General features: G+C 38.1%; 2 protein-coding genes and 1 long non-coding RNA gene across 4 annotated transcripts; all 3 read left to right on the top strand.

Annotated features, from left to right (window-relative positions):
* Positions 1-2,499: 2,499 nt before the first annotated feature.
* Positions 2,500-4,501, top strand: LOC140147156 (uncharacterized). The gene is made up of 3 exons (XR_011858349.1): positions 2,500-2,708; positions 4,018-4,113; positions 4,329-4,501. It is a non-coding gene; the product is annotated as an uncharacterized lncRNA (long non-coding RNA).
* Positions 4,502-19,159: 14,658 nt separating this feature from the next.
* LOC140147146 (uncharacterized) lies at positions 19,160-29,487 on the top strand. The gene is made up of 7 exons (XM_072168929.1): positions 19,160-19,494; positions 21,103-21,198; positions 21,516-21,749; positions 25,471-25,493; positions 26,217-26,341; positions 27,295-27,387; positions 28,425-29,487. The coding sequence occupies exons 1-7, from the start codon at positions 19,279-19,281 to the stop codon at positions 29,462-29,464; spliced, it is 1,827 nt and encodes a 608-aa protein (XP_072025030.1). The 5' UTR covers positions 19,160-19,278; the 3' UTR covers positions 29,465-29,487.
* Positions 29,488-39,488: 10,001 nt separating this feature from the next.
* LOC140147130 (REST corepressor 3-like) lies at positions 39,489-56,654 on the top strand. Of its 2 annotated transcripts, none has more exons than XM_072168918.1 (12): positions 39,489-39,672; positions 40,793-40,846; positions 42,533-42,616; positions 43,395-43,609; positions 44,173-44,300; positions 44,608-44,683; positions 46,769-46,875; positions 47,606-47,807; positions 48,448-48,583; positions 49,216-49,382; positions 50,595-50,731; positions 51,495-56,654. In XM_072168918.1, exons 1-12 carry the CDS (start codon positions 39,645-39,647, stop codon positions 51,664-51,666), a joined length of 1,506 nt encoding a protein of 501 aa, XP_072025019.1. In that variant the 5' UTR covers positions 39,489-39,644; the 3' UTR covers positions 51,667-56,654. The 2 variants fall into 2 exon arrangements, with proteins under 2 accessions (XP_072025019.1, XP_072025013.1); XM_072168912.1 differs by lacking the exon at positions 39,489-39,672 and adding an exon at positions 40,421-40,703.
* The last annotated feature ends 1,328 nt before the right edge of the window (positions 56,655-57,982 follow it).

Below are 57,982 nucleotides of genomic sequence, written 5' to 3'. Positions count from 1 at the left end.
CAATAAGTAACCAGGTGGGAGGGTATGACCCTTGACCTTTTTGCATATAATTCGAGAACTATATGTCACAATTTTGGTTAAAATCGGAGCATTTTTACGATTTTGACCTTTGACCTTTTGCTCACTATACTTTTTCAGAATTCTTATGATCAGATGAATACTTTAAAACAAGATTCGAGCAATTTTGAAATTTGACCCCATGTAACCTTTGACCACATGTTGAGACCCCCTGTAGAGGATTGATTTAGTTGGCCACCCAGAAGTTATTGCCTTTGACCATAGAAAACACCTATATAGGCCAACCTTTTATAACAATCCATGTCGCTTCAAAGGGATTGGTAGCATTTGACGTGAATTTTGTCACAATTGTATGTTCTTTTTTATGATCCTTTAAGTGCCTAAAATGACCTAAAATTAGAATATAGTGTTCTTTTCAGCCCTCTCTAATCATCATCTACACAGATTTTACATGTAAAGTGAAAAGGTTCATTAAAAAAGAAACATATTAAAGTCTGTAATAAAACTTGAATATAACTTGAAAATATTTTTTCATCTATTTTATGTCACAGGTATGTATGGTCATTTCAAAAATAAACTGTCCATCTGAAACAGGTGGGAAATCGCCGTCAGTTGTGGATATGTCAGTGCTTTACGCCCTTTTCTAGAATGTTTGACGTGAGTTCGGGAAACCCATACCTTACAACCCCCCCCCCCCTCACATTTTTGGCAACTTCTCCTCGGTGTCAGGTAGATGTGTCATGTTGTGTTGACTCATGTCCATCACTACGCAGATCCTCTTTCCTGTCCTTTTTCTGGATTTTCGCCTAGCGAACTTTAATTAGATATGGTTGTGGTCTTGTAATTACCGGCATAATATTGTTTTTATTTTTGTTCAAACCGAACCGAAACAACTGACCCAGATACGCTAATGATGCCCATAATGATGGTTGTATGGACCATCTCCCATTATCGAATATTGAGAGAGATAACCCCCGCCTCGGATTTACACCTATGCATATAGTTACCCTTTAACACACAGTGTCATCGCCCTGATATCTTCATGGCAGAAAATGCCATGGTAGGTTGAATCCACAGCCACGCATGGCCATTGTGATCCGACCTGTTTAATAGCTTTTAAACGCATAATGGGCTGAAGGACATCCGATTAAGGCTAATGACATTAGTCTGTGACTGACCTCTGTACGGTCAGCGAGCATACATACGCCATGGTCATCTGCTTTTAGACTGCCTCTACGATAGTCTCCTACACAGCCAGTTTGTGTTAGTCGGTCTGACACTCGTCGATCCTGTATGTTCGTGATAGCCACATACAATCTGGCCCGAGACTACCTCCACGAGGGTCTACGCTGCGCTATTTAAAATCTGAATTTTGGTCATTTTTTCAGCTCAAAACGCACGCTAGTTTCTCAAGACGCTAGCTAACGACGATAATATCCGTTGAACATGTATATGTTCAAGTGCAAGGAACCAGATCTGGTTTCTTTATACGAAGTCATTTACGGGAGATATTCATCATTTTCTACCCCGGTATCCAAAGATTTATCGTCTGAATATCAATCGTGCATAGCACATTTACGTGTATCGATCCCGTGTATTCATTTCAGTGTCTCTGGTTGTATAATGTAATTATTAACCGGGCGATGTCGGTATATAACATCAACTCTGACCTGCGTAACTTCAGCCTATGATGTGTGTCAGATTATTAAAATCCAGCGATTACAATGTACAGGCTGTATCAATATGATTGGTTTCCATCTGCTTTAGGTGTTTATCAACAAGTCCGCTTCTATAATGTATGCAAAATCTGAATATTCATAAATGAGGTAGCTCCTATGTTGCATTTTAATGGGGTAGTCTTGTCCATAGTCCCTGGAAATTGATGGGTATCAATCATTTTGATACAGCCTGTATTGGGGCTGCGTTTACACTGTTATGGATTGGTACCGTTTTATTTGTAGAAGGCAACGGGTATATAAATATCCCGAATGACCATTGAACCTAAATCGAGTTATACGTGACTCATTGAAACAGGCTGCCGTAGTTGATTGCTACGGCTTGCTACAACTCATGCAATCAAACAAAACAAAATGGCTTCTAGTTTAGAAGCCGAGCTACACTGCGCTGTTTGTCTTGATTTCTACAAAAATCCTCGCACCCTTCCCTGCCAGCACAGTTTCTGTCACGCATGTCTAACCCAAGTACTGAAAGCACCACCAAATGCATCCGAAGCCGTTCTCTGTCCGTCTTGCCGACAAAATTTTGTTATCGATAAATTTGGCATCGACGACTTCCCGCGCAATTTTATGCTGTCAAGTATCGTGGATAAGTTTCAAGAAACCCGTATGACTACGAAGGAAGATAAGACGTCGACTCCTTGTGACCTGTGTGAGGGTGATACGAAAGGGAAGGCTACAAAATATTGCAAGAGATGTGAGGCGTCTTACTGCGATTCTTGTTTCCAAATCTGTCACCCAATGAGAGGGCCATTTGCGAAACACATCATCCAAACGCCAGAAGTGGCAAAGAGTTCCCGCCAAGAAGTTATTACATGTCCTGATCACGAGGGGAAAGAGCTGGATATGTATTGTGAACCGTGTGAACGACCAATCTGCTACTTGTGTGATCGGACTGGTGGCCATCATGAGCACAAAGTGTGTGATATACAACAGGCATTTGCACAACGAAAGGTAAAAACAGAAAAGTAAATTAATTATGCTGGTCCTTACACTTCAAACGAATAAATATGTAATGATATAAAGAACGTCAAAAGGCAGGAAATTAGCAATAAATAGAGAGAAGCAAAGAAGGTCACTACCACACTCATAGAAATTGTTCGTTGGCATTACTCAGTAAGTTGATGTAAGTCGTTGCGTCAACTTTCCGAGTAATGCCAATGCGTACAATTTTGAGTAACGCTGACTCGATATCATTATGTTGGTCGCACTCATTTGCACTTACTTTATTGAGTTGTTACAACTCAGAAAATGAAACTAGGTTAACATAATTTTCTAGGGGTGTGCTATAGTGTGCAAAATTTTGCACTGATTACAAAAATATTTATTTGAATACTGCTAATTGTGCAGAAAATGATCAAATTACGCGAATTAAGTAACAAAGTACCAAATTGGGGTAACTCAAAACAATAAGTACCAGTAACTTAATATGAACGAGTTACATCAACTGACATGTTGAGTTACAATAACTCAACTAATTGGTTCTTTGAACCTTGTTTATTTTTCTAAGTTCCCTGAACTTGAATTAAGAAGTTGGCATTACTTAACGCAACGACTTACATCAACTTTTTAAGTAATACCAACAAAGTTGATTTATAGTTGAGCTTTTTCAGCATTTTTTAAGTTCGGATAACTAAAATGAATTTTGTTTTGGCAACTTTTACACTATTTTTGAGTTGTCCAAACTTACTCCTTTTGAATTGCGCCAACAAGGCGATTTTACTCTTCAGCCCTTGGGTCAATGTTTTAACTGTGGAGTTTTAAATTATGGCATGCTGGAAAATGGCATTAAATTTACTCCTTTTGATCTGTTTTTACCAAAATGTACCTAAACTTTTCGCGTTCAAGTAATCGCATTAGGAAACGAATTTGGAGAAAACCTTCTGTTAATAAAATACTATGCTGAGCCACCAGCCTGGGTGGCTCACGCTCCAGTAATTTCAGATGATTGAGCTCAGTAATACATCAAAGAATGTCTTCCAATTCATGAAAACAAATAGATAATCAGCTTATCGGATTAAAAGCTTAGAGGGAAGGTCTTGCTGCTCAGCGAGTGTTTGTAATTATCAGAAGGTTTTCTCCAAATTCATTCTCTAATGATGTGAGTGTTGCAACTGGATAATTTTGCAATTTTAACCTCATTAGAAATGTTGCCCCTATTATTACTAGCCCAGTACTGATAGAAGTTAGCTGTGTACGATACTGGTAACATCTGAGGCCGATTTGTGTAACCTGCATATTTTCCCTTATATTTTTCTTATAGGCTAACATTACGCATCGTGCCACAGCACTTCAAAAAACGAAAAAACAACATGACAGGTTTATTAGGACACTTCAACAAGGCAAGCAAATTTGCAAGGTGCGTAACTTCTCTTTAATGTGAACACCTAATAAGTATCTGACGTGACGCCCAGGAATGATGAAGATGATGATGATGATGATGAGGATGAGGATGATTTATTGCCGATTTATTGCAGACAATGTGGTTTTGAAGGAGCCTTTATTTCCTTTTTTTTTTCAAAAAAACCTGATTTCTTAATAAGGACATAACATCACCTTTCATTAACTACTTAGACAAACCATCAACAATCAGAGGAAGCGGTTTCAAAAGAATTTGCCAAACTGATCACGACTTTAAAGGCCTCTGAGAGCAGTGTCAAGGAATACCTACGGCAAAGAAAAGAAAGTAAGATGACGACTCTGTCCACTCAGATTGCTGCAACGACTGCTGCGTCAGCTAAAATAATTGAGTCAACCAAGAGGATTGAAGATATTCTCAAAGAGAAAGACAAGGTGGCCTTTCTTTTGGTAAGTTCACTCGTACAATTAACAGTAAGCCCTGGTTAATTATTATCGAATGAGGATGTTTCACTGAATTTGGTCAATATTTGTCTTTAGGTGTAAATTGTAATTAAAAAGGCCAATTGTAATTTTTGTTGTGTATTGCGTCTTGATACAGGTCCGGAATACAGGCTTTAAATAACGCTTTGTTAGTACTATCAACTCAAATGAAAAAGGTGAATACATAGTGGGTTTGCTTGGTCAATTTACGTTTCCATAGACTTTTTACCCGCACTTTTCGTTAATTGTTTTAAAATTAAAACATTGATAGCAGCATGATTGCAGCTTTAATTTGGTAGCTTCCCAGTGGGCACATCTGACGTTGAAATCCCCTTGAAATTTTGACATCGAAATCAATTTCGACGTCGAAATCAGGTTGAAGTCACGTTGTATTTGCAAATGGACTTCAACATGATGGACTTCAACGTGAAAGCAGGTTGAAATTTCAACGTTGTATCAACTTTGAAATTTCAACCTGATTTCAACTAACCGCTAGGTTGAAATCAGGTTAGGTTGAAATTTCGACGTTGTATCAACGTTGATTCAACGTCGAAATCCTAACATGTGCCCACTGGGTTGGTATTTGCATAATCCAGTTTTCAGTATGAGCAATCCATTAACAATAGAGGTTGTAACAAAAAATGTATATGAATTAGAATATAGTATAAGCAAAGATGTTACTTATGTATTGTATTGAGTATTACTTAGTCGTCAAGGTTGTATCTTAAACTACTACATTAACTTTGTTTTAATAAGATCGGAGATCGACAAGCGAAGATATGTTCAATTGTGTGAAGAAGTCTACTGCTTGTTATATTCTACTGCTTGTCACATTTACGGGATGACCCCTTTATTTTTTTCTGAAAAGCAAAAATGTAATAGCTAATAATGAAAGTCGATTTACGCAATGCAATCTTGATATGCGCGAAAATGTCAAAAGTGGCCCAACTTGTCTTCTGGTTAATTTCGAACTGGTTTGAGCCCGAATTGGTCAATCTAAATCTAAATCTAAACAAATACTCAATAAAATCGCAAAAGCGACATTTATTTGAGAAGAAAAGAAACCAAGTAAAGTTTTTCTGTTAGCCAGGATATTATATGATGAACTATTTTTTTCTGAGAAGCGAAATTGCTATTGTATAATTTTTGCTACAGTCTGTATAATTAAGAAGACCTTTGTTCTCTGCTATTCGTCATACATAGATCGTCAGTAAGATATATGCCTAATAATTTTATGAAACTCTCAAATTTGGTCAATTACAAAGTAGTCGGGTTATGTTGAATTGGTCAATTCAGCGCCCCCTAAGAGTGGCGCCCAGGGCAAGTGCCCACCTCTGCCCCCACCCCGTCCCCGTCGTCGCTACGCCCCTGTCATTAACCTTGTGAGATGGTAGGGCTGCATGATCAATGATGTTTTATTGTAGGATAGGTTTCTGTAAACCGAAATGTGTCAAAAGTAGGTTGACCCGTTTATTATTCACGCAGTTTTATGTGACCAAGAACTTTTTATTCCCCCCCCCCCCCATCAAGAAAGCTGGCTACGCCCTTGCCATCATAGCGTGGCTCATAAAATAAAGCTTAAAATGTATATGTAAATAATGTAATGTTGTCAAAGTTACATTGAATTTATTTACATTATTTAATTATTTCTTTGTATTCTCTTCCATATCGATGCATCGATGCTTGTTAATATTCACTGGTTGTACTCTTGAAATATATACAGTACGCTTCGCTTCTAGAGAAAAGGTATTACAAGTGGTGGATTTCTGTTGTTGTTGTTATTGTTGTTGATCTGACATATTCATAAAATATTTATTGTATTGTACCTTCAGTTATAAGAGTGCTAAATATTTCAAGAACTTTAAAAAATAGTATATTAATTATAAATAATTATTGATGCTTTATTTAGTATGCATTTTGTGTGGTCAATTCACTCTCTTTACTTGCTAATATTAAAATTAAAGACAAGTTCTAATAGGGATATTGCATAATTATGAGAGGCTGCGAGCTTCCAAAGTGCAAACAATTTTCAAATGGACACTTATTCCACTATTGTCGTGTAGTCTTCAATTACTATGGTGGGATTGCAATTCAATTCAATTCAATTCAAGAAACATTTATTTCACAACTTCAAAAATACATGATATAATGACAAATGACATAATTTGCAAACCAATCACATACAAAACAAAGTAGTGCATCCGATCACAAGCCCACTGATGACAATCAAACGCGATCACGTTAAAACAAACAACCAAGGCAAGAGACAGGACAAAGGTGGGTCTAGATTAAGAGGGGCGTCATTGAAAAACCTGAAAAAAGTTGTGGGTAACACGCGGGGAGCAAGCTCATGGGTGCGGGTTGCCGGCAAACAGTACAAAACGAAAATACAAATATAAACAGGAAAAGACAAGACATTACAATAAAATAAGATGTGAACAACTTAGCATTTGCATTATACGTTTTGAATCTCATGAAATTTGAAACACTCAAATGAACTGAACTGATCTGAACTGAAACACTCATGGTAATTTTTCTTCAAACGCAAAAGTTGGAAGGGCAGCGATCTCGTAATAAGCGCGAAGATACCATAACCATGCTAACTGGGATAACGTTTTTAATGCAAATTGACATTTGTTATAAACAGCAGGCTACTAGATAATATAAAAAGATAACTGGCCCTGTTTGGATGATCATTGATCACTTATTCGCGGGCTATGGGTATTCTATCGGTGACCCTTCTATCATTATTATGTACTATTATTGTGTTTAATTCCATGTTTTAATTTAGTTTGAAGGAAACTGAAGAGAATCAAATTGATTTCACTCCAGCTACAGATTGCGACTTTTCTCTTCTTCGGAACTATGATGAATGTCTGGAATCGATTCACTCACTGAAGTACCATGGAGTCAAAGGTAAGTTTGTGAAACTATTCTTAGTCAATGAACGGCATCAATAAGGGTGTTATATCGTTCATCTCGTATGCAATTGTTTCATTTTGTTTGCTTTATGAAGCATCATTCTCTATTTTCATGTGCAATCCAAGATCTTTGAATAAAAAATTTGATGAGTTCAGATCGACGGTTATTGGGAATCAGGCTGATGTCTGTGCCATTTCTGAATCTTGGTTTACTTCTAACAAACCAATTGAACATTATCAACTTGAAGGGTATGAATTGCTCACAAAATCAAGGTCTACCCGCGCAGGGGGAGGAGTAGCCTGCTACGTCCGCAATGAATTGAATCCACAAAATACTGACATCACAGTCCCAGACAATCTAGAGGTACTGTGGTTCAAAGCACGCCCCCAACGCCTTCCTCGGGCCATCTCTGTACTGTACTATGCTGTAATATACATACCCCGGGGCGATCCCCACGAACAAGAGCTCATTGAACATTTGCTTGATGGTATTGACAAAATTAGCACCAAACACCCAGATGCTGGTATTTCCCTGATAGGTGACGTTAACCAACTTGATATCACCCAGATCCTTGCTGCTAGTCACAAGTTTGCCCAAGTGGTGGACAAGCCAACTAGAGGTGACAGCATTTTGGATAAGATAGTGACCAACTTATCCACGTTTTACAATACACCAATTGTCAGCGCCCCAATCGGGACTAGTGATCATCGTACTGTATTATGGACTCCTAAGGATCATGAAATCAGATCCAACAGCGTTCACACCCGCAAAGTACGACCCCTGAAAGACTCTAATCTTCGCGAGTTTGGCAGATGGATTACTAGTCATACATGGACTGAGGTCACTGAAGCGGCAAATACAGGTGATAAGACCAGTGCCTTCTACAAAACTCTGAACTCGGCAATACAACTTCACTTCCCTTGTCGCAAAGTGAAACTTCATGTACATGACAAACCTTGGATCACTCCAGCTATTAAATCGCTTATTTGTAAGAGACAGAAATCCTTCCATGAAGGTAACACTCACAATTGGAGCATCATGCGCAACAAAGTCCAGCGCAAAATATCCAAAGCAAAACGTGACTTCTACCGTGACCGGGTACAGCGACTAAAATCAGCGAATCCGGCAAAGTGGTATCAGCAGATTCGTGTTATGGCTAATATGACAAAAACTGAATCAAACATTGCTCCACCCAAGGGGTCACCCAAGTGACTTTGTTGCTGTGGCAAATAGTATCAATGAACATTTCGCATCAGTTGCTAATGACCAGCCACCTCTTAATGTGGATGATCTTCCATCTTTTGAATCGTCTGACAATTCAGCATTTGTGGTGCAGCAGCATGAGGTGTACAGAAAACTGAATAAAATAAAGAGCGGTAAAGCTGGAGGTCCTGATGGAATACCAAGTAGGATTATCCGCGAATTCTCGTATGAACTGAGCTTACCACTCTCCAACATCCTTAACAGATCTTACGCAGAGGGTGTTGTGCCACCCCAGTGGAGAAAGGCCACGGTGGTCCCTATACCCAAGAGTAAGCCTGCAACATATAACAGTCTCCGCCCGATATCTTTAACGGACCATTTTGCTAAGGTAGCCGAATCATTCATGAATCAGTGGCTCATGGACGATATTCAAGAACATATTGATCCCAACCAGTTTGGAAACCGGAAAGGAGTGGCGACTACGCACTACCTTGTCAAACTGTTGCATACGCTACACAAAAATGCTGACAAACCAGGAAGCCACAGTACGCTGGTGGTCACTGACTTCAGCAAAGCGTTTGACCGCATAAACCACAATGTACTCATTCGCAAATTAATCAATCTTGGAGTCCGCCCCCCTGTGGTTGCGTGGCTTTGCAGCTTCCTTACGCAAAGAGAACAATGTGTTCGGTACAAAGGCGCCATTTCATCGTGGATAACGCTGAAGGGAAGCTTACCCCAAGGCACCTTATTCGGTCCCAATGGATTTCTTGTCATGATTAATTCTGCACTTGTTGACACACCATCGCCTATCTGTGTTCTCAAATATGTTGACGACATGACCATCATAGAATCAGCCAAAGCAACGCAGCCTACCACCATGCAAGATCAGTTGAACACTTTCGCAGACTGGTCAAATGAGAACAACATGAAGCTCAATCCTGAGAAGTGCGCATATATGTCAATCTCGTTCTTAAAGCGACCGCTAAATCACGTGCTGAAACTCTGTAACACTGATCTTAATCAGGTGGATGTCACCAAAATCCTTGGCGTCCAAATCTCAGCTGACTTGACATGGTCAACTCACATTGATCAAATGCTGAAGAAAGCCAACGGTAGGCTTCATATGCTTAAGCTGCTGAAAAGGTTTGACTTGCCGATTGAAGATCTTGTGACAATATATGTTGGCTACGTCAGACCACTTACAGAATACGTTGCTCCGGTTTGGCATTCAAGCATCACCGCCAAACAACAATCCGCCATTGAACGTGTGCAAAAGCGGGCTTGCAAGATCATCCTGGGCAACAAATACTCCACCTATGATGAAGCTTTGACCACATGCAACCTTACTGTGTTGACGGAGAGAAGGAAACATATCTGTGTAACATTCGTTAATGCAATGATGAGTTCTCATCAATTCCGCGAATGGCTACCTCCCCTGCGCGGCAGCAGCACAAGTCGGCTACTTCGTAATTCAGATCATCTGACCACTGTCCGTTGCAGAACTAAACGCTACCAAGAAAGCCCAATACCCTATCTCACTAAACTGTACAATGACCAGCTAATGTGATCTTTTATCATTATTATCATGTGCAATATTATGAAAAATTTTGATGCAAATGTGTTCTCATCAATTTGTGGTACTCGTTTGAAATATGTATTTTGATGTTTTTCACCTTGAATTTATGGAGTAAATGGTTTAAGTGTGGGGGTGGGGGTGGGTGTGTGATTGGGTGAGTTTGGTGGTTGTGCGTTTAGTGTTGCGGGTGTTGATCGGGGTGTTGGTGATGGTGTGTGGGTGTGTGAGTGTTTGTAAAGGGGTGTGTTGGGTGTGTGTGAAGACGGGCGCTGTGAATGTGTTAGGAGTCTGAGTCGTAGTAGTGTGGTGAGTTTACTATTCGAAGCGTGAGTACATGAGTGTTGATAAAATGCTATCTTTTATGTCAATTTTAATGAATAATGTGTAAAATATGTTTATTATATTTTGTAAATATGTGGCAATTCAGTTTTTACTGCGAGTGCATATTAATAAACCATTTATCTATCATCTATCTATCTATCTATCTATCATGGATTTTAGCAAGGCATTTAACACTGTCCCACATAACAGATTATTACTTAAACTTGACAACTATGGTATCAAAAACAAAACTCATGCTTGGATTTCTAGCTTTCTCAAATGCCGTGATCAGCGGGTAGTGGTTAATGGTGAGCACTCAAGCTGGAGTAAAGTTATCTCTGGTGTGCCCCAGGGCACGGTACTTGGGCCGCTATTATTCCTTGCTTACATTAATGACCTCTCTAATAACATATCATCCACAGTTCGTTTATTCGCAGACGATTGCGTTTTATATAGAGAAGTCAAAAATGACTTCGATACATCAGAACTCCAAAATTATTTAAACACACTCATGAACTGGGAATCAAAATGGCAGATGCATTTTAACCCAAGCAAATGTTTCCTTATGAGACTCACACACGCACGTTCACCCAAAGAATTTATATACAAGCTAGGTGAATCAGTGCTAAAGGAAACAACTAGCCATTCATACTTGGGTGTGGAATTTACCAACAACCTAACATGGTCCAAGCATATAAACAACATCACAGCATCAGCAAACAGGTCACTTGGTTTCATCAAAAGCAACTTACACTCTAAAGTCCTAAAAACACCAAAGAGCTGGCATAATAAGACCATTGTCAGACCACTGGTAGAATATGCTCCATCATGTTGGGATCCACACACTAAGAAAGCCAAAAATCAAATTGAAATGATTCAAAAGAGAGCAGTGATGTTCATTCAGAGTGATTATCACTCACGCTCTAAGGGATGTGTCACAAAAATGACAGATGACCTTGATTTCACTTCACTTGAAACCAGAAGAACCAGTCATCGTCTCACAGTTCTCCATAAAGCTGCTTCCGGTCACCTATCACTACCCGTCGGAAATCTGCTTCAGCCTCCTCTGCGTCAATCACGGCTCCACAACCATTCTGCTTATCAACAACTACACGCCAACAAAGACGTTTACAAATACGCCTTCCTACCCAGAACTGTTAGAGAGTGGAACGATCTACCAAATCATTTGGTTGACATTCTAGGTCCCACTCAATTTAAAACCAACGTAACCAAACACCTAGAAGAAATCAAGAAAGCAAATAGAGACTAAATTACATGAACCGCATGCATGCGCATATCAACCTATCCGAGTGACTCCGCAAGGAGTGTTGGGCAGTATCTACATCAAGATCAAGATGAAGGCGACGCACACCGAAAAGTTTTAATGGTTCAATTTTAAAAGCGTATATCATGTCTATTGTGTTACTACAATTGTTAACAATCTGTAAAAACCCGCTGAAGTAGAGAGAAAATATCAGATTGTATTTCATTTACCCTGTATCTTATAGGCTCTTATACGGATTCAATAAAGGACACATAGTTGACAGTCAACTTAGCTCAATCGATAAGGCGTTCGACTATGGTGCGAGATGTTGCGGGTTCGAACCCTGGTGGTGCCTAGTACGCTCTCGTGGAAAAATTAAGTTAGCTTGAAATTCCCCTGGACAAGGAGCTTACTGCTAATTGTCTCGTTGTACCCCGTACGAACTCGGGGAGATGATCCTGGTTGTTATTAAATGGTTTATGGAATGATGTGGAGCCGTAGTGGTCGGCGACAACCTGTAAAGAGTGCCGAGGCTTGCAGATCGACGTTTAGGTGTTGTGCCTGTGCGTAGCGCACTATAGATCACTGCGAGTTTTGTTTCTTTTCTTTGTTTCTTTTTTTTTTTTTTTTTGCTTTTTTTGACAGGATTATCAATTATTTCTTGGTCTTAATAATAGTATGTTCACCTCACTTATTTTATGTTTTTGTTAAATAGTTCTCCAGGCCCAATTCCAAGCCTCCCGTAAGACTACTGAAGCGGTTATTGACAGGAACGTGTTACGATATGAAATGCAAGCAGGTAGGCATGAACTTGTAGTAATCGTTTTCAAAAACTGTTTCTGTCTTGTAGATATGCAATGTATGAGACGTTTTACAGAATACACTTCGGCAGGGCACATATGTTTGGAAGTAGCAGTAATTTATAAAGTTGGAGTTGGTCTAGTAGGCTTCGTTGCATATGGGCCCAGGCCCGTACGCAGGGAGGGGGCTACTAAATATTGTCTCGCCTACTCAATTTTGAGCAGTGGATCATACACACACCGTCAAGAGATAATGTTGCAATGTCGCTGTTGAAAGCTCATCGTTTGAGAATTTGAATCGCCTGTCTGATGTTCCTTGACATTGATTGAGTCTATAAGATGCTCTCCGTTCCTCTTTCTCAAATCAAAAATTGAAATTTGCGAAGAAACCGGTTCAAAAGTTGAGCCAACGGATGTATACAAGGACATGATAAGAGTAACTGAAGAGTATTGAAAAAGACCAGTGCTCTGTATTGATCGTATAATAAAATATAGCCAAATGTATATATGTGTGCCTGCCTAGTGTGTGGATCCACTCTTCTACGGACTTGGCTACTAAGCATGTCGGGAAGGATATGGCGGTATGCTGACCTGGGTCAATATGTTCTGGGCAGATGAGGTCCGACCATTTGCCTACGACCTTGTGTGCGATCATGTGTGATAGGCAATTCCCGATAATAATCAAAGTTCCCTGGTTTGACTTGCCCATGCACGGCGATTGATAAAATCATGAATGAATGTATTGGTTTGATTGACATCTGCATGTCTGTAAACACAGCACTGACATATTCTCCCGGGCATATTTACGAACCAAAATCGCACAAAAGCTACCGGCTTTGTTCGATTTTGGCCCGGGAGAATATTCTAATGCATAATTCATGAACTAAGACCAGGTTATTTCCACACCAGTGGTGCCACTTGCCAAGTGTTTCTAGAATCCCTATAGAATAAGATTGATTTTAATGCTAGTTTATTGCACATGCTAAGGAAGCCTGGTTACCTTTTGGAAATTTCATTTTAGGGAAATGGGGCTAGGCGAATTTATGTATGGCGTAGGGAAGAGTGGGTACTTTCTACCGCAATAATTGGCAACGAGTGAAACGTAGCCCAAACGCACCCAAACCTGCAGGTTCTCAATATTGGGCGGAAATTAGGGTACTTGTCAGAATATAAATGTGTCACGCATATAGGACAATCGGCCTACATGCCGCGCAATAGTGCGTCTTTCTAGGTGTCAATTTTAAAACATACTGCCTCTTCGGAGGCAGAAAAACTGGACATAAAATAATATCATAAAACTACTGATAAATGTTATGTGGGTCAACGGATATATGAATCCAATTCAGTTGTTATTTGATTATCATATTGAATAGATCATAAAAAAGCGTCTAAAAAGGGAAACCAAAAGTATAAACAGTGTAACTTTGCCACAGATGTAATATTTCTAGATTGTAATCTAATTATTATTCCTTCATCCACCCAAGTATTGCAAATATTACGGAACACTTCCCCTGTTATCTCCTCTATCGCAGGTCCTCCCCAGCAGACCCACACACAGTGGCAGCCAGGGGGCTTTTCATTAGCTCAGCGGGCGAGGTCGCAGCAGCTACAGGTGTTGCCACAGCACCAAATGCTGAAGAACGCACGTCCACCCGAACCGTACCCATGTGTAGCTCTGTTGAAAGCTGAATTGGTCGAAGGATACAACTACGTGGAATTTCACATTATCGCCAATGTCCCACAAAACCGCGGCGTAAGAGGAAGGAACCCTGTTGCCGTCGGAATCTGCTGCCCTCCGGAAGATCTATCTCTTCAATCAGATATCAACAAGAATGAATACTTATGGCAACTAATTCAAATACAAGTCAATCAAGTCAGTCATCCTGGAATGCAGCAAGCGCCTCTGGACTCCACCAATCCTACATATAGGTGCCTCATAAGATTAGACGACAAATGTGGGCCTGGAGAGATATCCATTTTGAAACAAATTCCCGCGTCCAACGTCACAAGAAATTCTCCCACTCCTACCAAGCCTACTCCTGTCACTGTCAACAAGGGCATGTATCATGTCGTTGGTTCTTCAAGTTCCTTTGGTTCAAGTATGGGTGTAAGGTCTTGCACTACCAGTCCATCTTCTGTAAGTGCCCAATCTGAGCTGTTAGGTGTTTACACAATAAGCAATCCAGCTATACAATACCCAAGACCAGCTCCCCATCCCCACAGCCTGGATCCTCGCACTGATGCTGGTAATACAGGAAAGCTTTACGTGGCTTTCTGTCTGGATACACCTATATATTCAATAGAAGTAGTGGAGAACCCATCCATGTGTTCCAACTTCTCACCTGCCATGATTAGTCTGAAGTAAATCGTCTTGTTGGACACGATGGCCTAGCAGGAAAGGTATCAGCACAATAAACACGATAAAGCTACAACTTGGCTGGTTTGAATGCTGGCAGCGTTAATTGGACTTAACCTTGATCTTGATTATGAAGCCAGCCGACCAAAGATTATGTTTAAGAACAAGTACTGGCAATAATTTTACTCTTACTAAAGTAAACAGTACATTCTGTAATCTTAAGACTTAAAAGGTATTGTTTTAAAGGTTAGAGCCTAAACGCTTATTACATTAACAGATGCAAGGAGGGCACATATCCCGGAAGCCATGTTAGAGAGGATGTCGTATCGACCAATTTATGTATAACATTCAATCAGCGCCCCTCCAAAATGTAAATTTAGCATAGCACATCATAATAATGTATATAATGTATATCTAAAGAGTTTGGGCAAATGAGTATAAATGGAAGAATGAAAGATGCAATATGAATATTAGTTGTTCTCGACATGATACAAAGTTACAAAAATAGTAATAACCTCATGTTTAGATCTATGAAATATGGGTGAATATTATTTGATGCTCTTCAAGAGTACATTAGCTGGTCAGCATTATTGTGAATTAATGATTAGTACAGGTTTTAGAGCCGATCTAATCAGCATTTGTGGAAAGATTAGTAAGCACCTGACTCATGAATAAATACCAATTATTTAGGGAGATATTAAGCTTCGGTGACATCCTCTGGTTGGGGAAGTCTGCAATGCAAAGACTGCGTCAGGATTGGAAATCTTTGTCAGCAAGCTAATTGGAGTTGATTAATGGACTCGACGATATAAAAACTGTCAAGAAGTGGAGGATATTTCTCGTGATTTTTCCATCATGAGTGCGTTTTCCACTGACACCAACTAGAGTCTACCCGCATTTCCGCAAGGACTTCCATGGACTCTGAGATAAAAAAAAACTTTTTTTCTATAAGGGCAGAGACAGTAGATCAGCAACCTGCAAGTACTCTTTGAAACAAATCTGTACTTGTAATAGTTCACAATCCTTTAATTTTAAATTGTGTTTAGCATTGTCCAATCAAACTGTACGAATAAATAATTGTGTTGAAATCATAATACATTCTGTTGTTTATGTCGTGCGATTGCGTGAACTCTTGCGTGTATTCTGGCGTTAGACATTTTATTCTAACATATTCCCTGGAGTAAAAATTCTCTGATCTTCATTCTTCTTGTCTGAATCAATAATGTTTGGACAAACCCAAGCCCGCAACCGCACCCCTCCCAAACAAATCCACTTGTCTGGATAAAAACAGGATATAAATGTTCTAGAAGGTCCAAATTAGAAAATTTCTAGTATACCTTTTTCTGGCAGAAACGCGTAGGCTGCGTACAATTCACGAATTGCACTGGCGCAGGCGTTTTATAGCCTCATTTATGTTTATTCTGCAGAGTGGATCATATTAAAGTTAAAATTGAATAGGACCGGGAAGTAGGAGGACCTGTAACACTATCAGTGGCGTAACTAGGGTTGGTAGCGCCCGGGGCAAGAAACAAAATTGGCGCCCCTACCCCTCCCATCCGAGAATATCTACATAATGCCCCCCCCCCATTCTTGCAACAATTGAGCGCGGAGCGCGCGAAATTTTGGACACATAAGGCCTACCATTAATTAATTTTGGTTAATAGAAGTTGAATATTGGTCTAAAAATGTTCTTTCAATTGAATTTGTACTGAAATTCGAGCGTAGCGCGCACACATTTTGACTTTCATCGCTTGGAGGGCGCAAAATCGATGCTGAATAATATTGGTCAATTTGGGTGGGTGGCGCCCGGGGCATTTTGCCCCCCTGCCCCCCCCCCCCCTAGTTACGCCACTGAACACTATTGAATTGCTTCTCTGGTAAAAGCATTAAGAGAAGTGATATTTTGGTGAAAATACCCTTTTTTTTTTCAATTTCGCGAATACGTGGGTTAAAAACACCCTTTTTGTGTTTCGCGAATCGGGTTTCTTCATCTGAAAACACCCCTTATTTCGCGAAATTTTCGACGAGCATGAATACCCGCGGATGCACGGGGCCGGGATTTTTCTGGAATAGGGAGTAGAGTGGATGGGCTGCGACGGCTAGATTAATCGTATATATCGTTATGAATTCGGCAGATGGCCGAATCCGGATTCGGCTTTCGGTAAATTCATTTTACGCATGCATTACTTTTGAATTTGAGACCAAGGGATCAATAGAGGGCAGCATATCGACTTTTTAACGGTTATCGTCGTTGACCGTACGGCAATGCACCGTTAGCTAAACCTGTATGCCGCCCTCTTTTGAATACCTACTATGCTGTTATCATCTGATCTCCGTTAAAAAATTGATATACTGCCCTCTATTATGTACAGCATTGATCCCTTGTTCTCAAATTCAAAAGTAATGCATGCGTAAAATGAATTTACCAAAAGCCGAATCCGGATTCGGCCGTCTGCCGAATTCATAACGACATGATTGGATATATCCGTACATTGATCATATTACATTTGAGGTAAGTTGCATCCTTGAGATAACGTTTGTTACGGCTAAATGATGAAGTACTTAACGGAAGTAAAGAATGCCAAAAACGTAATGACACGTTCTGTGATTTGGGGTAATGTCCTATTATAGAATCAAAATTGTTTAAAAGGCGAAGGACACAGACAGAGGATACTTACGTCAAAAATAAACTGGTAATAGAACTTCAAACTTACATCGTGAGATCAAGAATTCTTTTCACTGAGGAAATATAGATCAAAACCTTATCTTGGTTTCTTTCAAAAAAGTACGAATATACATTCTGTGGTGTTAAAATGGTACAGTTACTTACAAACGGTGTTCTATTTTGCAAATAGCATTGTCATAAATTATGATTAATGACCTCAAATAAATCAAACATCAAATGAGAATAATCGAGCTTCTATTAATTAAAAAGGGCCAAAAACAGGTGGATCATAATTATACAAGATGCAAAATATTCAGCATTTTACAAATGAAATCCATGTAGGCCTATATCTAAAATAACATGGCCGGGCCCGGGAAACACACACTAGCGCATAGTATCATGATCATGCTTTATAATACTGAACAAATTTTAAAATCCCAATGTCGTGTGTTTTAATATAAGTAGATTTTAAAGTTCAAATTATAGAGCTATAAAGTCCAGTTGATATTGATATGTTTTTTCTCTCATCTCAATTCACCGTAGTACTAGTCGGACATCTAAATCGATCGTTTCCAGGTGAACTGGTTCAGTGCTATCTGTGTTCGAAACCACGATATTAAATGATCACAACATAAAGTCAATTGGTTACAAACCATGCGTGAATAAGTTACTAAAGTATGACGTATGGCGCAATCGATACCATTGATAGCTAACTTATAGAGGGATTGATTTTCTTTACCAGTTGAATGCTACCTAGCTGGTCAATGGCCTGACGGTGTTTTTAAAATGTAAGATATTTTCCCTAATATTAAAACTAATATAATGAATGCAGCAATTAATATTGCCTACTGTTTTAATACACTCAAAGTGTATGACGGATAATGTACTCGTGCAAATGCATTCGTCAAGATAATTGCACTTGCCATGGAGTTATTGCATTTAGCTCTCGAGCCTATCGGCTCTCGAGCTAAATGCAATAACTCCACGGCGCGTGCGATTATCTTGACGAATGCATTGCACTCAGTTCATTATCCTTATCATAATGACCGTTGAACTTCATAATCGAGTCTTTATCAAGCACGGATCGTTCGTGACTCATCAAAACAGAGTGCCGCACGTAGCTGCGACCCTTTCAGTTACCAGATATAGCTTAACTCATGCAATCGTACTAATCAAAATGGCGTCGAGTTTAGAGGTTGAACTACACTGCGCTATTTGTCTTGATTTCTACACAAATCCTCGCATCCTTCCCTGCCAGCACAGTTTCTGTCACGCATGTCTTACCCAGGTACTGAAAGCGCCACCAAATGCGTCCAAAGCCGTCCTGTGTCCATCTTGCCGTCAAAATTTTTCCATCGGTAAATTTGGCATCGATTCGTTCCCGCGCAATTTTATGCTGGCAAGTATCGTGGATAAGTTTCAGGAAACCCGCATGACTACAAAGGAGGAAAATGTCTCGCAAAAGTCGACTCCTTGTGACCTGTGTGAGGGTGATACTAAAGGGAAGGCTGATAAATGTTGCAAGACATGTGAGGCTTCTTACTGCAATTCTTGTTTCCAAATCTATCACCCCATGAGAGGTCCACTCGCAAAACACATTATCCAAACGCCAGGAGAAGCGGCAAAGAGTTCCCGTCAAGAAGTTATTACGTGCCCTGATCACGAGGGGAAAGAGCTGGATATGTATTGTGAGCCATGTGAACGACCAATCTGCTACTTGTGTGACCGGACTGGTGGCCATCATGAGCACAAAGTGTGTGATATACAACAGGCATTTGCACAACGAAAGGTAAAAACAGAAAATAAGCTAATGAATAATTCAATAATGCTGGTCTTTATACAGTTCAAAGGAATAAACATGTAATGATAGATATAAAGAAGGCGACCTTTGCAGGACTTAAACCCCATTAAAAGCTATGAAACCAAGATAACACTCATTGAAAACAACTCAACTGATTAAATCAGATCTTCGCTGGTTAAATCCACACTACACATGTTTCTGTTTTACCTGTGCGGTATGGCAATGAGCTGGTATTATAGTTTCAGTTGGGTAACCGATTATAAAACAAACGCAAGGTAACAATACTATGTGGGCCTTTGTTAACGAAATGAGACAATAGTCTGCATATTGTTACCATCATTCTTGAAAATGAGAAACATAATGGTTGTTGAATTAACACGGTTTGGAAATAATTTCTTCATATTTTTTGGTGTTATCTGTCGTTTACATATCCTTCCTAAAACACAAATGTGCGAATATTTCCAAACACCAAATCAGCTAAAAATTTAGGACATGTTACAAAACTATATTTTCTAGAATTTCAGAGAATACTTTAAATATTGGCCGGTTATTTTTCACACAGTGACGTTAACTAGGCAATGTCCTATAGCTTCCTATTACCTATAACATACACTAAAACACCAAAGTGCGAATATTTCCAAACACCTTAATTAGCTAAACATTTAGGACATGTTACAAAACAATATTTTCTAGAATTTCAGAGAATACTTTAAATATTGGCCGGATAATTTTCACACAGTGACGTTAACTAGGCAATATCCTATACTTCTAACATACACTATTTGTAGAGGTCACGTGTCAATGATGAGCCGAGAGCACTGTGTATTGTGTATAGGAAAACGGACAGTAACTGCAGTATGCCAAACAATCAATATAACAATTCGTCGGCCGTATTACATAGTGACTGGCGTATTCGACATTTTTGACGTCAAAATTACCCAATCCTGGGCATAGATGTTGCCCGTGGTTTACCCAAGTTTGGTTTGGATAGGGGTGTGCCGCTGAGAATTTAAAAGTGGACGGATCCATCACAATAACCAATTTGGATCCATCGATATGCCAAAAAACGTATTTGCCGCCGTATTTGTATTTTTGCGTAAAAATCGATGTTTACAACGTATTATTGTTTCCAACGTATTTTGTCGCACTTTTAATACAACGATGTTATTTGCGTTGTATCTCACAATGTGCAAATATTGCCGTTTCACATAACGTATTTGTTTCTTTGATGAATACTCGATCAAAGTGAAGTGTTTGTGACTAAAATAGCATTATACTAACTTGACGAATGTCTTCCTTTAAATGGAATGGTTTTCTTTTAACTGGGTGGTATAATTTGACGAAAGTTGAATAATTTACACCGTGCATCTTCCTTTTGATCTGTTTTACCCAAATTTTTAGCGCGCATTATGTTAAAGTAATCTGTGAGGGTAGCAACAGAATGATTTGGCAATTTTAACCCATTAGAAATGTTGCCCCGTATGCCACTGATAACACCCCCATGAGGGTTTTGTGCTTCTTAGCTCTTCTTTACTGCGTAGCTGCATATTTTCCCAATTTTGCTTTTTATAAATTCGTTCCCAATTTTTATTGTAGACTAACATTACGCAGCGTGCCACAGTACTACGAGCAAGGAAACACGAACATGACAGCTTCATTAGGACACTTCAGAACGGCGAACAAGTTTGCAAGGTTCGTAACTTCCCTTCAATGTAAACAGATAGTAGATAATCTGAAGTAAGGACCAGGAATGATGGTGACGATAATGAGGAAGAGGGGGAGGAGGTCGGGGAGGAGGAGCGGGAGCAGGAGCAGGATGAGGGGATGATGACAACGATGACGACGATGATGACTAAGACTAATTGCCGTAGAAAATGTGGTTTTGACGGTGCTTTTATTTCTTACATAAATTATTTTTGTATATTTAAAGACTAGATTTAAGAACGTGAAACCCGAATAGGTTTCTTTAGTGTCTTTTAACATTACATCACTGTTCATTAACTATTTAGACCAACCATCAACAATCAGAGGAAGCGGTTTCAAAAGAATTTGCCAAACTGATCACGACTTTGAAGGCCTCTGAGTGTAGCGTCAAGGAATACCTACGGCAACGTAAAGAAAGCAAGATGACGACTCTATCCACACAGATCGCTGCAACGACTGCTGCATCAGTTAAAATAATTGAGTCAACCAAGAAGATTGAAAATGTTCTCAAAGAGAAAGACAAGGTGGCCTTTCTTTTGGTAAGTGTACTCGTAGAATATAGTACAATGGTAGCATATATCTTACCCATGTCCATTTATACGGAGATGTCATTCCTCGATCTTGGAATTGATTATGTCCATATCCATATGAGGGTTCACACAATTTTGCCAATATACATTGGTTCGCTTGCTTCATTCAAGTTCGGTAGTGACGTCAATGCTTTTTTTTCGGTTGCGCCGCAAGCGTGCCGACAAACCGCCCTTGTGCGCGTGCGAGTACGTTCTGCGCAATTAACTTTACACGCACGATTTGATACTGCAGCCAGCTAAATACGCACATACGTCACTGCCAAACATGATATGAACCAAATTATAACAATGGTAATAGTATTGTCTGTAATAAAAACATGTATCTTATACGCATATCGTCAAAATCCAATTATAAGTATCATAGTTCTGTGAACTTCTATCTTATATTTTAATTTAATTTTGTTTCTGTGTTACCGACGTTTTTTACAGACGTATTTTGTTTACACTCTTTACTATTAAAGGGGGATACTTTTTATATCAAATCTCTTAGCAGCCTAGCCTGTTTTATAAAACTCCACTGAAAGCCAAACTGGAGTCAGTGTGACTCTAAAAGCTGAGTCCGGCCACTCCGCTACTATATGTCAAAATTAACTCCATTTTGGGAGTCATCTGTCTCCCTTTAAGTGTCATAATTTGTTGACTCCGCTGAAGAGTCACCGTTGATGATTCTACACATGAGTTATTTGACTCCCAATATAGACCTTTTTCCCTTCTTCCCATCATGCACTATTCCAGGGGGTATGACGTAGTCAATTAACCTCATAGATCGTGTGCATCCGATGGTCTTTGCAATTATTTTGTCTTAATATGGGCATACTGATTCCATATATGCGGATTATCGTGAAGGCCATCGATATAACTAATTATGCAATTATTGAATACACGAGTGATGCAGTTACGGAGCGATGGAGCGATGGAGAACATCTGTGTAAGTGATTATTGTTTACGTTTTATTTTCATCTCCGAAAAAAAGTGAAACGGACGCCGACCATATATCACTGTGTGTCCCGTCATTAGTTTTTCACGGTGTCGCGATGACACCATGTCAATAAGGTATAGAAATGTTGTTTTTGCCCCCGAAAAGTATTAGTGATCGTGCGCCATTTTCATGATTATATGCGATTCTATTTTTGTTTTGTGATGAGGGCACCAGCCGAAATGTCCGTATTCCAGAATGTAATGAACATAACTCTGTACTCCCCCGGGGAGATGATGTATTTTGCGACACTCATACCCCCTGGAATAGTGCATGATAGGAAGAAGGGAAAAGGTCTATAGAGTCATTTTAAACATACAGTCGCAGACTAGCGGCTGGATACTACTTATAGAGTCACCCTGACTCCAGTTTGCCTTTCAGTGTCTGTGGAATCAAAGGCCATCTATGGGTCTCTTCTATCCAGTGATACCAAAATAAAATGTGAGTGCAGCTTTGCAACTTTACAATCCAAAAAAAAATCATACAATTCGAAAATACATTTTGCAATAAATTTTTGGAATCGCGCGAGTATATAGCTTTTATGAATTATATACATTTATTTTGGTCCATGTTTTAATGAATTTTTCAGTTCCCTTTTTGTTTTACATTAAAGAAAAAGAGGCCCTCAAACAAAGTAAAAAATTGAGGGGTTAGTGCGTAGAGCATAGCTGTTTTTTCAACCAACCAAAACGAAAAAAAAAATATTTGGGCTAATCTAAATATCAAGTGTGAATTCAATATCGAAGTTTGTTGTACGGGCAAAAATAAAAATCGCTGGGCCTCAACAACTCTACACCACCAGCCACCTCAAAGTTTGACCGACTACCCCCGTGCCTGGTAGTATTGGTGGTAAGTCTAAAACATATTTTGCTAAAATGAGCACAAAGTACGATTAGCTCTACGAATGAAATCTACGGCCAGCACCTCGACCCCGACCCCGACCACCCCAGCCTTAGTAAGATGAGGGCTAAATTGATTTGATTTAAAGTAATATTAACAACTTAAGGGATGGGGTATGAACGTTTGGACAGTAATTATTATGGGACATTAGAGGACATCAGACATATCGAATTGCATTCTGAATACGAAGAATGTCCTTCTGATATCAAATAATTTTGATTTTTTGAAATTTGCAATGTAATACACATTTTATGGCAAATGATTACAAATTGATATTTTTGATATTTAACAGTACTCGAAGTAAACTTTATAAATCTGATGATTTATACTTAAAGTGTATGTAGGTGGGATGAAAAGCCGACAATCAATTGAAAATTTTGAACTTTGGTATTGAAGATATGGATATTTTTTCCCTAAACACCAAAACAAATAGGTTTCTGAACACTTGATGCAAAACATTCTAAAATAAAGTTATTAATTGTTGACAAAAAAAATTGACTAAAATGATGTCAAAAAATATTTTGCAAAAACATTTTGATACCATTTTTAAAATGTTGCTGTACTGTTATTTCATATGAAACATTTTAAAAATGTTCTCATGACCTTCATATAACCCGACATTTAAATCCGAAATTCAACTGTATTGAAACGTTTTACCAAAACAAAAACACTTTTATAATGTTTTCAAAACATTTTTGTGTTTGCTGGGTATAGATTTTACTTTTCGTAAATTGTTTTTACATTTAAACATTAATTTAATATAGCAATAATTATGATGATATTTGCTTAATCCAGTTTCTTATATGAGCAAATAGGTGAATGGCTTAACATTATTAATTTTACCCTAAAAAGAGACCTTTGTTCTCTCCAATCATTGAACTTCAACCTAGTACAATGTCACTGGATAGAATATACAAATAATAAAAAATTATATTTAAACAAATATAATTATTCAGACCCAATATTCATGATTTAATTAGATGTCTTGATCAAATTTCGACGTTGCATAATGCATTTTATTACACTGAATTGATGTTAATTTGCTCACTTTTTGTACCGTTCTCCTTTTTAAGGGAAGGGGTATGAACGTTTGGACAGTATTTATTTTGGGACATTAGAGCACAGCAGACATATCGAATTGCATTCTGAATACGAAGAATGTCCTTCTGATATCAAATAATTTTGATTTTTTGAAATTCGCAATTTAATACACATTTTATGGCAAATCATTACAAATTGATATTTTTGATATTTAACAGTACTCGAAGTAAACTTTATAAATCTGATGATTTATACTTAAAGTGTATGTAGGTGGGATGAAAAGCCGACGATCAATTGAAAATTTTGACCTTTCGTATTGAATATATGGATTTTTTCCAAAAACACCAAAAAAGGTCTTTGGGGAAAAAATCCATATCTTCAATATGAAAGGTCAAAATTTTCAATTGACCGTTGGCTTTTTCCTCCCTGCTACATACACTTTAAGAATATATAATTAGATTTATATAATTTACTTCGAGGACTGTTATATATCAAAAATTTGAAAAATATAAATTTTTTTATAATTTGTCATAAAATTTGTATTATATTGTGATTTAAAAAATGAAAATTATTTGATATCAGAAAGACATGCTTCGTATTCAGAATGCAATTCGATAGGTCTGAGGTGCTCTCATGTCCCACAAAAATGCTGTCGAAACGCAATAAACGCTCATTCTAGATCCCTTAAGTAAACCATTGTTCCTTTGTATTTTCTTCATATCGATGCTAATATTCACTGGTGGTACTCAACAGTACGCTTCGCTGCTGGAGAAAAGGTATTACACGTGTTTTGTTTCTTTTTGTCGCTTTTTAAATTGTTGTTATTGTTGTATTCCCAAAAGGTTCATTGTTGTTCGCACAGTTACAAGAGTGTTCGTGGCAAATTATTTATAGATTGAGTATATATACCCCGCACAAGAGTATATGTACTGCGCGCAAAAAGTGTCCACAACTTATTATACCAATCTCTCAAAAAACACAAATTATGAACACAGCGCAGTGAGCGTTAGTCTGTCACGCTGTATTTAGCCCGTTAGAAAAGGCGGCGTGAATCGACATTAAGAATTAACTATCGAACTTTGTCATTTTCCACCTTGTGGAAAGTGGTATCAAAATGCTCAGAACAACAAAATTCTCAATCTATGGGCTAGTTTCAGTGTCTTTAAGAAATCACAAGTTATAGGTTTATTGCATAATGAGAGGCTGTAATTCAATATTGTTTCGTGACTGGTTTTCAAAGTCTGTCACCGTATAACTATTGTGTTCATAAAAATTATTATTCTTCATAAGCAAAAAAGAGAAGCTCCATTCTGAGATATGTGGGGTTTTGAATTAAATTGTCATTTATTACAAACAATACTAGTATAGACCAACATGTAAAATAGAATGGAAATGTCGTGTGATAATAATGGCCATCCTCAAACAGGTTGTTTGGCCCGACGACAAGAGGGTAAAGATCTACTCCCCATACACTGTTTTATTGAATGTTTTATTTTTAGTTTGAAGGAAACTGAAGAAGATCAAATTGATCTCACTCCAGCTACAGATTACGATTTTTCTCTTCTTCGGAACTATGATGAATGTCTGGAATCGGTTCACTCACTGAAGTACCATGGAGTCAAAGGTAAAATGTTTTCGTATTGACATAGTACATCATTTTCATCATTGTTTTAATCTTCATCATTACAGTGACGACACTTAAAAGGGCATTTCGTGATCCATAGCCTCATCCCCCAATTTTCTCCACAAAAAAAATGAGATTTTTATATCACTGGAAACCTCTGGCTACATAATGTTTATGTACAAAATATTTCTTGCAGATTAATTCGTTTAGCAAGATATCGAGAAATTTGAATTTCGTTCTGGTATACCGGAACGAAATTACAACGCATTGTCTATATGGAGCAGTGTATACGAGCGTACATATAATCATGCATAACTCGCAAACGCAAAATCGGAATCAACTGAAATTTTGAGAATAGGCTTTTTTCGTGAATATGTACTGAAAGAGTATGCTACGATCACGAAATACTCCTTTAAGTATTTTTACTGGGGGTAATATGGGGAGGGGAAAAGTGAACCAAGGGGATCTAAAAGTTGACTTTTTGTGGAAAAGGGGGGAGTTAGATTATTCGTTGGTTCTGACTGGAGGACCCCCATCACAGGGAGTAGTAGTTTATGCATTATTCGTGTACTTTGGCCCAATCCACCTGTATCCCGAGAATGTGGCAGAATGATGGGGCTTGTAATTTTCGGACTAATTATATTTTTAAATGACTCAAAAGTACATTCCCCGGCCCCATTACCCGGGTGGTTTTACCAGCAAAATCTCCCGGATTGCAGGATCGGAAAAGTGTACCCCTGGAGCGCACCAATAAATCCATATTCAATCCCAGCTTACAATCCCCACCAGTGCCCCCACGTTTTCAGGGATAGGGGTGAGGAAGTACTTGAATAATGCATTATATTATAATCAATTTATATCACAAAATAATCGGTTTCGTGAATTCATGCCTAATAAACCTCTAATAGCCCTCGTGTGTTCACCTCTCTTGTTTGTATGTTTTTGTTCAATAGTTCTCCAGGCACGATTTCAAGCTTCCAACAAGACTACTGAAGCGATTATTGACAGGAACGTGTTGCGATATGAAGCACGATATGAAGAGCAAGGTAAGCATGACGATTTTAGACATGCGTGTGGTAGTGACTAGCGTGCTTTCAAAACAAATTGAAAAGTCTGCGAAACTGAATCTGCTTCTATGTTATGACCATAGAATGAACGATAAACCTTTATATAGATTTAAGAAGGCCGTGTGGTTTAGATGTAGCAGTATAACAGAATAGTTGGAGAAGGCCTAGTATGTTGATTAGGCTAAACAAAAAATAGTTGACTTGCTCTTTAACTATTGGCTGCCAGCGGAGAGACCGGGCTGCCCATAGTTGCCTAAATATCTTATCTCTGATTTGCGATTCAACAACATCATCAACCGCCATGTTGAAACCTTGCGCCTTATTATACTCCTTCCACCTTTACATAGTTTCCCTAAGACAATTGGCAGCACTTTGTGGATTACCAGTGGGAAATGTCAGAAAGAGATTTATAAATGATAAATAACGTATTTGAAAATAACACAAATTGTCCAAGTAACCGATAAGCGTCAATAATAATTCAAATCATTCACACTCTACCCAATAATGAAATATCCTACTAGAATTTTGGAACATTTAAGGGAACTGGAATGAGCGTTTTGAGCGTTTCGACAGCATTTTTTGTGTGACATGCGAGCACATCAGACCTATCGAATTGCATTCTGAATACGAAGAATGTCTTTCTGATATCAAATAATTTTCATTTTATGAAATTCACGATATAATACAAATTTTATGACAAATTATTAAAATTTGATATTTTTCACATTTTAGAGATATAACAGTCCTCGAAGTAAATTTTATAAATTTAATGATATAGTCTTAAAGTGTATGTAGCTGGGAGGAAAAGCCGACGATCAATTGAAAATTTTGACCTTTCATATTAAAGATATGGATTTTTTTCCCCAAAAGACCTAATTTTTTTTTGGTGTTTTGGAAGAAAAAATCCATATCTTCAATACGAAAGGTCAAAATTTTCAATTGATCGTCGGCTTTTCATCCCACCTACATACACTTTAGGTAGAAATCATCGTCGGTTTATCTCACCTTTTTAACAGATCTTCGCCAGCAGCAATTAAACAAACACCAACAGCGCCGGCTGCTGAAACAGCAAATGTACCAGCAGAGCCAGCTTGACCAATCAGTGATGTCGAGGAGGTCGAGGAAGAAGATGAGGACGCAATTAAAGCAACCGATTTACCCGTCCAAACAGCAGCCCATTCTGCAGATCTCACGTTCACCCATACCTTATCCATGTGTAGCACTGGTGAATGATGCACTGGTCGAAGGCTACAACTACGTGGAATTTCGCATTATCAATGGCAGCTATGCTCCACAAAACGTCAGTAGCGTTGCCCTAGGAATCTGCTACACTCCGATAGATCCTGCTCTTCAATCAGATATCAACCAGAGTGAATGCTTATGGCAACTAGTTCAAATTCAGGCCAATCAATTCAGTCGTTCAAGAATACAGCAAGCGCCTTTGGACACCAACAATCTTACATGTAAGTGTCTTATACGATTAGACGACATATGTGGTCCAGGAGAGATATCAATCCTTAAACAAAAGCCCGAGTCTTACGTTACGGAAACTCCATCGTGTGCTCCTGTCAAAGATGGTCGCGGGTTTTACTTTTCTTCAGCCCCAAGTACATCTTCCCTAGATGACCAGTCTGATTTGTTGGATGTTTATACGGAAACTCCATCGTGTGCTCCTGTCAACGATGGTCGCGGTTTTTACTTTTCTTCAGCCCCAAGTACATCTTCCCCAGATGACCAGTCTGATTTGTTGGGTGTTTATACGGAAACTCCATCGTGTGCTCCTGTCAACGATGGTCGCGGTTTTTACTTTTCTTCAGCCCCAAGTACATCTTCCCCAGATGACCAGTCTGATTTGTTGGGTGTTTATTCCATCAGCAATCCAACGATACAACCGATATCACCAACCTACAATAAAGGTCGTGATTATACAGGATCAGAATATGCTGGCAAGCTTTACCTGGCTTTCTGTCTGGGTACACCTGACTATTCCATAGAAGTAGTGGAAAACCCCGCAATGTGTTCCAACTTCTCACCTGCCATGTTTAGTCTTGGTTAGGTGTATAGCTTTTTAGTTTGGTTTTGAATGCAAGTGATATAGTCAAGCGCTAATATTTTAAACCGAAAGTTGATGACGTATTTTAGGTCAAGTACGTGGCAATGAGTTTACTCTTTATTGAACATTAAATTATGGTTTTAAATTTTTGTTTGCACGAATGCTTTAAATTTCCATTACCCCGTGCGCGTTGCTCCTCCTTCGGAGGTCAACGATTTGTTACGTGAGTTTTCAGTCTTCATCATGTTCAGTGTCCTGTGCTGAATCAGTTTAGTCTAGCTTTGAGACTGCCAGGAGGTCAGGAAGGGATATGGGAGTGGATTAAAGTTAAGCTAAGGCTGAGTGATAGTGATGCAACAAGAAAGCTGATTATTGCTTAGGAAACTCGGACTTTGAGTTTTAGATTATAAATGTACTTTAAGATGCCCGGACGAGACAATAATATTGTTGGTGAGATGGTAATTCTCATCATCTACGGCTCCCAAGGTGTTAAAGTAGCTACCATCAAACATTGGTGCGACAATCTCTTGAAAAAGTCAAATTAGTGATGACGACACGTCATCTCTTCAACTTGCCAGAGATATTACAACACCGATTTTTAACGTAATTAATCATGTATTATTGTGTAGTTTAATGTGCATTGTGCTGTATATTCGGCGGCGTTTTCTGGTTATATATTTTGTTAGTTATTTTGATTTTTGTCCTCACGGTATGTAATAGTTTAGCAGAAGCCAAATGTCGATTTGTCTCTATCAATTCATGTTAGGGGTGAATGCTCTTAAATTAGCTACTTCAAGATAATCCATGCGAAACATAAATGACGAATCGATATTCGGCCCTCTGCCAAACTCATAACGATATCCATCACAGTTTTCTCTGCGTTGATCCACACCGTGCTCCAATCTAGGAATTTCTCGTGGATAAGTGACATTGAAATTTAATTTATGTGATAATGCGGTTTTATCTGGTTGAACACTTTGTATATTTCTTTGTTTTGAGCTTAAAGTTAAGTTGTATTTTTTAGATAATAGTGCGAAATTTAGTTTACTTTTTGAATTAATCTGGATGTGTAAAGTGGAGTCGCTATACAAATATCTGCGATTTGCAGGTGGTGGCGGATGCGATATCGCCATTTTTTGACGTCGCCATTGGATTAACACGTAATCATGAAACCTTTACATAATAATTCTAAATGTGTTATGTGGTGTCAAAGCAAATCTATATATGTTATTCTAAAACCGTTGGGGTTCGACAAAGTACCCCACTGTAAGTGGTCAAAATTATGCACAGGACCGGATTTTACATTTTACTGGCCCATTGAGCACGGCAACATGATTAGCCCCCTGCCTCTTCGGATCGAAGTGTTCGCTCCACCCCACCACTGTAACCTAATTTTTTCAATAATATTTGCTAGTCCGACGACTAGGACCTTTTTTTTCTTATTTACCATATCTCATATGGCGCAAGAAAGACGAATCGCGAATGTCCAGTGACCGCGCCGCCGCCATAGTCCGACGAGTAGGACCTTTTTTTCTTATTTACCAGACTATGTTCAGCTCAGACTATGTCCACTATCTCATATGGCGCAAGAAAGACGGAAGGTCCAGTGACCGCGCCGCCGCCATATTCCGACGAGTATAGGACCTTAATTACCAGACTATGTTCAGCTCAGTCAGACTATGACCATCTCATATGGCGCAAGAAAGACGAATCGTGAAAGTCCAGTGACCGCACCGCCGCCATAGTCCGACGAGTAGACCTTTTTCTTATTTACCAGACTATGTTCAGCTCAGACTATGACCACTATCTCATATGGCGCAAGAAAGACGAATCGCGAAAGTCCAGTGACCGCTTCGCCGCCATAGTCCGACGAGTAGGACCTTTTTTTCTTATTTACCAGACTATGTTCAGCTCAGACTATGACCAATAGGCCTATCTCATATGGCCCAAGAAAGACGAATTGCGAAAGTCCAGTGACCGCGCCGCCGCCATAGTCCAACGAGTAGGTTTTTTTTTCTTATTTACCAGACTATGTTCAGCTCAGAATATGACCACTATCTCATATGGCGCAAGAAAGACGAATCGCGAAAGTCCAGTGACCGCGCCGCCGCCATAGTCCGACGAGTAGGACCTTTTTTTCTTATTTACCAGACTATGTTCAGCTCAGACTATGACCACCATCTCATCATGGCGCAAGAAAGACGAATTGCGAAAGTCCAGTGACCGCGCCGCCGCCATAGTCCAACGAGTAGGGCCTTTTTTTCTTATTTACCAGACTATGTTCAGCTCAGAATATGACCACTGCACTATATCATATGGCGCAAGAAAGATAAATCGCGAAAGTCCAGTGACCGCGCCGCCGCCATGTAGTCCGACGAGTAGGACCTTTTTGGCTGGCGGTTAGTGGACTTTCGCGGTCAATCTTTCTTGAGCAATCAGAGTCTGGAAATGTATAGTTGGTAACTGAGAAAAAAACAGGTCGGACAAAGGGAGTGTTCATAAATACTTTGGTGGGGGGGGTTGGAAAAGTTGGAACCTCGGACGTCAAAATTTTGACCCCCCCCAAGAAAAGGTGGATTTTTTTAATACCTTTTTATGGTCTAAAATTTTTTGATCCCCCTTTTTTAGGTCCTAAAAAGAAACCAAAAATATACATCATTATCAGTGGCATAGATTTCTTTTTGACATTGGAGTTGGAGAAAATTTCATGAAGTCCAGTGAAACCAGCACCTTTTGCCGACAAAATAAGTTTATGGTACAAATGCGCGCGAAGCGCGCAAAAAATTTGTCATATTGAAGCGAAGCTGGTGAAATAATAGTACAAAACTGGAACTAAAAAATTAGCACTTTTTAGTTTAAAATGACCAAATATGGGGTTAATTTTGGTTAGAAACCCATACATAGGCGTCAACATTGGGGGGGGGGAAGGATTGTATGGACCACCCCCTATCAAAATATCCCCCGGGATCTACCCCTATAATGGTCATTAACTCATTAGCTAAAAGTTACCGTTTGGAGTTATATTACTCATTGGAGTCATAGTGTTACTCCCAAATTGTAAAGTGCGCACATTTTGTTGATTTGTTGCTTGAGATTACAAAATTTAATATGCCTACTTAACATTTATGCGCGCGGAGTGCCTTCTCGTACATTTTACCCCGGAATTTTACCCTCAAATTTTTGGGATTTTGGGCCAAAAATGGCATTTTGGCCCAAATTTGACCTCACAGATGAACTTATCAAGACTTTGCCATTCTAAATATGTATACTTTTATATACTTTAGACCAACAATTTAGAAGTTATGAGGCCCGAAAGTTTCCATAATTCCAGGGTTCAGACCAACCTTAATGACTTTACCGGGACAGATGCGCAAAAAAGTGCAATTTTAATGCTAACTAGCTCTAACTGGGCGGGCGTGGCCCAACCATCATTCGGCTACAAAGCAGACGACTACAAAGATTATCCATTTTACTACGATTTGAAGCCAAAGTGATGATGGCATCTCTGGCAGTAAAAATTTGTCAAAGTCCCCCAACAGTTTTATACATAAGACAACCATCCCAGCAAACACAAATCGTTTTCGACATCATTCGCAAAAGGTTGTCAGAAAACGTTTAAATGTCGGGTTATATAAAGGGTATATTAAGAGTATAAAACGTTTTCATAACCTTAAAAAACATTTTATAATCTACTGCTCAGCAAACAACAATGTTTTACAGAAAACGATTAAATGCCGGGTTATATAAATGGTATAAAAACGTTTTAATAACATTCCAAAAACATTCTTGAAAACTTGATACAAAACTTTCTAAACAGAATGTTATTTTTGGGTTGAACAAATATTTTGCGAAAAATGTTTGCCCAAAATATTTTCAATAACGTTTTAAAAACGTTTTCATGACCTTTATATAAACCGACATATAAATGTTATAAAAAAACATTTTAAGAACATTTCTGTGTTTGCTGGGTTCAAATATTTCAACATAATGTTATTTAAGTATTGACACAATATTTGGCAAAAATGTTTGCAAAAATAGTTTACAATAACATTTTTTGAAAACATTTCAAAATATTGTTGTAGTGTGTGTTTTCATACAAAACGTTTCAAAACGTTATCATGACCTTTATATAACCCGACATTTTATTGTTATTAAAACGTTTTTACCTAAACCAAAAGCCAAAATATAACTTATTTAAAACGTTTTTGTGTTTGCTGGGATGTATGGGGTGCCCATATTTTTTGTTCACACAAGTGAACGTTAATGCCACTTGCACCCACATCTCATATATGCCTATACCCAGTTTATCCCTTACATATTCTCTGTCTTGACAATCTTGAATAACTATTGTAGCCCACCACCCTCATACCCTCATTTGTATACCTTTATCTAATCCTGCCACACATGACAAGGGCTATTTAGCCCATTTTATCTTGCAGGGAGACTGTCCAGTGTAGGAATTTTTTAGCCTCTTTTATAAACAATTGGCTAATGGCTTATAGCCATCACATGCTGACAATACACATAACTGATTAGTTAAACAAAGCTATGTAGGTCACAATGGTCAGTGCAATTTGTTACTGGGTGGTAAGGCATATCATCTGTATAGAAAACTATACAGCAAGCTACACTAGGCGATTTATTTAAGAAAAAGTTCAATATAACTACAGTGCACAAAACTACAAAAGTCCATCGTGGTTACAGTTTGTCCATTCTGAAGTACAAAGTGACAACGCGTGCGTATTTGGCGCGTAAACAGTGCGCAGTGCTGCGTCTCTGCTGCAGGTATGCGTGCCTTCAAAGTCGGCACAGTGTGTGCGTCCGCGTCGGTACTTTGTACTTCAGAGTAGACTGACTGTAATTGAATGTTTATTGACTATTGTAATAACCCAGCAATGTGGGTATAAGCATGTATAATATATTTTCTGTTACAAAATAATAAATCGTTTTCATATAAAAGCAGTGAAATGAGACAAATATCCATACCACAATGCATGTGTGTAATTTGTTTACTTTAGTGATAAGGCATCTAGCACAGGATCTTGCTTCTAAATAAAACTTCTTTTAAAAAGAAATAGGGCATCCAACGGGAAAAAGCATCTGATGGACTGATATATTGTGCCATATTTTGATGTAATTTTCTTCGTAGCATTTCGTGATCCACAGCCTCATCCCCCCACTTTTCTCAAAAAAGTTGAGATTTTTACCCGGGGGGGTCACTCCCGTTGTGGCCTGTACACCATCCGCAATCAACTTTTGAAAAGCACCCTAAACAAGGATTTAACCCTTGGCTAAAACGACACCCTAAACAAGGATTTCATTCCTAACATCAAATTGCATAGCCTACCCTAAATTTCATTTCCGCGTATTTAGAAATTGCAATTTTGCTACCCTTTTTTCCAATTTTTCATGTTTTTGACACCCTAAACGCGATACGCGCGTATCGTGCCTTCCCACGAAAAACGACCCTTTTTACGCGTTTTCATTATCGCGGATGGTGTACAGGCCACAATGGGATTTTTATATCACTGTAAACCTCTGGCTACATAATGTTTATGTACAAAATATTTCTTGCAGATTAATTCGTTTAGCAAAGATATATCGTGAAATTTGAATTTCGGTCTGGTGCACTAGAACGAAATTACAACGCATTGTCTATGGAGCAGTGTAATATACTGAATATACATAATCATGCATAACTCGCGAACGCAAAATCAGAAGCAACTGAAATTTTGGGAATAGGTTTTTTTCGTGGATATCTAATGAAAAATGACATAAATAGAGGATGATAGGATCACGAAATACTCCTTTAATACAACTGCATTTTCGATCAACTTTATTAATGTCATTTGTTAGTTGCAGTCCTATAAGGTAAGATTATAAACCTTAAGTTTTGCCTTGTCTTGCTTCGTAATCCTGTTTGGGCTGGACAAAAAATTGTTGGTCCACTTTGCCCCGGTCTCCCCTACTATCAGCGATCGCGATTGCAGATAAGACAACAATCAGGGTTCGGTTTTTGCCGGCAAAAACCTGTTTTTGCCGGAAAAGTGGCAATAACTGGCAAAAACCTGTTTTGCCAGTTTTTGCCGTTTAAACCGGCAAAAATGTAACAAGTACACAGAAAGCTCATAAACAGTAAACATACAACTTTTAATGAATCATTCAACATATTTTTTGTCTCATCAAGTCCATAAAAATAAAAAAGTTTTGAATTTGCCACATTTCAGTTATGCGCCATTGAGCAATGAAAACGCATGCCTTTAAGGGATCTAAAATGAGCGTTTATTGCGTTTCGACAGTATTTTTGTGGGACATGAGAGCACCTCAGACCTATCGAATTGCATTCTGAATACGAAGCATGTCTTTCTGATATCAAATAATTTTCATTTTTGAAAATCACAATATAATACAAATTTTATGACAAATTATAAAAATTGATATTTTCAAATTTTGATATATAACAGTCCTCGAAGTAAATTATATAAATCTAATGACATATTCTTAAAGTGTATGTAGCAGGGAGGAAAAGCCGACGGTCAATGGAAAATTTTGACCTTTCATATTGAAGATATGGATTTTTTTCCCAAAAAGACCTAATTTGTTTTTAGTGTTTTGGGAAAAAATCCATATCTTCAATACGAAAGGTCAAAATTTTCAATTGATCGTCGGCTTTTCATCCCACCTACATACACTTTAAGTATAAATCATCAGATTTATAAAGTTTACTTCAAGTACTGTTAAATGTCAAAAATATCAATTTTTAATGATTTGCCATAAAAATGTATTAAATTGCGAATTTCAAAAAATCAAAATTATTTGAAATCAGAATGACATTCTTCGTATTCAGAATGCAATTCGATATGTCTGATGTGCTCTAATGTCCCACAATAAATACTGTCCAAACGTTCATACCCCAGCCCTTAATTTCTTTTAAATATGTTACTTTTATAATTACAAAATCTGGCCTTGTTACACTCAGGAAATTAATTTTTTTAATTTAATAATTTGTTTTGAGATAAAAAATCTTTTTTTGCCGGCAAAAACTGGCAAAAACTGTTTTTGCCAAGCGGTTAAAACCGCGGTTTAAACTGCGGTTTTTTCCACTTGCGGAAAAAACCTGCGAACCCTGACAACAATATTTAATAAGTATTCAAAACGTTCTTCAAAAGGCCACAAAATACATTTTTAGAACATCCATTGCGTTCAATAATTATTGCTTTGAATTTATCCCCAAAAGTTAATGATCGAGAAAGGTAAATCAACGTGATTAATTTGCAAAATAATAGATCCGGTTGCGGGGGTCTGGTTGATAGGAAATTGTTGACGCATTCATGTGTCATAGGCTTAAAGTTGAGAGTTCTTCAACTCGCAAAAGCAACGTCGTTTTTGCCCCAGCGATTTGTGAGAATCGCTTTTCTGAAAAGCGGTGAGTATAAATTCAGTTTTACGTTGAAACTGGCAACGCGTTGCGGTAGCAAAAACGCACTACAGACGCACATCCACTCTAGCGCGTCATGCGTATGCACTGGCACGCTTGGTTTTGCAGCGGTGAGTGGAAAGTGTTCGATTCACGGAATCACTGCACGAATATTATAAATGTGGTACGAAATTGGATGAAATCCCGGCCATTGACAGTTGATAACGAGACCTCAACATTTTTTACAGAAAAGGAACGAGAAGGTAAATCCTATATGGTGAATTTAATAAGAAAAAAAACATTGACAGTGGTTTATTTTGGTGTGCAGAGTACAAATTACGGTTACCGTACATATGCGTAATCATGGTAATTGATTGATTGCGTGTGCGCAGGCGCAATGTTTACCGGTATAATTATCTATCGGCCTATAAAAATAAAATTTCATCACTCATTCACCATTTCATTCGTCAGGGATGTTTAATACATCTCCATTTACTTGTTCATTTGTTTATCCTCGACCATTTTCTCGTCTGTAATTTTATCATTTTTATGATTTTAGTAGTCCCATTTCTGAACTTTCTGTACCGTCACTTTGACATTTTCATTATAAGGCGACAAAAAACAAAAACAAAAACATTTACTGGCCCGACCTATCCAGATTTTGCGTTTCGGGGATTTTTCTTTTTAGTTTTATGCAAGTAAAAGCAGCCGTTGGTTGGGCAAAAATGTTGATTTTGACTGATTTTGTTAGTAGGCCTAAATCAGAAGATAAAGGACAGAAAAAGAATCACTACCAGCTCCCATATATCTGGTTGATTTGTCATTTATTTATTTATTTATTTATTTATTTATTTATTTATTTATTTATTTATTTATTTATTTATTTATTTATTTATTTATTTATTTATTTATTTATTTATTTATTTATTTATTTATTTATTTATTTGTTTAAAAGTATTCATATGTTTTTCCAGTTTTGCCATTTAACAACAACAAAATACTGCGCTGGCCGATACATAGGGCTTACTTCTTAGGCCACATTAAATTTATAATTCGTTGTACGTCCCCACGTTTTTGGAAAAGTGAGCAATGATGCAGGTGGTTTTTTTATTGTTTGATATCATATCATATCATATCATATCATATCATATCATATCATATCACATCAATATCATATCATATCATATCACATCATATCATAATTATGTACGGTATATCATATAGGCCTAGGGCATAAACATGTTTCACGTCCCTCCCGCTTCCTTTTTGAGGTTTCCTCAAATATATTTTTATTTTTGAAATTCAGTTATAACTTTTCAAAAAATATGTCTAGGAAGTTGGAATGCTTTCTATAGCCTTGTTAAGATACAAGAAACATTTTAGGAAGGTTTTGTGATCATTGGAGGGGGTGTAACTCTCAGAACAACAAATAAAAAAGGGCCTCCTTCTTTTTCCAGGCATTACGCTAAAACAGCTCTAAGTAGGGCCTATGGGTATTTACACCAATTTTGCGATAAAAAATAGAAAATAAAAAGCCCCCTCCTCCTCCTTTTTTTCGAAAACCCGGACGTGAAACATGTTTTATTTTTTACTTGGCCTAATATTATCATATCATATCATCATCATTCATATCATATCATATCATATCATATCATATCATATCATATCATATCATATCATATCATATCATATCATATTATCATATCATAATCATATCATATCATATCATATCATATCATATCATATCATATCATATCATATGGCATACCATACCATATCATATCATATCATAGGCCTACTCATATCATATCATAGGCCAATATATCATAGGGCCTATTATCATGGTAGGTATGATATTATCATATCAGATCATAATCATTATAATAATAGGCCTATCATATCATATCATATGGCATATCATATGATATCATTACATATCATACCGTATCATAGTAATTCATATCATATCATATCAATATTATCATAGGCCTATCATATCATATATCATATCATATCATATCATATAATTTCATATCATATCATATCATATCATATCATATCATATCATATCATATCATATCAGCATAATTAATTTCCATCAAAATACGTGCAAATCAGATTAAAAAGCAAAATCTTGAGGGGGAACTTCTGATTTTTTATTTTGAGAAGCTGTGTCGGAAATTCCAATAACTTCCAGCAACAATGAGATACCTGGTCAATTAGTCAATGGAAATGCAAATAAATCCATAAAAGGTACGTACTCTAGACTCGGCTCAAAGCACACACTTCTATTTCAGTGGTATCTCACTTTTGTCCGCTATTATTTATTATTAAATGATTTAAATCCTCGCTTGGGTGATGAATCAAAATATCAAAATTTAAAAAAATAATTATCACGAGTTTGTGCTGTATTGTATAGGCCTACAATAATAATTTAATATCCCAATCAACTGAGCATTTTAATGCAAAGAAATACCCCGGAGAAATACTGATAGTGATATATGAACCCGGGGTATATGAATGAGAGGTTGAAATCGATTCGGAAGTCTTGACGTTAGACTATTATGACTAGCGTAAAAGCAAAGCAGGCAGGATGGAGTTGAAAATGTCTTTGATGTATTGTAGCAGTGTGCAAGCACTGAGTGTGTGTAGAAGATAAGGGTATTATTTATGTGTGCTGGCACTATAGTGTGCTCACGACTTCCACAACTTCGAATGCTAGCTTTTCAGCATCACCACTGACAATTTTTGCAAAGATTCCACGCAATGAAGAATATGGAGTCAAATGGTACCGGTAATATAAATCGTTTCATCATTTTCATGAAAAAAGAGAGTAATTTAATTGCCTAACTGTTTTCTATATAGAATCGGGGGTGCTGGTCATAGGTAGACCTGGGTTAGTGTGATTTGTAAAAGGTTGGGGGCTTTTATTTCTTTAGTGAGTAAAACTTGCTAGAGTGACTAAAAACGTATCTACTAACTATAAATTATATGGCAGGTGAATAATGAAAAGAAAAATCAATTTAAAGATATTTTTGATAAAAATATAATATCTGCTACAGACTTGAGCATGGGCTGCGCTCTCATTACATGCACAATAAGTGAACCGGGGGATACCAGGTTAATATATATTGGTTCATATGTATTCTTAAATTTCACGTGCTATCACCTTCAATTATAAGTTGGATACGTGTATTTCGGCAAAGATACCAATTTTAACGCAAAATTTCTGCATTTGATGTGTAATTTTAGCTCATTACATTAAAAGTATACACACAAAAACGTCCCGGTTTTTCATATGACGAGTCTCTTTTTGGCATATAGAAACCCAATTACGCTAGCGCATCGGCACGAAATTCCACCCTAGTAAAGTAGTACATAAATTTTGTAATTAAATGTTTGTTATGCCTAAAAACTGTACAAAATGTAATTATTTATATCCTTGACATTATTTGTGTCATTGATTTTGGTAGAAAGATAATAAATACCATTTTCACATATGAGGCGGATAAATTTTAAAGGGTTTTTAGTATGCAATGCGGTTCGCATAACCAGTCGAGTACGGAACACCGGTGTAACAGGACAAAGGCTACGCTGCAATACCGGCGAGAATTTCCTCGTATTATCTCTTGAAAGAGGAAGCCGATTCCTTCCAAACTTCAGTTTTCAAATTAAAAGTCTTCAAATATTTATTGAATATGGGTGTTGTTGAAAGAAATGGTAATTCTGAGGCAAATCATCGGTCGAATGGGGCCAGTTCGGGGGGAGGCAGTACTAACGGGAACCCGTCTGAAGACAGCGCAAGCAGCTCTGACGATGAACATGGTAAGTTACTCAATTTTGAGATTTTCATGTCAGAAGATTGCAATTTGAATAAACATGGCATTTGACAGTTTTATGTTGTTTTATTTCAGAGCCAGGTATGCGAGTTGGACAGGAATACCAAGCAGAAATTCCCGAAATCCAAGGTAAAAATACTCTTTACTTGTTTATTGTTTACATGAAACCGACACTCCCAGCGGGGGCTGGTCGACGGGACAATACATAATAATAAAAGATTTGTCATGACATCGACTTTTACTAAAAAATTTAGTTGGTCATTTTTTATTTTTTTGTTATTATATAGTGAAACTTAAGAAAACTCTTCTAAAACTTTTTCAGATTTTTTTTTGTTTTGAAATTTTGTATGGGCCTAAATTTTTTCATTAAAATGGTTACCAACCTTTTTTGGGGTGGGGGGCGGTGGGCCATCATATTATTATCAATGCATAACTTGTCACTATGTCTATGCATGTTCGTCTACTCACATGACTCATATACTCGATGAGCCCCCCCCGCCGTCTCTGTTATTTTGCAATCACTGAGTTCCGAGTTACCAAAAAGGTGAAATTTATTTATATTTATTATATTTTATTATTAATTCTCATGCCCTGGCAAGTTGCCATCTTGCAAGCCATGCCCAGTCATATGGAAGTGCCCTGATAGCTCAAAGGGTTGCTATAATTACTTAATTTAGTATCTAGGCCTACTTGTTGTGAAAGTCAAAATGAGCATGATTTCCTAGTCTAGAGGGTCAGTGGCAGCACTAAGAGGGACCCTCCCCATATTTTCTTGCCCACCCCAGTAAAAGCCCAAATTTGAAATCCATACAACCGGAGTGGTGAATATTGATGTTCTAGGGGTCTAGTTTGGGAAATATGACCCGAGTGGGGGGTACTCAGTACAAATGACCATACATGTATGGGGGCGTGCCGCAAACATGGGTAGCATTTTCGGCCTTTTGGTACATCAACAACCCCTTTTTCTGGCTTTTCCAATTTTGGACTTTCGGTATATATGGGACTTTACAAAATTTCTCATTTTTTTTCGAAAAATATCCCAATTTTGACAACATTTTTGAAATTTTCCCAAAGTTTGGTGTAAAAAATGTAAAATTAAGACAATTTGTGTTAAATTTGGCGAACAATTTTGAATTTTGGGGTTTGGTTAATGAATGGATTCAAATTTCTTGAAAAATTGTTGTATTGATGGAATGATGGGTCCACTTTCAAATTCTCAGCAGCACACCCCTACCAATCCAAACTTGAGTACCCCCAACAACATGTTTCTCGTACCCCCCTAAATTTCAAATTGTCACTGTGTGAAAATGAATCGGCATTTAATTAAAGGCTCAAATTTTTTATTTCTCTTTGATATCTACCAATACACAAAGTACAGTAAGAAAACAATCCGTAAGGTATGGTGCACACCCACAGAATTAGAAAAGGAAAACCAGGACTTGACCGCCATTTTGATTCATGGAGCAAGAATTGGAGATATTCGGTCCCCTCAAAATGCGCTCGAAGCAATCATTGTCATGCATGGATGATGGGCGCATTGGAGAGACGCACTTGTTGCGACCTGCACAGTGCACACGATACCAAGATCGATGCCTCAGATAAAACGCAGACTGTTTAGTTTGCCTCCGCGCACTATACAAAAAATGTAGGCAAGGACCTGCATACCCCCTAATTTTCTCCCCATAGCTGACGGTATAGGGAGTCTTTTTCTCCTTCTCTAATTCTGTGTTTACATCCCATAAAGTTGGCACGGAAATGCATTTAAACAATTACTAAATATTTTGGTCTATTTTCTTGGATTTTCAAATACTGCAGATGTTCCCCCTGGTCGCCGTGGTGATAGTCGTCCAGAGGCTCTCCTGGTTTGGTCTCCCGGTAATGAGGTCTCAGAAACTAAATGTGAGTATAAAGAATATCTTGAAACATTTTTAAAAATATTAAAAAGGAATTTTAAGGCTAAAAAACAAGTTTCCCAATCTTTTAAAAACATTTGAATTATATAACAAAATATGAAGAATGCTAATTTTTTGTAAGCACAAATATACTTGGCAAAAGGAGTCAAATACATGTAATGTTTCATTATAAAATCCAAAATTTATCAATTCATTCATTGTAGGCATGGGAACATTAAACGCATGTACCATTAAACGCACGCATGATCCGTTAAACGTTTAGCAATTGCGGTAAACGTGTAACACACAAGTCATTTTCAACCTTCAATTTTCCATTCTTCAATGCTAATCAACAGTTGAAAGTAACAAAATCTGAAGACGACCTTAATAATTTACATGAAACTTGCTCAAAACATTCATTATTTAACACTAATACGTCGAAATAATGCATAATTTCTGACATGTTTGGGCCGTTGAAATCGTGAATTTTACCTTGTGTACGGGGCCATTGGTACTAGCATATTTATTGTTAGAAATTCCGGTTTTGTGAGGTGCACTGCACCTATCGTATATTCATGAAATCTTGCCGCCAGACGGACTGGATCAATGCGTGTTAATATGTTAAAGCGACGCATCACTGATCGTTAAACTTGTAGGAAAATAAACGTAATAACCCATCCCTAATTCATTGCCACAATTCAGGGGGGATAGTTTTCAAATGTTTGGTTTATCAATGCTTCATGCAGCTCTTCAGGAATAACTAAAGTGTTTGTTTTCCTGTACAGTGGATGAATACATAACCCTTGCTAAAGACAAATATGGCTATAACACGGAGCAAGCATTGGGTATGCTGTTCTGGCACAAGCATAGCATTGAGAAGTCCCTGGCTGACCTGCCTAACTTTACTCCTTTCCCTGATGAGTGGACTGTAGAGGACAGGGTGCTGTTTGAACAGGCTTTCAGCTTTCATGGCAAGAGCTTCCACAGGATAAGGCAAATGGTAAGAATTCAAATTCTCGTATTTTAACTCACTTTTCTCGCTTCAAGAATGTCAAGAAATTGTTTCTTGATTCTTGGAAATTAACTTCACCATATTTTATATTTCAACATATAATATATGTTTTTGCTTTGCCATCTGTAAATCTTTGGCACACCCAAACAAAATCCAGTCCAGACACCAAATTTTCTACTTAGGGATTCAGTTTGAGAAAAAAAGTTAAGTACTGGTTCACCTGAATTTAGTTGGGACCTGGACTCGGGTCTGAACAGGACTCACTTTTGTTTTAGTTATGTTGATGGGCCATGATGGTTCAGGACAAAAATAGGAGCCTGGTGTTGTGGTTTTTAATCTCAATATAGGCTTATTTCCATCCTTTGCCAGACCATACTGTTCCATATCACCTTTGATATGTTCTCAGCCAACAAGGATCAAGCTAACACGATCCCATTAGAGGTTGCAGAGAAAAACACTTATTTAGTTAACCAAGTTATTTTCTATGAAAAGTTAAAAATATACTTCAACAAGTTCATTATGTAAATCATCTATCTCTCTTCATTGCTCAGCTTCCAGACAAGTCCATCAGCTGCTTGGTGAAGTACTATTACCAATGGAAGAAGACGAGGACAAGGACAAGTCTTATGGACAGACAAGCCCGTAAACTGGCTAGTGGACAGAAGGGAGAGAATGAGAGGTTAGAATTATAAAAATATTTGAGTTTCTTGGTGGCGGAAGCATTAGAATTAAGGGGGTGTCAGGGGACGAGCATGTTTTGTTCCTGTTTTACTGGGAATAATGAAATGGAGATATGATAAGCAAAAGTAAGTGGGCAAAAACATACAAAAATGGGCACATAGCAGTTCATTCCAGTCCACATGTGTAGCCTGATGAAAATATGCTATTTGTTATATAAATCACTAGTTTGTGTGTAAAACAATGTAAACAAGGAGTTGAATTTGTGTCTTATTATTTTTATTTGTGTGTTATTATTTTTGTCACAGTGAGGGTTCAGAAGATAATGAGAATGGAGTAGATAAAGAGAAACAAGAAGGAGATGCCAAGGAGGATGGACAGAAGGTAAGGGAACAACCCAAAAGTTCGATGAAGCCCTATAAACGAAAGTCCTTTCGTTAGAAGGCTAACCCCCTCCCCCCGCCCCTCTAACGTAAGTGACAAATATCGAAAATTCCAACCTGTATATTCATATAGGATACAGTGGCCATTGCTATATGGTGCATGGGGTTGTGGAGAGGGTGCGACAATGCTAGGATATTGATCATGTTTATTATTGCATTCTATTTTACAATATTTTTCATTGTCTTTTTGGCACGGAAAAAATAGGACTTGCTGGATTTTCAAATAAAAAAGAATGTGGTATGAAACACAAAACGTTTTCGACATCATTCGCCAAAGGTTAGAAAAAGTGGTCAGAAAATGTTTATATGTCGGGTTATATAAAGGGTATATAAAGGGTAAAAACCTTTTCATATTAAAGATTTGAAAACATTTTGATAACCACCTGCAAATATTCTAACATAATGTCTTTAAAAAATAGTTTACAATAACTTTTTGAAAACATTTTAGTTTTAGTTTTGTAGTATGTTTTCATACATAACGTTTTTTCATGACGGTAAAAATGACCTTTACATAACCAGGGGATGAGACGGCTCTGGTTAAATGTCTGGACCTAGGTCACAATTTGAGAAGAAATGATATGCCAAGTTCGAAGTTCCCTAATCTGTCCATGAGTGACCAAACCGTTCCTGGTAAGCCGTATACTTCTATTTCAGTATATGCAGTCTACATGTTCTTTGTTGACAAGGGGCAGTCTTCAGTGAACAGCTCTCTTTTTCAGAGCCAACAAACCTTTAAATTTAGCAGGTCGGCGAGGTCTGCTTGTTTTCTGTTGACAAGGGGCAGTCTTCAGTGCACGGCTCTTTTCAGAGCCACCAAACCTTTAAAATCAGCAGATAGGCGAGGTCTGCTTGTTTCTGTAGACAAGGGCAGTCTTCAGTGAACGGCTCTTTTCAGAGCCACCAAAACCTTTTAAATTAGCAGATAGGCGAGATCTGCTTAATCTCTGTTGACAAGGGGCAGTCTTCAGTGAGCGGCTCTTCAGAGCCACCAAACCTTTAAAGTCAGCAGATAGGCCAGGTCTGCTTGTTTCTGTAGACAAGGGGCAGTCTTCAGTGAACGGCTCTTTTCAGATACACCAAAACCTTTTAAATTAGCAGATAGGCGAGATCTGCTTAATCTCTGTTGACAAGGGGTAGTCTTCAGTGAACGGCTCTTTTCAGAACCACCAAAAACCCACTAATTGTTATGAATTCCCGTCATAAAAGCCTATCCCACAATTTCCCTGATATAACCCGACATTTTAATGTTATTAAAACGTTTCTACCAAAACCAAAACCCCAAAATATAACATGTTTAAAACGTTTTAAAAACGTTTTGTGTTTGCTCGGACAGTTGCTTTAAAAATGAACTTACATGACGTTGCAGGATGCGAGTACTACACTCCATATTGATTTGAAATCATTTTGAAGAAACCACTGTAAAATCTAAATATCGTAAAAATCTAAAATTTGAAAATTATATTTTAAATCCTTTAAAAAAGATAACCTTTGACCGATGTTTTAACTAGTTTTTTACAAACGTAATCGGACTTTCTGACCCCCTCCCCCCTCACGAAAGGACTTTCGTTTATAGGGCTTCATCGAACTTTTGGGTTTTCCCCTAAGGGAAACTTGGTTGATAACGGTATGGGTTTTTAAAGAGATGCCTACGAGAGTTAATTCGCTGTCGTAGTGCACGTTAGAATATGACCGTTGCTAGGTTAACTGGCTCACACTTTCTTTGTTACGAACCACTGATCAAAATGATCACAACACAAAGCCTATGGCATATCAAAATTCGGAACAGGTGTATGAGCCCAGGCTTGAACCAGTAACCAATGGTTACTAACATGCACTACGACAGCGAATTCATATTGTATGACATACACACAGTGGGTGTGCAACAACTAAGCAATGTTGTTATAATAAATGTTAGTGCAAGAAAGTTGGGAGTTCATTTTGGTAATTTTGCAGGAGAAGCATTCTTGTATTGAAATTTTGCGAAATATTTTTCTTACAAAATCTGCTCTTGTTTTATATTATATAGGTTGATGGTTCGGGTAAGAGTGTTTGTTCCAACTGTACTGCCGGTGTAAGTCAACTTTACACCACACCAAAAGGACTGCTCTGCAATGCTTGCTACAGTTACTGGAGGTAAGGTTCATCACTTGTTACAAACATTACTATATAGAAGTGAAATCTGTTGAATAAATGTTGTATGACTATAATGACCGTCCACCACGAAGTGGTAGTAAAGTCGGCTCTAGATCATTTTCTGTTTATTGCTGATTTTGAATGCACTTTCAGCTTTAAAATGACACCTCAACCAGCTTCATCTGACATCTGGAAGTGAAGTTATGGTTCATCAAAGGTCAAATTCCTACTATATTTTACATAGAAATCCATATACTGTTTTTGATTGTATCTCAAAATGGAAAATGCCGACTTTACGACCAGTTTGTGGTGGATGGGCACATATAGTATTTGTAGGGACAACTGCAATGTACACATATAAATCAATAAATATTTGGACTAGCACAGGGTCTTCACTTGTGCTATTTGAGGGGCATCATGGTTTGCGAATAGGCCTAGTTCTAATATGGACTTGTCATCCTAATTATAGTTCTCACGGTGCTGTGGAGTGCAAAGAGGTGGGACAAGAATATGGGAAGAGATTAAATTTGAATTGGTAAAAAATAAAAAGTACATGCCTGCTTATGAAGGCAAAAGTTACATCCAAACAATTCATTGGGGTTGGGGATGGCTGCTTGAAATATCAATGAATGGTGCATAATTTGTCCGGGATAATTTGTATGGGAAAGAAGCTATCATTATTAATACGTTGAATTCAATTTTGTTTTTGACACAAACTTCCCATTCCCAGACGTACTGGTGTGATGCGTACCCATGTGGGCCCAGTGAGAAATGAGACTAGCCAAAGCCACCGTCATCACCCACTGCGTACCAAGAAGAAGCCACCCAAAGGCATGTATCTTGATCACGAAGACCTGATGGCCATGACGACAAACCAGAGTGATGCCATATTCAAAGCCCTGGATACAGAGATTGTTAACCTGAAGAAAAAGGTACGTTGGCAAGATTACTGAAAATAAATCTCAGTCTTGAGGCACTTCTTTCCAGGCTTTTAGCCAGGATAAAAAAACTGCCTATCCACCCATCCCTGGGCTGTCCACAGACGCGATGGCCTGGGATTTAAGCTACCAGTGAGTGCGCCATCACATGGCATATTATTACGACTACGGTATTCATCTTTCGCAAAATATCAACATGGCGATTGTTGTACTACATGTACCGACTGCAATAATGCGTCAGAAATTTCCTTTGACATTAAGAGGTGATATTTACCATTTACCCAAAAAAATACAAAAGGAAATTGTACTCATATTTATCACACAAGTTCTGCTTCTTCTTTTTTTAATTGCTTGTCCAAGAGTGCCCGTCCATAAGACGGGTTGAGGATTTTTCCACTCGTCTACTGACTAAGATTGCCCGCATGGACAGGTCTCTGGCTAACACTGGTCATGCTTCTGTCCCACATGCTCGCCTTGTTATTCTACACAAAGTTCCAAGCAGTGTTAGAAATAAGTCAACATTTTCATGATAATTCAATAGTGGGCAGCATCCTAATTAGCAACTTTTCCAGACCTGTGAACAATCTCACCAAAACTATCCTCATTCATTATTTCTTATATATTGTTTCAACAGATACAGTACAACAAGCAAGTCCTGAGTCACCAAAAAGAGAAAGTGATTTTTGAGTTGGGAAACTTGCAGCCAGGAGAAAACAACCAGCGCAATAAGTCTAGCTGGACAAGTGATGAACAACTTCTTGCAGTACAAGGTAAAACATCTGTGATGGTACTCAGGAGACTCCTTATGTACCGCCCTGTAGGCCTATTCTATATTGGTGACATCGGAAATGGTAGAATAATTGGGGGTATTTGGGTCCTTGACAGCACAGTGAGCACACAGAAACTTGACATAACTGGAATTTTAGACACAAACTAAAAGTGCCCTCCCATAAAAATCCAACCAGCAAATAAGGGCACATACCTTTAATTCTTGTTGGGATTTTTAGAGAAGGGAGCTCAATATTAATTTTGTACATGAAATTTACCCCAAGGCAAACGAGCCCAGGTGCGCTATTAGGCGAACGTTTATGGTATAATATTTATCAGCATTCAAAATTAAGATAGATCATAAGTCGTCATAAAACAGGCCCAGGTTTAAGAGAATAGATGTTTATATAGGAATGAAATATTTGTTTTATCTTGTAAGTTGCAATTTGGGAAAATGTCATGCCATTTTGTGTGCAAGTAATATAACATTTGGAATAAGACCATAGTGTATTGGTAAGCAAGTGGATTGGATAGACCTTTGGGACACAAATGTGTCTGTCACTCATCGTGTTATCATTATATTATCCCAACTTGAAAATTCCAACATTTCATATATTTCTCAAACCCTCTCCAGCGATACGCAAATACGGTCGAGACTACCAGGCTATTGCTGAGGTGGTTGGCAACAAGACAGCATCTCAGTGTCGTAGCTTCATGAACAACTTTGCACGACGCTTCAACCTGGATCAAGTGCTGGCAGAGTATGATGCAGATAATGAAAACAAAGACAGAAGTGATGTGGTGAGTGTTCAGATTTGGACAGAAGATGCCTGTCCCACTACTAACTCATCTCATCCCATTTGAGAGGGTGGACCCACAAGACAAGAATATGCCTCCAGACCCCAGTTACATTGTGGGCTTTTGGGATTTCTGCATAGGGAATATATTTGTTGTAATACAAAAGTGGTTAATACAGAATGGCTAGTGCTACTCAAATTATTTTTCAAACCACACTTGAAGGTACAAGATACATATTTGGTGCATACGCACCAATATGAACCTCGCGCCAATCGATTCGTGTTCCACAACTCTTTAGGATATTTGGTTAAAAAGATACAGGGTTAGGTGCACTAAGTACAAAAAGTGAATATATCTCATTAACCAATGATCCTACAGATATGCGGCCACTGACCTTTTTGTTCCTTACGACCGGAGGAAAAGTTCAACATATCGCACGACTCTCTAGGATATTTTGTTAAAAAGATACAAAGATATGTGCACAAAGTACAATAAGTGACTATATCTCATTAACCAATGATCGTACAGATACGCGACCACTGACTTTTTTGTTCCTTATGACCAAAGGAAAAGTTTGACATACAGCACGACTCTCTAGGATATTTGGTTAAAAAGATAGAGGATTAAGTGCACAAAATTAAAAAAGTGACTATTTGATCAATAATTGATATTTTCAAATTGACGTATAAGTGACATATATTTATTGCTTTTAAGCTTTTTAAAGGGAATTTTACGAACGAATTTCTCAACACGCATGCTCAATTCAATTAATTAATCAACCTCTATGCAGAAAACAAATTATCGTTTTGTCTAAAAACACTATTTTCTCTGAAAATAATGAAATTTTATGTTTTTTTTATATTACACACTATCATCGCTTAAATATTTAAATGAAGGTAATTATAATTTACTATATTCAGGCTTTCCCCATGTCCCCACGTTCGATTCAGAAGTAAACACTAATATCTCCCGGTGCGAGGAATGAGAATGGTCAGGTTTTAATTTGAATTCAGGTTTTATTGTCCAGTTTTTCACGCTTCTAATTTCAGCCTGTTTTCTGCTTTAGTCATTTTCTTATGCTTTTTATGTTTTTCCAATATGCACCTTCAGGTGTTTTCTTTTTCATGGAAGACTCATTCTCTTTTGCCTTTTCCGGAGTCTTTTAGGAAAATCATTTTTATCTCTATGCTTTTTGTTTCTTTTTTGTGTGTACAGGGCTTAAGTATCTCCCACGGCAGTGTGATTCATCCAATGGCTGCCACCGTCATCAGCAGTGTACCTCCACCCTTACTAAGACCCAGCAACACGCCTGCCCACCAACAGAAACCGCCCATGCAAACACAACCACACAGGTAAGAACAACACAGTGTCGTAGTAAGGGTTGGTTAAAGAACCTTTGGATGTATTGGACTACTTTTTTGCCAAGGACTAAGCCAGAGCCAATTATATTACATATGTAGTTCTATACTGAAGTTCAGTAATTGAAAAAAGAGAAAAGAAAAAACATTGATAAGAACTAGCAGGCATGTTTTAATCATGTTCTTTTGAATGATTACAATTTGATAAATCTTTACACCATGAATATGCTCTAAAATCCACTTCACCAAATGTTTAATCCTTCATAACTCAAGTAACCGTTTGTAAAGTTAATAATTACCCAATACTAGACGTAACTTTACCAAGGGTCCCAGTAGCAGATCCCTATACTATTACTTATGAAGGGTACCATTCGTAAGTTTACAGAAATGGAACTTTCGACTTGTCGTAAGTTAGAAACGATTTCGAGACTTACAAAGCTTTGTAAAGTCTAGTGAAATGGACCTCAGGTCATTTGTATCAAAAACATGTAGCTCCAATACTTTCAATCACAGCAATATGCAAATATCAAAGGAGATAGGTCATTGTGACATTCGTCAACAGGGATGAGGTTCTTCCTCTGATTAGAGGAATTCCTCCAACTTCCCTCTACAAGGAGATTCATTCATTTTCCTCCTTTCTGGTGCTTTTCCTCTTTTGATTGAACCCCTCCGTCTCATGCCTGGTATAATCAGATGGGTATAATCTGTGCGCAAACAATTCCAAGCATTCATCCATTTTTTGTGTCTCATTTTACAGGTTCATGCAGCCCCGTGGTGGACTCCACCAGCCGCCGCCTCTGATCCGCCCAAGTTCATCTATCACCGGCCCTCTTGCAGCACGCAGCAGGCCCCCTATCATGGGGCCCTTATCTGGTCCACCTCCTCAGCTCGTCGGGAATCAACGAGAGCCATCGCCGCAGGGGCAATGATGATGTGTAATCGTAGCAACAACAACTCTCTGTTTTATATTTAGTTAACGGATTTCATAACTTGCACTTTTTATAGCAATGTTTAAAGTAGCAAAGTTTGCTACAATATAATGCTGTGTACATGGGAGTAGTGAAGGACTTTTGCCTAATACTGAAAAGGATGGTGTGGTGCTATTTAAAGCAAAGTCGGTAAGGCATTGTCAGTGTAGTATGCAGCTAAAGGTATGGGCTGTCATTCAAGGGCAATGCTAGATTCAGGGAGCATTGTACAGTAGACGTAGGAAAGATTGAAAGGCAGTGACACACACACACCCAGCATGGTGTGGGAGGGTCAAACCGTGCCCTTGCCTTCAAACAACTACCGTACTTCAACTATACAAGGAAATAATTCTTTATGCCCTGTATTTGATTTTTGATAGAGGTTTGCTTTTTTGTCTGGCAAAGATGGAAACATGTATTGAGAATGTAAAAAAGTATGTGGACAAAAGAGAATTCCTAACTGGGTATCTGATATCTAGCAATATAGGCGAGATTCCTTTGTGTAAAACAGCACAGAATTGGCCTAGCGCTGAAGTCTTCTATTGAAGGATTAATCAGTGTTTTCCAAATATTTTGCAGTAAACCTTTGACAAGAGCATTTTAAGCATGCATTACGTATTTACTGAGTTGAAACGCACTTGTCTCTGATTAGCTCCTGAAGCGAACTGCTGTTGCAAAGTTGAGAATTATGAATGAACTTTGCGACATACATGTTGTTAGCTCCGACTCTGTAACATCACAGTAGTGTGCGCTTGTCAAAGGTTTACTGCAAAATATTATAGTATAAGCTGCTTAATTCCACAAGACACCAAGGAAACGGTTTCCTTGTATATTTTATACCACAGTCACTATGAAGTGGGCATTATGTTTGTATTTTTGCACTGAAAAGAAGCTTTTTAGATAGTCTTGTTGCGAGGTGTAGGATAATGTTTCGTTCTAAAAAGGTAGCTTGTAATTTCAAACAAACTACCTCTCTGTTGAAAAGAAAGTAATATATGTACATGGTGTGTTATTTATTTGTTAATTTTGTACATATTATTGTAAGAAAGAGAAAACATGTTAAGCATTATGCAATGATCATATCACAAAAAATGCATGTTCGTATATGGACGCTGTCAGGTGAACTTTTGTAAAAACTGTCCGGTAGGCCTGTGAAGTTTTGATACTAAATTGAGTTTGGTAGACTGTGAATTCTGAAATGCAAGAGAGTACAAGTTGTCATTTTTCTGGTACAATAATTATGTTATAATATTATCTGCATGCACTTTATTTATTTAACTGATGCATTATCGATACAATTTCACTATTTTGCCCAGTGCTCCAAATAAAGTCGCCCTTAAACTTGCTTGGAGGTCTGTTTGGAATGCCATCCTGTGGGTCTGTAAAATTTTGATACTTCAGGAGCGTGCGCCAATCTTTGCATGTTCTGATTTCTATCTTACATTGAGGGTTACCATTAACCCAAGATGTTTCCAAATATTTAGTTGTATCCAGGGTTTCGAACTTTCGACATGAGAAGCAAAAACGTGTATGACAATGCCCCATAGGATAGTATATGTATACACTTGGGGTGTGATCACCACAATTCACCATGTTTTTGTACACACCATCTAAGCGAAACAGGTGTTAAAATTCACTAAGGTAATGAATGAGAAAAATATTCAAGAGCTTTCGATACCATACCAAAATATCAATTTTGATGAAGTAAAATGGGGATGAGGCTGTGGAGGGGGTCACAGTCACATCCCTTTAATTGAGGTATTGAGACTTCTGTTTCAAAATAGAACTTGTTTATTTATTCTGCCAATTGACTGTTGATCAAACTTGATCTGGAGTCATGGTTAGGACCCACAAAAGTGATGCAGGCCTTCAGACCTCTCATTTGACTTGAATTGTATATTTTGAAGGAGAGTTTCATTCATTTCAATCTAATTCACTGCCATTTGTCAATTGCACTCAATTTAAACAAATTGTCATCAATTTCATCAAAGATTTGTTTGTAAATCAAGAAATAAAAGCTTAGTAAATGCAAAATAAAAGGTACATTTACTGAAAATCATGTGTTTGTACATATTAATTTTTCAGTTATTTACCCTATCTATAATTCAGGGACTGCCTTTTGAGAGGAGTGAGACAATCACTCCTCTACAGCTCTTCTTAAGTTGCATTTACAAGAGCGATTTATAGCGCCTCTAGATGACTCATTAAATTCTTTATGCTTTAATGGCCACAGGTGCAAACAGCTCTTTTAAAGCTCTTCTTGAAGACACCAGAAGAGTATTCTACCAGAATGGTCGACTGCAGATCTGTCGGATAACGCTTTTTCAATAGGAAATGAACTTCGCTGCTTGGATGATATCACGATGAGGTTAGCATTTATTCCGTATTGAAAAGCGTTTTCCGACGGATCTGCACTCGACCGGCCTCCTACAGCTCTTGTCTCATTTTCAAACGGCAGTCCCTGTTTAATTTTGTGAAGTGATTGCTAAAGACTGGCCAATGAGAGTACATGCACTTCACATTCACAATGTTTGTGTGTCGCTCATGGAGGGCAAATAGTGTACCTCTAGTTATTCCGCCAGATGGCTGGTAAACTTTGTGTTTGGATTCTACATCTGCGGTGTGCCAATGAAGCGAGTTTGGTGTGTGTGCGCAGAGTCCGCACACCTTTGTAAAACTCAGGCATTATCACAGAGGAGTAAGATAAGACAGAGCGCGTACCACCAGTCAAAGTCCCCGTGTATTGTATGGTGTAAGTTTTCGCATATTCATGAGGGCCGATTGTTCGATCGTGTAGTGTCTAACAATCACGCCAGCGCTGCGATTACGCGATAGACCATGAAAATACGCGGTAATTGCGTAGCAGTCTCGCCTGTCGCATTTCACGGAACAATCGGCCCTCATTATCGGATGAGGCGGAGACTTTGACTGGTGGTACGCGCTCTGTCTTATCTTAATCCTCTGTGGGCATTATACATACAAATTATCGTTAGATTTCTGGCACTTGTCAGTAAATGCCGGAGGTACACTATTTGCCTTCCATGTGTGACAACCCAAGATGGCGGATTTGCCATAGCCTTACACACGGTGCAATTTCGAGTTGGTACTCTCTCTGGGGCTGGCACACAGTAACCTGACCTAGTCAGGGTCAGCTTGGGTTCTCATGCAATAACAACTTTTATTTACACAAGGACTTATTGGCAACACTTTTTAGCAAAACAAAAAGATGATAATTATGTGATATTTGCTGTGTAAAAATTGTGACATATTTCATAGAACATGTTATCTAATTTTAAAGTTTTTTTGGTTTTTTTTTGTTTATGGCGAGAGCAGGGAAAATGGATACACTTTGTATTGTAAAAATGATAGTTTATTGTGTAAGGTTGTTCTTGAGAATAGTAAACTCTTTCAAATATGAATGGAAAGGTGCATGTGATATGTACATGAGATAAGGATTCACACTGGATTCTGAATTTTTCAGAAGAAAAAGTATCTTTCTTGGAATTATTTTCCAAAGTTTCAAAATGCGGAATTAATGTCTTCAGGCACAAGTTGGCATATTGAAGGATATACTTAAGCAAGTTCCAACAGGTGTAGTACTTATCAGTGAATTCAGTTTGCTACCAAGTCCAAAAAAGTTTGGATATTTTTACAGCAAAAACACTGCTTAATTTTAAATTTGGAAAAAAATCGTAATAATGAATTTCAAACACGAGCCGAGCGTGAATTTAAAACACGAGCGAGGCAGCAGGAAATTTGGATTCAAGTGTGAAGGGCCTAAATGCTGTTGTAAAGTGATTGCAACACAATTCATATGAATGCTGCAGATTTGTTAATTGGAATTTTGAATGAAGAGTAGCTGTAGTCTTTAATTGTCACCTTGGTAAAATCAGCCAGGTTACAAAATATGTGCAAAATGGTTTCTCAGAATAAGAATGTAGGATTCTGATGTGCTGTCTGTAATGTTTTGGCATGTCTAGTACAAGTTTTGGTATTGACCTTTCACACAACCCATTGACCCTTGGCTCTGATACGCTATCTTGCTACTGAAGTGAGGTTAGGTTCTCCAGAGCTTCATGCAAACACACACGCTCAAGAGGTTTTTTTTTTTGTGCTTTTCTTGTGTGCAGCATTGATGCAAGACACAGATGTTTCATATGTCTTATGTGGTGATTGAATCATACATAGGCACGTAAACAAATAACACACACTTTGTAAGTACTGCTTTGGGCTATTCTATTTGAAATTCATGCACCCCATATGGAAGACATGACCTTAACCTTAAATGGAGACTGGGAGTCGCCTATTCAGGTAATCCCATTTGATACTCATACGTGTGGAAGACTAAATGTCATGGTTTCCATATGGGGTGTATTGATTTCAAAGGAATTAAGAGCCCAATGGTGTCAATATTTAGAGCGATAAGTTCATTTTGCACAGAGCTGGATTTCAATGATCCCTTCAGTGCTATTTGATCAATTAATAACTACTTCTCTGTTGAAATTACTGCTTATTTGGCTTTATTGAGACAGACTCGACAGGAGTGTCCAGGTGGCACATGCAAGATCAAAGGCAGAGCATCTGCAGTGTGCGATGCAAAAGTGACTGCCCTACGGTACGGGATACACCACCATTGATCATGCATTTGACACATGAGGACACTACTAGTAGTCTCTGGCTGGTGTAGAGATTGTATTCTTGGCGAGCCGGTGACATCATTTCATTGGACGCAGTTTCATATATGTGTAAGTGTATGTTGAAAGAGGTGCAAAACAGCTGCCTCCATGCATTGATGTCAACTTGCGGAGAGTACAAAATACCATCATGTATGGTGCAAGCTGCGTGATATAGTGCCTGAATCTGAAGCATAAGTTGTGTTGATTTTGTTTGATGACCCAATATTTTGGTTCCATGGTTCTTTGTCACAGTGTATTCTATTATATGTACATTTGATATTTATGTTCTTGGGTTACTTGCCAGATATTGAGGGATTTTTGTACAAATGTAGCCATGCCTGCAATGCAGCATTATGCTGTACCAAAAATGTCTTGTGTTCAAATAAAAGATATCTTAAAATTGATTTGTAGTTAGTTGTGTCTCATGTATTGTGTCGTATGTATTCAATGTTTTATCAGACCAAAAAGCACGGCCACTTGCCTGTGCCTACAGTAGGCAACTGATCCCACAGCGGGGTTCCTCCGTCCATTTGCTTTCCATTTAAAATTGACTTTTTCTACCTCATATGGAGGCCCATCACCCAAACAATAATTTATTTTAGTGGTTTGCAAAATAGGTTTTCATAGTGACCATAGGCGTAGATCCCGGGGGGGATGGGGGGATTTATCCCCCCCAATATTTTGCCAGGGGTGGATGGTCCATACAATCATCCCCCCCAATGTTGACGCCTGATAATGGGTTTCTGACCAAATTAACCTCATATTTGCCCATTTTAGCCCCAAAAGTGCAAACTTTAACACCATATTTCATCAGTTTAGCTTCAAAATAGCAAAATTTTTCGCGCGCATTTATATCATAAACTAATTCTGTCGCCAAAGGGTGCTGGATTGACGATACTTCAAGATTTTTTTCCAACTTCATCCCCCCCCAATGTCAAAAAGAAATCTACGCCACTGATAGTGACCCATAAAACAGTACCGTACAAGACTTTCCGGTGGTACACCAAACTGTTTTGTTCTTACCATCTATAGACCACTTAACATGTGACGTCATTGCCCAGCAGTATGCGCGCAGATTATGACAATTTCCATTGTTTGCCCTGCAGTGTGCGTACGCATCGTAGTTTGCTCAGGGCACATGCATTTTAAATCGCCCACTACATTTCATACAGTATAAGAAAGCCATCGAAAAGTGTAGCAGTTCATTCAAGCATATCGATAGACAAGTCCCACGCCTTTGTTGATAAACAATGTCAAGTGTTCTATAATGGCCTATAATTTAACTGTGGTTATGAGAAAAATTTGAGCTTTCATCCAATACCAAAATCTACACTAAGATGGGGGAGAAGGATGTCGATCGGGTAGCCCTCCTTGGAAAGTATCGAATTCTGTTCAATCTTGGTCACATTTCAAGACACCACAATGTCACAATGAACTCTGTTTTTCAAACTGAAAGTGAAATTGAATAACAATGGATACAATTTGAAAGCTTGCTAGGTACTATATTTGGGATGGCAAAACATTTTTCTTTCTCTGTATTTTTTAAAGAATGAAGTTTTCAATAAAACAAATAAATACTGTAAAAGTCAATATTTTCACGA

The sequence above is a fragment of the Amphiura filiformis genome, chromosome 1, assembly GCF_039555335.1.
Source record: "Amphiura filiformis chromosome 1, Afil_fr2py, whole genome shotgun sequence".
Lineage (NCBI taxonomy): Eukaryota > Metazoa > Echinodermata > Ophiuroidea > Amphilepidida > Amphiuridae > Amphiura > Amphiura filiformis.
This window is presented reverse-complemented; position numbering and strand designations above follow the sequence as displayed.

Coding starts and splice junctions, on each gene's coding strand:
- LOC140147146 (XM_072168929.1), top strand. CDS start 19,279: ATGAGAGGTCCACTCGCAAAACACATTATCCAAACGCCAGGAGAAGCG. Junction 21,199..21,515: donor ACGGCGAACAAGTTTGCAAG/GTTCGTAACTTC, acceptor TTAACTATTTAG/ACCAACCATCAACAATCAGA. Junction 21,750..25,470: donor ACAAGGTGGCCTTTCTTTTG/GTAAGTGTACTC, acceptor GGTACTCAACAG/TACGCTTCGCTGCTGGAGAA.
- LOC140147130 (XM_072168912.1), top strand. CDS start 40,577: ATGGGTGTTGTTGAAAGAAATGGTAATTCTGAGGCAAATCATCGGTCG. Junction 44,684..46,768: donor CCAAGGAGGATGGACAGAAG/GTAAGGGAACAA, acceptor TATATTATATAG/GTTGATGGTTCGGGTAAGAG. Junction 50,732..51,494: donor ATGCAAACACAACCACACAG/GTAAGAACAACA, acceptor CTCATTTTACAG/GTTCATGCAGCCCCGTGGTG.